This window comes from Scomber scombrus, chromosome 1 (genome assembly GCF_963691925.1).
Source record: "Scomber scombrus chromosome 1, fScoSco1.1, whole genome shotgun sequence".
NCBI lineage: Eukaryota > Metazoa > Chordata > Actinopteri > Scombriformes > Scombridae > Scomber > Scomber scombrus.
The window spans coordinates 28,184,753-28,235,825 of record NC_084970.1 but is presented as its reverse complement, the minus strand read 5'-3'; the positions used below and the strand labels follow the sequence as shown (position 1 = coordinate 28,235,825).

At 39.3% G+C, this 51,073-nt stretch overlaps 1 protein-coding gene across 1 annotated transcript; it reads right to left on the bottom strand.

The window, feature by feature from the left end:
• Positions 1-7,522: 7,522 nt before the first annotated feature.
• On the bottom strand, positions 7,523-40,168 carry LOC133985300 (mothers against decapentaplegic homolog 3). Its single transcript, XM_062424897.1, has 8 exons — positions 39,471-40,168; positions 16,513-16,706; positions 16,071-16,205; positions 15,293-15,418; positions 14,132-14,344; positions 13,800-13,937; positions 12,886-13,030; positions 7,523-11,012 (listed from the first exon to the last, which is right to left on the bottom strand). The coding sequence occupies exons 1-8, from the start codon at positions 39,671-39,673 to the stop codon at positions 10,889-10,891; spliced, it is 1,278 nt and encodes a 425-aa protein (XP_062280881.1). The 5' UTR covers positions 39,674-40,168; the 3' UTR covers positions 7,523-10,888.
• Between the last annotated feature and the right edge of the window lie 10,905 nt (positions 40,169-51,073).

Sequence of the window (51,073 nt, the reverse complement as noted above, 5' to 3'; positions counted from 1 at the left end):
ATTTATTTTGTAAAAACCTTTTGTGCTACATACAGATGTGAGCAGAAAATGTAGCGGATTAAGTATGACTGCAAAAGAGGGACTGAAAATATACAAAAGCTCGTCGTAGGCCAACTGGCTCAATACCAAATCCTTTATAGCCCATTTTCCATGAGAGCTTAAAATTACACCACTGCTAGAAAGCTTTTCCTGTTAGCTTATGTGATGCTTTTTATTTGCCTAATCCTCAAATTAAATGATGTTTGACGCAAGAAATTTTAAACCTCATGTCATCAAGCCTGTGCTCTCATGATGTCTTATTTCCCTGTGGTGTCCATGGAATAGGACAAGCAGGCTGCATGGCAGGCTACTTCAATAAAAGGAGTTGAGAAACGTCATGTAACATCACTTTACTGCATCTCTATGTAAGCTAATGACATTATGAACCCCGAGGCAATGGTGAAAGCTAATGATGGGAGGATGATGGCAACGCAATGTTGCCATAGAAGCCAATTTCCAGTGGCTTGCCAGATGTTAAAACATCTAAATGTGCATTGATCAGTGACAGGATAGCCCATAGAGATTTCTTCATTTGCCCAAAAAGAAAACAGGGTTTGAATCTGTGCCTCCTCAGTTTAACAGGAACTGAGCAAAGCATAAATGATATGATTTAAATTAATTACATATGTAAAAACATCTAGTCTCAATTAATTCAGTTAGCCTGCAACGTGATTCCATTGGCAGGGGTACATTAAATGGTGTAATTAACTGAAAATGTATTATAACACAAGCGCGCGCACACACACACACACACACACACACACACACACACACACACACACACACACAAAACACTAATTAAAAAGTGATCAGCATTATCAGACAGATGATTGTTTTGATTTAAGAACTATTGGCTTTGTTTTAATACACCACCATTTAAAGAATTCAACTTGAGATCTGGTAAATTGTTTAAAGGCATTTTCACAATCTTCTGACATTTTATAGAATACTAAAATGATTAATCAATCAACTGAAAAAACAACTGGCAAATTAATTGAATAGTTATAATACAACAATCTGTAATTAAAACAGCAACGTATTGCTTGTAAGATAAAACTACACATAAGATGATAATTAGTTTGCATAAGATAACTTGTGCAAAAGGTTTTAGAAAAGTATCACCTTAACAGGCTCTGTCTCTAATACTACAACAGGGCGTCCTGAGTCAGTTTTCTCTATTGAACTTCAGTTTAGGGTTACTTACCTCAGGCAACAGCAGCGCAGGAGTTTTTCAATGTGCTAATAAGGCCTCTGCTCAGGTTCAACTGTGATTACCAATGTCTACAAATAAAAATGATAAAGGTACACGTTGTTCTGCCCAAACAGGTGCAGCTAACAGGAGAGAAGTGTCAATCAAATACAGTCCAGAAAAGAGTTCTAATCAGGCACAATAAGTGAAAACACCTGTGTTGGTGTACCAGTGGTTGTGTCCAAAGTCCATACTACAAACTAATTATATGCAGATGTGTATTGTGTTCACTGAAAACATTTGACTTTTTCAAGTGTGCTGTTTTATTAGTCCCAAAATACAAAACAAAGTAGGAAAGAAAGAAACATTACACATTATTGAATGGTAGGAGACAGCCCCAGAAAGTAAAATATTTGAAAATGTATTTTGCTTTATCTTTGTGAAGTTCAACTAGCAGTAGCATTTTGAAGGTGCAGTTTGAAGTCCAATGCTGTATTGTGTAATTACCTGTAAGTACAATTTCAAGTGTTACTTGACTTAATAGACACATTTCTTATTGTGATGACCCCTCCACTCCACTAATGGAACACAATGCCCTATAATAAATGTTTTCTAAAATGTATACAAATATTCCTGTAAAAACTACTAAAAAAATGTTGATATACCCAAATCAGCTATAAATAAACTTATATACTCAAAAGCAGTGCAGAAACTCTTAAAAGCTTCTTAATAACAGTAACAGGAGTAATTGTGATCAGTTACAACAGTACGTTTCCATTAACATCACACTATGATTTGGTTCCTCTCACCATAAGAGAAGAGGTAGCCTGTGAGTTTTCGACAGTGGTCAGTCCCTGGCAGAACTACAGCAACCATCATGTGACATCGAGTAAAGTTTAACCAATGACTTCTTCTGATGTTTGTAGCTCAGATTCAGCAACACTGATTTGTAACAACAGTTTTAGCGCTGAAGAGATTGCTGAATCTTCCAGCTCTGTAAAGTTGGCTGGTTCAGCAGCTTGTGATCAGTGCTGAGTCACACACACATAATGTTACATTATCTAACACTTAGTATTAATTTCATTTGGTGGATCCTAACCTGCTTTGAGGAATCATGAAGATAATTTGCATGTCATCTTTAATCATCAATCAAACAACATCCACAATAACAGCCACTATGATCTTTGAAAATAATAATCAATAACAGCATCTTTATGTACACCCGACTGACTCCGGACCAGTGAGAATGACAAGAGCAGCTACACAAAAGATGACAACTTAGTGACAGGGCCTTGCCCAATAAACGGGAAACAAGCAATTAACCCAACTATCGCCCTATAATCATGAATCGACTGTGGAGCTAGTCGGTTCTTGCTTTGCTAGCAGTCGTCCCCACTTTGGCAGCAGAGGCTTTTGGAGGGAAAATAGGGAACATCTGGTAGAAGCAGACAGGGGCTGGTGCTACACGATGGGAACACAAGTGCCTGAAAGCTTCATTATGTCCCAGCTGTTGGGCTTGCTGTTGCCCTTAGCAAAAACAACCATTGCAGGATGATGTTCCTGGCAAATACGCTACAGATTTGCTGAAGCAAGACCCCCTTTTTTGGGGTGTGTTTTGCACGGAATTGTGAGCAGGAGCTGCTTTTGAATGTGTTGTGTTTTCTTCCAGGGTGAGGTGACCTGTGTGCATGAAACGGCCCAGCGTAGGGAAGGTAACAGTAACATGTAGCTCAACAATACCGGTGTGAGCAATGTGACTTTCTACAAAGAAGTTTGAAGATTTAAGTTTTGCTCACAAGGTGCCTTTCATTTTTTTCTTATGTGACATGCAACAAACATTCCCTGCTAGAAATTGAGCCAGTATAAATATAGTACATCTACATCAGTACCTTGTGCATAATATTTACTTTCCTCTGTTAAATTTAGTATAAAATGTAGAGATGGGGGAAGATCCAACATAAAGTGTCTTAGTAAGGTGTTACACCACCATGTGCTGCTAGAACAGCTTCAATCACCTTGGTATTGATTATACAAGTGTCTGAACTCTACTGGAGGGATGAACACCATTCTTCAAAAAGATATTCCCTCATTCAGTTTTTTTGATGATGGTGAAGTAGAGCACTCTTGGTCCAAAAAAAAATCTTGTTTCAATTGGGTTGAGATTTTGGTGACTGTGAAAGCCGTAGCATATGATTCGTATCATTTTCATACTCATCAAATTTTTCAGTGACCTCATGTTCTATGGATGGATGCACTTTGTCTTCCTGGAAGACACCACTCCTATCCACATAGAAATATTTCATCATAGGATAATGGTGAGCCCTCAGAACAACTTTGTATGGATTTGCAGGGACCCTTCCCTCTAAGGGGACAAGTATACTCAAACTATGCCAGAAAAATGCCCCCCACAGCATAACTGAGCCACTGGATCCCCTCACTGTAGGGGTCAACTATTCAGACCTTTAATGGTTTTTCCTTTTTTTGCTTTTTTTTATTGCTCACTACTGTAGAAAACTATTTGTTGTGTATTATACAGAGACTAGTAAATAGAGAATAGATTTTAGACACGGCCTTGAACTCAGACCAGGTGTCCAAAGTTTAAAGGTTGTGCTGTGAACCTGCCCACCTTGTTTCCCCTTTCTAACTTTTCTTATTTCCTTTTCTTGCTGTACCGGCAGCAGCAGCAGAGCACACTCTCTCAGGTTGGACAGCTTGTTCAAGTCAAATGCTATTAGTTCTGGGTCAACGCCTGGGCTTTCTCTACACCCCAACAACACCTTTTCACCAGGCATGGATTCCAACCACCATTAATCAGAGTGGTGACAGCCCATGGATGTCAGTAAATATGTTTCCCTCACTGCCACGTCTTTCCCACCACTCTCCTTTCCCACTCTTTTTATTGCTCTCGTGATTGTACTGTTTTACCTGCGCTTCAAGGTTTGATGTCGATCTGCTTCACAAACTGTTCTTGCTTTGATCTTTACTACTTTATTTTTTTATCAGAATTCAACAATAGCATTCAAATATAAGATAGACGGGTGCAAGTGCAACATTTCAGTTTTAAAGCGAGTTAAACTCTGAACATATTGACAGAAAAAAAGTGCACGAGCAGCAGAAAATTGCTTCAAGGGGCAAAATTAAACTCTTTTGCTTGCAACCAACTTGCATCTGAGCATTTCATATGCATGCTTTTTGCACTGAACATAAGTGTTGGCCAGGTGCTTATGAATGTATGAATGACGTTGAACAAATCATCTACTCGGTTGAGGCAGTGTGACAGTTTCTTCTCCTGCACGGATGGTACAGCTGACAAGGGGGATGAGTGTTGGCATGCACAGTAGCTGCTGCTGCTGCTGTGTTGTGTGAGTTTGTGTGTGGGTGTGTGTGTCTGTGACATGCAGGCAGTGGGCCAATGGCAGCCAGTTGGAGAGGTGGGTGCCCATCTCAGTTGGCATGCGGGGCCGAGTACCTGCTGCTGTCCAGAGACAGCTGTAACGTAGCCACCCATGGATGTAAAATCAGGTTGGTGGCTGCTGAATGCTGATAATGCTGCAATCTGCGCTTTTTTCCCTGCCTGGCAGACGGAGCAACCAATGACAGGCATTCCTCATGAAAATAAACTGGAGCCAGAGAAGTAAACAGAGAGCAAGAAAGAGCAGGAAGAGTGTGGAGACGTGACAAAGAAGGAGGGAGAGGAAGAGACAAAGAAAGACAATGAAATTACAAGAAAGAGAGAACAAATGGTGACCTTTGCATAGATGAATTTGTTTTCCGACAAAATGTTCTCGCTGTCAACACCTGCTCCACAATGACCTTCACGTGGAGTCAGAGCTGACGGCCCTTATCTGTTCATCTTTGTGCTCACTTATCAACACCAAGTCGCGTCAATTGAACAGACAACATGAGCCATGTTTCTGCTACTTCTGTCGATGCACGGAGCCCTTTCTCTCCGCAGCATTCAGTCATGTTCATTTAATCACTATTAGCCGTAATCATGTGGGCTCAAACAGGCCCGCACTAACACGATCATTCTTCAATCAATTTATATATTGGAGATGCTGCAGAAGGCTGTTCATTTGTCTTTGGTCCAAGTTTCCCTGTATTATGAAAATTTGCTCTTTGATACTTTCATGCTAAGATGAGTGAAATATTTGTGCTGTTATTGAATCTTCATGTTTATATTATGTGTTATTTTCCATCTCAGATCAAATGATGTAATTTGATCTCATGTAAAGCCTCTGTGTTTGCAAGACAGACCAGCTGACGATGCGACAGATCCGTTTAAGAATTCTTAAAAACTCAAACTAACTTAATATGTTTTATAGGGAGCGTGATAACATAAGTAGACATGGTCTGAATAATTATACTGTCTGATGTTTATGTGTGTATTATATGTGTTGTTTGTATATGTATCTGAACATTGGTTAAATATCTTTAACTGTCCTTTTTTGTCACTTTGAAGAAACCAATACTATATTACAAACAGATCTTCATTTAAGTATTCAGTATTCGTGAATCTTCTCTGAAAAAAGACAAACTATGTAAAATTCATATACTCATGCATTGGGCATACATTAGAAGTGGCCTAGTTCTCTGAGATGCTGACCAATAGTTCAGCTGGGAACCTTTGATGGTGGTTTGTGCCTATGTGTGGAAATATTGACCTTACAACTGATATTTAAAATCCACACTCTTACAGTTTAGAATATAATAGACTTACGGTGTCCCTGAAAGCTCAACACGCTCTAAAATGAGTAAACAAATATAAAAAGACAAAACACAAGCAAGTGAAGAAGACATCATCATAGAGATTACTGGTGTATTTCTTTATTATTGCTTTTATTGGACAGTCTACAGTGAAGTGACAGGCAGGAAACAAGGGGAGAGAGATGGATATGACAGCACAAGTGTGTGGCTGGAACCGAAACAGGTACATGGCGGATATGCAGCATGTGCTGTAACCATTTGGCCACCACAGTGCTCCTAAATACTTTGCATCTGTTTTCAAATTGACAGAGATGTTCTCTTCATTTGCTTGTGTTTTGTCTTTTTTAGCAGCGTGTTGAGCTTTCTGGGCCACCATACTTTCCCCCTCATTTAATCTCACTATCTAATACAGATAACAATGCTTGATTAAATGCTTTAAGCAGATGGAAGTTTGAAGCCATTACAACATTCAACTTGGTGTCCTTGCTGTTTATGGAGCTCACTTTGTATCAGGACCTATCAGTGATCCCTGCTGCCAGCAGATGGCAGTGTTGAGCTGAAACAGATCATCATCATCCTACACACTTTATCATCAGGCCCGCTGGGTGATAAAACCAACTCAGTGTCAAGAGTGCATACAGCCCAAACTAACAATGAAGATAATTCAAATTAGACCAAGAATCAGTTGAATGAAATACACTGTGTATGGAAGCATTTATTTCACATTTGAAAGTATTAAAGACAAAAAAAAAGACCATTTCATTTTGTGACATTAAGAGTATGTCCACATTTAATGCCAGTATGGCTCCATCCAGATGATAATGTGAGAGGTTATGAGTCTTAACCTGAATACACCAACCGTCTACTGGTTATCTATTTAAAAGGGCTTGTGTCTGCTTCTTGTCTGTGTGGAATAAATCATAGGAGACCAAAATGTATAAATGATTCAGTGCCCCTCACTCAGACAGGACCACTCCCCAGTTTCTCTGTCTGCTATCTAACAGCACGTAGGCCTATATAGTGTGAGTGGGATTTACTGAAAAAACTAACACTGAAGATGATATTTTATGGACAGACTTCATCCAGCCTCTCGCACTTTGACTTAAAACGTTAATACCTCAAGTGCTGACCTCCCAAAGGGAAATATTTAGTATATAAAACTGTAATTTTGTGTTAAGTATGTGTGCAAAAAGCTTCAGTAACTTATATACCTGCCCTATACCGTCAGATTACGTCATAGTGTTTTCTTGTAAGAGCACATAACATCCACATATTTTAGATCAAGAATGGACAAGCTTGCTTGAAACACATTGAAACAAATGCTTATGAATGCTTTTTTCTGAAATGTCATATATCCTCAGGTGATTACAGTATGAGTCCGCCTCCTATCTATTTTTACACATGTGCATCCTTCAAGCACATGTGCACATCCTGACATTCAACAGCCTCAATCAATGATTCATATTTGCCCCGTCTTTGTCTCTCCAGGAAACCAGAGTTAATTACTAAATGCTCGTATTGTCTGGAAAGAAGCGCAGACAGAAGTCGACTCTGACAAAAGGCGACTGTGGTGGAGATTTAATGTAAAGTTGCTGCTTCGGCTTTTGATGTCATCACACAATGGAGGCACTCAAGAGTCCAGCAACTGTCTTGTGTAGACTGTGCTAAAATGTGAGATGAAGACTCTTCCTAGTCCATTAACTGCCTTTTAAAATGCATTCAGATTTCACATATATTAAAGAGTGAACTAGCAGAAAAACTCCACTTGGCTCAGGTTCTGCCTGACCCCTCACTTCAACAATTGATTTTCTCATGCACCCGAACTATTTGTCACCACAGTGAAGTGGTTTCTGAAGTGCCTGACAAGTTGAACCTTAAGGGCATCAGAACAAAGCCTGCCTTCATATTCAAACCCCTGCTGTGCCTCTGTGACAGCAGAGATGGTTATGGTCTGCATTAGCTTGTAACGTAGCAATAAGTGGAGAAACAACAGCGTCTGCTTTGGGCCTGTAATTACTGTTTCTGTCTGCTTCTAAAGGACAGCCACAGACTAGGAAATCCCCAAACAACAGACGGAAACAGAGGACTAAAACCTGAGAAGTCTCCAGACAGAGCATGTAAGAAGTGCATCTAAGTATATTTCATGCAACCAAAACTTGGCAAGCTATAAAATGAAGTTAGTACTTTGTAATTGTGATTTCTAATGTTGTTATTCTATAACTTTGATGTACAACAGAGCAGTAACTGAAATAAAATATGTAGTTTGAAATGTATCATTATACCCAGCATCAGTTTCCCTCTTACTTGGCATGGCAGCCCCAGTATCACTTTTTTATTATTATTATTTTATTCATACACCAACAATAATAAACAAAAATATAAAGCATCACATCAACTTTTTATAGGCAAAGAAAAATAAAGGATATAATTTTATACATGACATCTAAAGAGACCAATTTGGAGCACAAAAGCATAAATCACAACTAATAATGATTACAGTGAACAATTTAAACAAGGGGGGAGAAAAAAATACACACAAGCACTATTACTTGAAGAGTGTATAAAAATTTGCTTGCAAAATATTCCCTATTGGGTAACACTAGAAGCTCTACACAGAGCTGTGTTGTCTCAGATTGATAGATGCTACGGTCTCTGAAACAATCCAACATCATAGTTTGACGGTTTAAAAGTCATCATCATTTGAATCATCAAAACCTGCCAGTTTAAGAGTGAAATTTACATGGCTTTGCAGTTCTCATGAGTCCCAACAATGTTAAATATTAGCACCACTGGACTGGCATTAACATCAAACACAGGGTTAATGTAAATAAGTACTGTGAAAGGATTCAAATGTTGTTCATGTTCACCCACTGTGTCATTGTCTAGTGTTTTTGAGCCAGAAGGAAATCGGACCACCTCCACCACAGCAGGTGACTGAAAGGAAACGGGACCAAAGCTAAGACTCTGCTTCTCTATTTCTGCAATAGCTCTTCCCCAATTTAAACACACCTTATTTTTTTTACTTTTCCTGCTGGCAAAACCATCAACATTATAAAGGTTAATGGTCACATAATAACACATGTATAAACTACATGTACATTAACCTAAAAACATAGGGACATGAGATTCTGAGGAGCTACTGTTATTTACAGGCCTCTATCTATCTAAACATTTCCCTTTGTAAGAAGCTGTGCTTTGTACTGAAACTGCCTCGTCTTCACAGGTAGAAAAATACAAGGTTGTTAATCCACAAACCTGCCAGCAGTATTTCTGTCTTGTCATGCAAAAACACTTGGCGCAACAAAATAAATCAAAAAACATTATCACCTTATTTTCCTACAAAAATAATTGGTAGCAAAATACACTTTAAAGTCTCAAGAGTCATGCATCTGTCCTTTTCACTGGATTCTGTACATAATTCAGTTGTGTGTTTTTTTTTTACAGTCCTGAGTGTGCAAAAAAGTCGATATCACTGATGGCTGAAAAAAGACCAATGTTATGGGCTGCTGAGAGAGAAAATTAAAATAGCACGGGTATTTTCCTGCTCTCTTTCCACTTCAAAGCCTTCGGTAGAGTGCTCATATCAGACACAAGTATACTAACTTCTGTACGTTGTGTCCTCAGTTTGTTATTTTGTGGAAATGTGCAGAATAGCGTGAGATGTGTATATGCTACCTGTTACACAACACATTGTTGACAAAAGTATTTTGCAATTTGGCAAAGCTTTCCGGTACATGTGCAGGATAAGATTTTATTCTGAGTAGCAGACTAACTGTGGTTGAATTTACTTTTTCAACATCACTAGAATATTACTTAACAAAAGTGCATTTGATGTATGCCGCTGTCTTTAAGTACTAATATATGACTTTTAATATTTGTAACTCCTTTCTGCTCTACTCTGACGCATCAGACGGCTCGTCAGTGAGTTGAATCTACTGTCTAAACACAGTGTCAGACAGGCAGGACATCTGGACTGATTACAACAAGACGGAGCACATCTAAAAAGGGGGAATGACCACCGATCATTTTAGTAATTATACAAAAAGCTGACAAGCTGTAAAACATATGATAACTGGAAGAGACTCAGCTGCTGTTAACTCTGCTCTGTGCACAGTTTACAGCTCTCAGATGGGGCGAAAGTTTAATTTGAAGACTAACTGACTCCTTTCTTTATAATTTGTTTCCCTCTAAAAGACAACATGCAGTAAAACACCATGTTGTAACAAAGGTGGTGTAAGATTACAGTATGAAACCCTAAACCAGTATTTTTAACTAGGCTTACAGTATATTCCTTCACACAGTGTTTACAAAGGCTGGTTGAACATTTTTCATGAAATTATGTTTTCAATCCATTTCATTGGGTCACATTTGTAAATGTCTTCATAAACCATCAAATGCCCAAATACAGAAACAAAGTCAAGTGAAATGCATTTAACATGATCTTACACGTTTTACAAAATTGTTATTAATGCTTAAAAAATTAAATTCATTTTTTAAAAATGTAATTGCTCACTTGAACGTGTACAAAAAACATGAAAATGATGAAAAATGGGTTTTCTTTTTAACAAAATAATGAAGAAAATAACAATCTCTTAATTGAAAAAAACTCTCCTCTCGTTGCTACAGCCGTTCTGGCACTTACTGTGGTTGCCAAACATATCAAAGATAAAAATTTCCATCAAAATAATTATGGACAAAAAGTGGAGATCATACTAACATGGTACTGCATTAATGCACTTGTCCCCTTTTGCCACAAACAACATGTATATAAAAAGTGCTACTGACAGCTGGTGGGGAAGAAGGACAAAGTAATAGTTTAATGATCGGCTGAAAGAGGGGGGGGGCTCATCATCTTTCTGTACTTGTGTAACCGTTGTTGTCTGCGTGCAGTCTGTGTTTTTAGTCACTGACAGAAGATGTGGTGTACAGGATGTGGGTGGATGAAGGGTTTCCCTAGGAGACGCTGGAGCAGCGGATGCTGGGGGAGCCCATTTGTGTGAGCACCTTGTCGAGCCACTGCAGGGGGCCGTTCAGGTGCAGCTCGATCCAGCAGGGGGTGCTGGTCACCGTCTGTCGCCTGGGAGAGACACAAGGAGAGCAGAAACAGATGTGAAGAACTCAGACGGGGTAGTTAGGAGCAGGATTTGTGTGAATAAACGTACAAAGTTTAGCTCTACTTTTACTTCAGGTCTCCTGTAAGGCACAGGCAGACATCTGGCCTCAAACTACCAAACTACCAGACTACAGGAGTGCAGGTTTATGTGAGTTTTAATGCTAATGTTTCATCTCAAATAAACCTCAATGGTAAAAGACAATCAATGTGATTCTTTCACTTTCCTATACTGCAAATGAAATTTGGAAGTTTCATAAAACTGTGTTCACTCCATAAACCTTTAAAAAGCTTAGGTTGTACAAAGTTACTCTTCTCAAGAAATATGTTTTAGCTGTTGAAAAAGAAAAACCTGAGAAGATAAGTATACATTCTTTCTCCAGACATTGTGATCTCCATATCCTTTGGCTCTTCCCTGATTCCCTGCAGCTTTTATATGAAAACCTGCATTGCTTTTCCCACAGAGAGTAGAGGAGAGGAGAGGCGAAAGTGTTTCACAAGATATGTTCGGAGGTGGGTGGAGTTAAGTGACAGCTCTTGTGCCTGAAGTGCCCAATGAAAGACCGACATCAGCTGCAGAAAACAGCACAGACTGTAATCCAAAATGCAGCCTGTATGCTCTCAAGGGAAGGGTCAGATTTCCAAAAAAGCCTCACCAAATGATAACCAACTGTCATTTTTTTCCTTTTTTCTCTGCTGCTGGTCGACTGTCCTCAGTGTTTAACTGTTTTCTTAACCAATCACATTCAGCAATAATGTAGTCAGCCAGAGAGTTGTGTGGATGGGCACAGCAGATGAACCAAAGCTTGTACTGCTGCAACTTGAATGAGATACTTTAAGTAGAAAAAAGCAAGAACTAATACCACAAACCCTCCGTCGATGCCAGCAACAACAGCAGGCAGGATGCAGCCTGTGTGTTATCTAACATTGTTATCAGGTCTGATTTATGATTTGGCAAACCAGACGAACTGAGACAGTTACATGATTTTGCCTCTGGATTACAATGATAGTAAACCTCTATCTGAGTCTATCTGAGGTGCAACAATTATATTTTATTTTATTATTGTTTTTCAAGATCATTCCTTCACCTTTACATTTGTTTATGTGCATTTTGATGTCTATTTTTCAGTAAGTTTAAAAAGAGGAGCTCATGGGACAAAAGATTTTAAAACCACACCTACCCAAAAGTCAGCTTGGGAAAAGAAAGAGAGAGTGAGGTATGGGTGGAGAAGAAGGAGGGCACGGCTGGTCCAGTAACCTGAATCCTGTTTTTAAGTGTCTCCACATGTCAGCGTTCGGTCTGAACAGGACTGGTGAGCAGCTGCTCGCAGCACAAAGGTTTCTCCCTTGTGGAAACCTCCTGTGTAAAGCCAACTTTTAGCCAATCACTGACTGCCCTTTTTTATTCCGTCTCCTCCTTTCTTACTATCAGTGAGTCAGACTGTGTGGAAAACAGGGAGGGAATGGAAGAGGGAAAGTCTGACATCTCTTTTTGACACAGCACATGTGTGTTTGTTTAAAAATAGTCTGGCGTGCCAACTGGGGCCTGTTTCTATTGATGAGGGTTTGGCTACGTCATACACCGGATTCACCAGAGTGTGAGCAGATGCCTGGAAGCAGGGGCGGCTGAATTGCGGGACATGATTCACACTGTGTTTGTTTGCATTGTCTGCATTTACATAGGACGTTTACTAAAGACCTGATCTTGGCACAACAGAGCTGATAATGTTGCTGACAAGTTGGTTGTGCGATTTGTCACCAGTTAAACAGTTTAGCTGTGTTGTGGTTGAGTTTACTGTTTAGAAACTAAATGAGCTGCTAATTGATGAGAGCAAGTTACCTGTACTCGGCTCCCCAGCCCTTGACGAAGCTCATGCGGATGGTGCACATCCTGGTGAGTTGGTACACAGCTTCAAACCCTTGGTTGACTGACTGGGCCAGAAGGGCAGCAAACTCCTGGTTGTTGAAGATCTTTAAGTTGCAGCCTGGAGGGAAGAAATGAGCAACATAACATTAGACAACCAAGACCGAACCAAAAGTCAGGTCACACTCGACTTGGTCTCAGAGGGCCACACTGTGAAAACGGCCAATTCTCCCCAACAGCTGTATGGGGAGATGTGGCCTGCGCTGTTCACAGCTGCAAAAATACAGAAAAAATCTTTTCTGAATCATCAATTTAAAACAATTAACTTTACTTTTTGTTTTACTTTAATTGGCTAGCTTTAAGTGGCTAGCTTTCCAATCTTAACTCGTTTTGCCACAGACACAGAAGCACTCTCACTGGCGAATTTGTGTTTGTCACCCCACTTTCTCCTGAAGTACATTCGAGCCACAGAGAATACACTCATCTGTAAATGTAAGCGATAACACAACTTCATACTTTTCCTATAAACATGTGGGAAACGTCAGTTTGTTATTGTTCATGTTTACCTCAGTCTTTCTGGTAAATTGACTGCATTTAATCTCTGCACACATGTTGTGTCTTGCTCAAAACTTTTTGACATGTGGACAGGAGGGGCTGTGATCGAACCGCCAACTCTGTGATTTCTTGGCAATTGGCTCAACCTCCTGAGCCACAGCTGCTCACATTACTCACTATTTCCAGTTTTTCCCTTTCAAATTTTCTTTTTACTAACCTCCCTTGCTCCCAACTGTATTTCTCCCCCCTTTTTCTCTCTTCATTCAATTATCTCTCTCCACATTTCTGTATTTCTCTGTCCCCAAACTTTCTCTCTCTGTCTGCTGGACACACACCTGGAGGGATCTTGCAGACGGTGGCGGGGTGCCAGCCGTAGCGCTGGTTACAATTGGGGCTCTGGACAAAGATAGCGCTGTCACTGAGACACTCGGCGAACACTTCTCCTCCGATGTAGTAGAGTCGCACACCGCGGCCTTGAAGAAAGCAAAGACAGAACAACAAACTCCTCAGATAAAACTCACACTGCATTAGAGAAGTGAGCGGTAATTGCAAATGTAGAATGATATTTTTTAGGAGTGGTAAGTGAAATGCAAGTGTGATTGTGAGTAGGTATAGATAAATTGTGAGATTATGAAAGAATCATTATCTCGACTGAGGCAACCCCTACCGATGTGTCTGCGTGTTAACTCCACAGCTGCGTTGCGGTTGACGTTGGACAACAAGCCCAGGCAGAAACGCTCTGAGTTGGAGGGATCTGTGAAGCCGTCCACTGTCAGCGAGGGCTGTGAGGCGTGGAAGGTCTCTCCTACCCGCTGGTTCAACTCGTAGTAGGAAATAGAGCACCAAAAAGCCGGCTCGCAATATGTCACTGGCTGAAGGTCTGATACAGAGACGGAGAAAGACAAGAGTTTGCTCGCATCAAATCAAAATGGAAATTAGATGGAGACTGGAGAGCTAACAGGGTAGACTAAACTGTACAGATCAATAAAAATGTATTGAGGAGTTAAAGGTCTAGAGGGAGGAAATGAACAAGTAACAGGAGTCAGGAGTCAAGATTAGCAGAATACGAAGCAGAGAAACAGAGGCAAGATAGAATAAAGATGACAGAAAATGATGACAGGAATGAAGGCCATCAGTGGTGTGGAAGAGGGAAAATGGATGGACGTGGGGAGAGAAGGTGTACGGGTGGACATAGGGAGGAAGAAAACACTACCAAACCAAAGAAAACATTAGATTGAGCTTGCGTCACAAAATGTCAAACCCATACGCTGCTTCCCAGAAGCTTTAACGAGACAAAATGTGGAAACTCAACCCTCACTGGTGGAACACTGGAGCCAAAATGGTCAAATTACAGGCTTATCCATGATAGTTTTCAGTAACTTCATCTGGTTCTGGTAATTTGCTATTTTTCCCCTTCAACATGGCGACTCTCTAACAACTTCAATATTTTGTCCTTGGCTTTGAAGTACAGAACGGAGTTGGACGGCATTGCCAAATTAAACTGCTGTGATTTTGTTATTTCACCAGTAGCTTGCCGGCCAAGACCCCTGGCGTTTTTCCGTCCTGATAGAATAAACATAGGATATTGTCATTGATGTTAGTGTGGGCTGAATGGTGTCTTGGCCTGTTTAACAGCTCACACGGCGAAGGGAAGACAAAGGCTTCTTTCATCACCTGGTTTCCTCTTACAAAAATGGAGTTAAATCAAACAGAGAATTCCCACTGGGGAAATGCACTATGGAAACATTTGTCTACAAGCAAAGGCAGTCAGACAGAAAAGTACACAAACACACACTTAAGCACACATGCACAGACACACAGTCTTTACCTAAGTTGCTGTGTGTGGGTGAAACAGGGTTCGGCGACAGGTTTGGGGAGCCTGTGTCCATGCTATGGGTCATCTGGTGATCGCTGGTCTCTCCATCCTCACTGAGGTAGCCTGGTGGTGGCGTTTCTGAGACACACAGACAAAAAAAATCATATTTATAGCAATGTTTCCTGAGATAGATATCTGTAGTTGAAATCAGCGTTATAAGAATAGTAAAGACTTATTCATAAAGCCCTTCCGAAAATAGGAAATTCAAGATCAACAAAATATAATTTACAAAACAAAAGTAATATCAACAAAAAAATTAGTATCAGTTATGAAAAGGGAGGAAATATCTTTAGTCTTTTGAATTTTTTAAAATGTTAATTAAACAGGATATTCTCGTAGTAGCTCCCTCTCTACAAATTTGAAATTAACGCTACAAAAGGCTCATGAACAGAGGGGCAGTGTAGCTCATTGTTGTTTTTTTCTTTTACCAAAGACCATTTAAGCACTTTCACACCTCTTCAACAATAAACTCTCAGAGAGGGGAAGTTTAAAGGCGTTGTCTTGTGTCCAGGAGCTAAAGATGAGTGATTAACTGACTAACCACAGCAGACAACAATGTGGATCATAACCTTCCCCATGACAGGTATGATGTTAACAGCATGACAAATGCAGGTAATGAGGATAATCAGACTATAAAATAATCCCTTTAAGATCAGGCCTGTGTTGCAGGTGCAGGTGGGTCCTTGTTGTAGAGACTGAGTGTGAGTGGTGTTAGAAAGCATGCTGGTACCTGGTATGTAGTTGCTCTGGGGCTCAATGCCAGCAGGGAAGTTGGTGTTTTCTGGGATTGAGTGGCTGTAGTCATCCAGAGGCGGGAACTCACTGGGGATTTCTGTGTGTCTGGGCACCAGCACTGGAGGGAGTACTGTATGATGGACACACAAACAGCGCAGTAGTTAGTAAAAATGATGCTTTGAAACAATTAAATAACAGCAGAGAATTCAAATAGTGGATGAAAGGTTCTAGATAAAAACAAGTCTATAAAGACTGTCTTGAAATAGTGGCAGCTCATTTCATAGTTTGGGGCCCTAACAGGGATCTGTGCAAGATCTGTATAAACAATAAAATTTTATCCTTTAAATTCTTGGAAAAAGTTGTCTTAAAAAAAAAAAAAAAGTAAGAACCATAAAAACTGTCTAGAGAGACGATAAGCCCACTCCATAATATCATACCTGGCGTCTCCACCCTCTGGTAGTGGTAGGGGTTGACGCACACCTCGTCCTTCTTCGTGTGGAAGGCGTACTCGCACAGCTCGACCGCCCGCAGCTCATGGTGGGACTGCAGGTCGGGCCAGCGCCATAGACGACAGTAAATAACGTGGGGCAGACCTTTTCTGTGGGAAACCTGCAGACGGCCATCCAGAGACCTGAAGATGGGAAGAAATCAGAGAACTTTGTCAGTAAACTGTGAACTTCAGTTGTAAATGCACTGTTTTTGAGCATTTCATTTTAGAGAAATTAAATTCATTTTATTTTTAAGATTTTTTCAACTGTTGTCTTTATATTCTGTCCTCCAAAACATATCAAACACTTGAGATTCGGTTGTGTGTATTATTGTTAAGTCGACGCTCCTGTGCAGGGTCCCAGCTGTGTGCGCGCGCTGGTTATGAGGTGATGTCTAATAATAAACCGGCAGCAATGAGATTACAGTATGGGAAACAGGAATTTCATTGTGTTTTATAACATCTGCACTCATCTGGTATACAATACTGCTGGCAGGATGATGATGTAGGCTGCCAGATACTAATGAGTGCTAGTTTGATGCTGCAGATTGACATAATGGGGTGGTAGCCTATAATCTCTGCGCACAATGACCCATGAAAAATGGGTAAAAAAAACATGCTCATCATCTTATGCAAAAGGCAACGACCACATATGCCCCCTCTATCTCTCTCTCCGTCTAGCCCACTCACTCTCACACACAAATACAGAGTAAGGGTCAAAGGCTTAAGTTAAAGCCCTTCAGAAGGACAAATGTCAGCCCCCCAATAAAAACAAGGCTGTGTACTGTGCGATGCCTGAAAGCTCAGCGGTGCCCCATCTGGGTCAACCATTGTACAGCCTACAAGTGAAGAATGGTGTTTTAATTTTTCATGGCAAAAGCTTTCATTCACTGCTTCTGTACTTTAAAAGGGGCCGGGGTGAGAGTGTGTGTGAGTGTGTTGGGGGGGAAGGGTGTCTAGAAATCGTGAAACGGTGTCTGAGTACTTTATGTGCAGGCAAGCGTACAGAAGCGAACAGTTCAAGACGCATGCTATCACTGGATGAAAGGCGGTGAAGTTCATGATCTAAAAAACACATCTTTAAAAACCTGCAAGTGAGACCTGGTGAGATTGTGTCACTTCAGGGTCGATGCCAAGACAACTCACACTTATTCATGAATCTGCATCAAAGTAATAATCTGCCTTCAAGCCTCGTATGATAAGATTCCCCTTTACAGGCGTCCAAAGGCTGAAAAGCTAAAATTGAGCTGCCAAAACAGCTCGCCAGAGGATCTAAATCTCTTCTAAAAATTTACTTTTTATAGATGTGCTTTTATGTGATATTGTCTTTTATCTTTATGCACTCCTGGTTTTGATTTCCCTGTTGATGTGCTTTTGTGTTCCTTTACCTCATTCCTGTGGGCATCACTGTATTCACTTTAATTCTAAAATGCATTCATTGTTTATAAGCTTTTGTTGTGTTTAAATTATAAAGGTCCAATGTTAAGCAATAAAAAAAAGACTTATATTAATACAATTATTATTATTATTATTATTATTACTATTATTAATAAAGATGACCACAGTTTGTAAAAAAAAGCAGCAATTTCTAATCTTTTTACACCTTATTGGTTCAGTAGTCAATAACAGAGAACTGAAAGTTGATATCGCAGCAGTTGTTAACCATAAAAACCCCAAACTGGTAAATTTATTGTAGTATTACGTCACATATAAAGTTTTTAAGCAGAAATGGCATCTTGAGTATTATACTATCTGTATTAAGCCTTGTCCTCAGCGACAGTGAATGTAACACATTCAGGCAGAGTGAGCAACAACACACTCACACTGGTTATCACTACTGACACATCAAAAGGGGAAGTGAGCAAACATGGCAATAATTATAACCTATTATATCATGACTAAGAATATAAAAATAAATGGTGTCCTTGTTGTAATACGGCAGGTGATTGCTCAAGGTATCTGATCAAAGAGCACCTGAGGACAAACAGAGTTGATCTTATTCTCCAAAGTGGACAAACTAGATAGAAATCACGTATAAAACTGTGTTGTAAAAGCTTTCAATCTTCGTTTTTTGTGGTTACAGCAGTTTTAATTCTGTTACGTGTCTTTTCGGTTGTGTTTGCGAGGGTCTACTTGAGTCACAGTTCCTCTTTGATGTTGCAGTTTTCATGTGTTTGGCGTATATTTCATACCTTGACTGACGCACGAGCAATTCAGGCCTCATTGAGTCTAAGCTGCTTTAAAAAGTCACTAAAAATGTTGTTACCTTAAATATTAAACCTAATTGCACAATTTGAAACCTTTACATACATGAGATGGCCAAAATAAAGTTAAAAAAACAGAACATAAAGACAGTTATTAGTTTTGAAATACTACATTAGTTTCAAAAGCAGCTAAAAAAAAGTGAACCGTGATAAAACGTCCAAAACTCATGATCAGGGAAACACATGAAAAGTGTATCTGCAAAGAGGAACAGTGATCACATGTAGACACTCACGCTCAATGTGCAATCAAAAATATCCTCAAAAATGGCACATTATAAGTTTTAGAGGGAAAATTTTGTTTAGAGCTATTGCAGCTTTAGTATAGAGTTTTCATTCACTCTTAAGGAGCTGAGAAAGTTAAAAAAAAAAAAAACAACAACAACAACAAGTCTTTTGAGTGTCCTGTAGATGTGTTAAATGGTCAGACGGGACTGATCTGATGTCAGTGGTATGTGTTTAATGTCCCTGCAGAGTGGGTGTTTGGTGGGGCTAGACTCTGCGTGGGCTGACACAGACATACACAAACTGCAGTGACATTACTGGCTATTTGGCGTCCCAGTTTGTGCCCTTTTCTTGGTAAAGCCCCTTCCAGTCAGTATTTATGAAGAGAAGGGTAGTGGTGAAGTTACGGTTAGAGTCGCACTAATAATACTACCAACGCTTTTTTTCTGGGTCGCGGTGACCAACACGACCAATCCTCAGGCAGACGGTAATCATGAAAACTCAAAGTGCGACTAAAGCCAAGCCACAGTATATTCCCCACTTGACCAGTATGACTGATGTTCAAGGTAACTCAGACAAAAACAATGGCTCATAAATTTCCAACCTTCGAGCTGAGCCTCAGACTTCACATTTATTTCTGTTATAGGAATTCCTAAAAATGTATTTTTGTATGTTATAATTGTTATTACTGGCTAACTACTGCTAACTTGTCCTGTATCCTGTGCCTGTTGCCATACAGTCAGCTCTGTGTGGGTTTTTATGGCATTTCTATATTGCACTTTTTAATGTTCACTACTGTGCAATATCAGTATTCCAGGTGTACTACTACTTTCAGTTCAACTGTGCAATATATGTTGTTTTTTTGATATGGTATATTATCACCATATAAGACCAATATTACTTTTGCACATGTTACTATTATTTTACTATATTTTTTACTACTATTGTTTTTATTGCCCTTGTATTTACTTATTATTTATTGTTCTTTATTCTTTTTTTATTGACACTCTTCTATTTTTACTGTCCACTTTGCTGCTGCCATTATGTAAATTTCCCCACTGTGGGACTAATAAAGGAATACCTTATCTCTTACCTTATCTTAACAATATGGTACGATCTTCTAGTTGCGTCTTATAATTTTGAACGGCCTATATGTTAGGTGTTACGATGTTACCTTTCTTCTAAACTGTAGCTGCATATTTCAACATTTAATCAACATTAATATTGTGTTTATCATAAGCATATCCTATTGCTTATTGTTGCACTGCATGTCTGCATACTAGGGATGTCCCGATCCAGCTTTTTGCACTTCCGATCCGATACCGATATTGTAGCTTTTAGCATAGGCCGATACCGATACCGGCCGATCCAAGCATGTATTAAAGATTAAAGATATTTACTTATTTTGTTGTTATACTCATGTTGAAAAGGGTTTTACTCTTAAGAAATACTAGCCAACTTAATTAGGTTAGTTTGAATAATCCACAATGGTTGGTAATTAGAAGCTGACCTGTTTATTCTTAACAGGGTTAAATAAACACAAAATAGACAAAATAATAAATAGTCAATTAACCACACAAACTGAATTGGCATCAGTGCTCTGCTCTTGAACAACAAGAGTGTAAACCAAGGCTTAAAAAGCCATCAGTGCAAACAATATTGTAAACTGTATTAAAAAAGCAAAACACACAAAAAAGCTGAGTAGAAAATAAATAGTGGGATGCTGGACAGGTCGCTAGGTGTGCTGAAAAACGCGGACCGGATTTGGAGGGGAAAGCTGAAAAAAACTGGAATGGATTACCTACAACGGTGCGCTGGAAAACACGGACCGAGTTTTGAAAACAAACTGGATCGGGAGTCCGGATCGGGATTTTCCTGTGCAGGCCGATCCGATATTGATATGCATTTTTTTGCTAATATCGGCGGCCGATCCGATCCAAATATCGGATCGGGACATCCCTACTGCTTACATCAATAATCATTATTGTGCCAGCTGTGTTTTGTTGCCTTGTCTTGCTTGCATGGCTATATGTACCAAATAGTGGATATTGTTGCTCTATTATTGTACCATTATGTTGTTGTTTCCTATTGCTCTGCATGGCTTGTGCACTGTTGAAAATCAGTTAGCGGCTAAATTTGCCACATTTACAGCAATGTTTATTCATGTGTGTCCTTAAAAATAAATGAACTAAATCTTTGGTGTGAGCTCATTTTATGTATGACTTGTGATGCTGAGTGTGTTTGGTGAGGTTTTTTTGTAGTTTGCACTTGGGCTTAAAGGTCACCTGTAATGTTTTCTGGAAAATAAACAAAAAGTTGTGTTTACATTCAGCATTTCTTACCAAAACACACTGTGTGTATCCTTGAGGTCTAGCAAACATGTTGAGTGTGTTTCCTTTCTTAAAACATTTAGAAAAGATGACCAACAAAACTTTTTTAATTGTGAATTGTTTATATCATGTTTACTAGCCTCTGTAAGCACGTTTCTTCAACTGTTGATCAGTGGGATAAAGTGAAATCGGCAGCAGGAATGTGCATCACGTGGCCCGTGCACTCTCACGCATGCTTGATACGTGCAATATGTGCTACCAGTGATCAGAAACTCAGGTTATCTCCACAGATACGGGATAAATGGTGCAGTATGCTCAGTGTTCACAGGCCAATGCACGTTTACTCTCTTATATTGCAGTTTGATTTAATTTCTTCAGAAAACAAGAACGCAAAACAAACAGCAACAGACAAAACAATGTGAAGCTGACAGGTCCAGACACGCACTATACCCTTCTCCATCTGAATGATTCACTTTATTGAAGAGATTTATGACGGCACGTTCAATGAGACTTTGATGAGAAACACCTCCGGGACAGTAAAAAACACTCCTGCTCCGCTGTCGAGCCTCAGCCTGTTGTTTAAAAGACGAGCCAGTAGCGCTGTCTAAACAGCTCCTCACCTCAAACCCTGCAAAACACTTTTAAATGATTTGGAGCACAGAGCGCTTCAGCTATGTGGCGAAAGGGGGGGGGGGGACTATGACCCCAAATTCCCTGCTGAGCTCCTGTGTCTGTGTTTGTGTGTGTCAGCCCCAGACTGAAGATTTGAAGGACATGGGTTGGATCTGACGGCTTCCAAGAATCCAGACCAGCAGTTTTCAACCTTCAGCTCCTACCTACAGCAACAGAGACTGGCCTATACAACTCACCACAGACTTTAAGTCCCAACTCACGTTGACAAATATAGATACTGATGACGCAGGAATACCTTCATTTTGTTTATGTTTACTGACAAATTTAATTGTAAAAAGGGCATACTGTTCTGCCTCAAATCCATAAAAATTAACTGAAGACTGATTAAAGGAGGGGGCTGATTTCAGCATGTTTCACTAGATAAATAAATATAATACTTTAAATGTATCCAGTAGTAGTAGCGTAGTATGTGTGATCAGGGCTGCAGCTGATTATTTGATTTGCCTGTAAAATGTTAGTAAATTGTCAGTTTGATCAGAGTTCACTTAAAATCCAGGGTGACATCTTCAAATGTCTTTATTTGTCTGACCAACTGTCCAAAAACTCAGAGATATTCAATTTACAGTTGTTGAAAACAGAGAATGGCAGCAAATTCTCACAGGAGCCGCATGATCAATCAAAAGATGTGCTTTTGGTCTCTGAACATGACGATCATAATCAAAAAAGGAGTATGAGGTCTGTAAATAATGATTACTCTAGTTAGGCTATCAGTTTATGTTCAGATTATGGTCCTAAATGAACCAGTCAATAAATAATTTGGTCTATAAAATGTCAGAAAATGGAGTAATTTATGAAAACATGAAAAGTTTCTGAAACTCATGGCGATGACATAGTTGGTACTGGAAGATCTTTAATTTACTATCACATAAGACTGTGAACAAGCCAGCAGATTCTGCACATTTCCATTCACTTTACTCACTATACTGACTATGTTTTGATCCTCAGACCTTCAAAAGGAAAATTTATGAACCTGTCGATAACATTTTCTGGAGTGCTTTGAAGGACTTATATAGTGACTATCACAAGACAAATAAAAGTAGAAAATGCTCACGATCGGAGTGGCAGGAACGAGCGGATGTTTGGCTTTTATCTGTTTTAAAAACAACCTTAATGATCAATTGATAGCTAAAATATCTGCCTATTATTTTTCAGTCAATCAAATAATTGTTTCAGCAGCTCCCAAGTAAAAAAAAAAAATCAAATACAATCAAGCATAAAGTCTCAATGCCAGCAGGATTGTGCAAGAAATGACTTAATACACCAAACTCTGCATTGAAATATCCAAACCTTTCCTGACCTGCATTGGTTTTTATTTCCTTCTGTGGAGAGAACATGCAAGGCTAGTTAAAACTCAATGGAGCAGAATGCCTGTTTATCTCGAGGGCTCCTTTATTCTCTCTCTGATTGAGAACGAGAGGCAAAGCGCTGACGTTCTCCTGTCAAAGAGATCGAGTGAAACTGATGTCCAAAAAAAATGAAAGGCACAAATTGGTATAGATTTTTTTTTCCACAGGGGGAGAAACTGTGTCAACATCATTGTGTTTCATGACCCGAAGCTGAGGCTGAACCTGACCTTTAAGCCCAACCAGCATGCCTGTGTGTGTGTGAATGGACGGGAGCGCAAGCTGTTCACACACACACACACACACACACACACACCAAAACAACCACGTCATACATTTAGTAATAATCAGCGTAAAGGGGGAGTCCAAATGCAAAAAATTAATGAGGTTATCTGAGAGTGGATAGATAAAATTTAGATTGTGTGTGTGTGTGTGTGTGTGTGTGTGAGTGTGTTAGGCATAAAACCGACTCAGACAGAGCAGATTGAGCTTCACAGAGATGGGGAGGAGGAGGAAGAAGGAGGGGCAAAACAAACACTCTGAGGCATGCCCAGTTACTCTCAGAGACACAAACATATACACAGTGTGTGTTCAGGCTGGCGATGGTCTGGGCAGTTCTGAACACACACACACACACACACACACACACACACACACACACACACACACACACACACACACACACACACACACACACACACACACACACACACACACAAACACACACATTTTTCTCCCTGTGGGCTCAGACCTTTGGACATGGGCTTTTTACAACGCGCTGCCAAACCTCATACTCAAATGAAAGTCTAAGCTCACTAAAAAGATGCCAGAGGTCGCTGTGAGAAGCTCAACGAGTTTTACATTCTGGTTTTTTGTTGTCTTCTGATGTTTCTCTTTAAGCTGAAGTATATATAGTTGAATATTAAAAGTTGAACAGTGATGTCCAAAAGAAAATCCATACAATAGTTTTTTTATTTTAGGGGGGCGGGGGGGCATTTAAAAAAATTTCTTTTACATGCCTGCAGCAGATAAGTGCATGTAAACATCACAACCTGCGGCAACAATCTGTTCTCTAAGAGGACGGAGGGGGGGATGATGAAGTGGATGATGGATAAAGAAAGGAGGGTGCTCCTGGACAATAGAGCTAACAGACTGTCTCAACAGCTCAGGGCAGCTCAGAGTGTCTGTGGTAGGGCCCCCTGAAAACCCCCCCTTCCCTCTCCTCCGTCTGTCCCACTGTCCCGACCACTGGGCCTCCATCCCATCACTGAAAGAGGAGTGGTTGTAGTGGTAGTGGTGAACAGGGGGGGTTGAAATGACCTTTGTGCCTTTCACAAAGTCTGCGACCAGTCCGTCGAGCCATGACCGACAGAGCTGCAGTCTAATGCCATTTAGCAGAGAGCCACTGTCTTCCAGTAACAACATGTGAAGAGACAAATCATTAATTCTGGATAAATATAATAAACAAAATAAACTTTTGGTGCTGAAATTTGACACACTGCTACTTTACCAATCTGTGTTCAATACATTTCACGAGTTTGATGAAATAATTATTAACTTAAGTGAGATACAACCTTTTTCTCAAGCATTTTCTTATTGTCTTCATCATAAAATAGAGTTTGTTCATCATTTTGTCAAGTGTTTATTTCCAATGTCCGTTATAAACTTTTAATGATAAATTATTTATTATTTTGAGATGAGGTGTAAATAAACATTGTTGGTGAATCCACTTTCCCTCAACCTGCTTCATCTGATTCTAGATGAGTTTGTAATCCTTTCTGTACAGAGGAACCATGTCCTATGTTAATGTGTTTTAAACCCACTTTGGACCTGTTTCTGTAAAACTGTATTAAAACACGTTTTAAATCATTGTTTTGTCACCATTCACATAATCTGCAACAGCAGAATTACAAATCGTACAATCTATAATGTAATTACAAAATACATTTAGTTAGAGTTTCAGTTCTACTGTACTTGAGTTGGCTCTAGGCAGTTGATTAAATGTTGTTTTAACATTAATAACACTTAATTTAACTCTCTAACCCTATTAATAAGCAACGCTGGGCAGCATCTGACCCGACTGGGAGTTGAATCACAAAGTCAGGTTAGACGGTGCAAACTGCCCCTTCAGATCCAGTGTTTTGCACATAATTTTACAGGTCGCTAAGGCAACAAACTTTTTTTTTTTAATGCCAAAAATAACGGCAAATATTCATTCAATCAGAAATCAGTAGTGTTTGGGAGCCTTTGTGCAGCGCTGATCCGAAACATGACTCAAACCTGTGTTGTTGCCTTGTAAACTCTTGGTATCGTAGCTTTTTTAAGGAAACGGGCCTTGAGTGTTGTGTTTGTGTATTTAGTGTGTGGTTGAGCGAGCGACAGAAAAGTGAGGGTGAATGCGAGCGGAGAGGAGGAAAAGGTTAGCAGGAAGTTGTCAACTGACAGTAAATGCACAGTAAAGAATACAATGTGTCAGTTAAGGAAAGCTGCAGCTTCTCAAGGCCAAGAAAAGAAAAGTCTCATCTGTTTTTTCCCCCAACTGGAGGAAAAGTTAGAAATGATTGGTTAGCCTAACCTGACTACGCTCGCCTAAGGTGGACTAACCTCTAAGGTGGACTCTTGTGCTTATTTGAGGTGGATTCTGATTTTAGTGTGTCTGCTGAGGCCATCCAAAAAGTGGAAACACTGAGGTCTGGTTTATGTTATACTTGTGTCAGATTGTGAAGATTTTGAGCAACGAAAACAAACAAAAAACGCGTTGCTTAATCAGTTGGTGACCGTGTAGGTGAAGACAGTAAGAGCAACAGCCACACAACCTAAATCTAGGGGTCGTCATTAAAATCACTGTAATAAAATAAAATCATCTTTAATTATTAATTAAAATAATAAAAATATAATTTCAGTACATTCATATTATCAGTACCTGAAATCAAGGTACCTCATCACACTGATTAGTCCATTAATCACTTTGTCAATCAGCATAATATTAATTACAAAGTATTTTCATAACTGGCTCGTGGTTTAAGACATCAGTCAAATGAAAATGTCAAACCTTTGATGGTTCCAGCAGCCTATCGTCTCATATAACCCAAAACAACCAGAGACATTTAAGGGAAATCAGCAGCACTGAAGTGAAATCTGTACTGATTGATTTAATTTTATCGTCTTACTTTATATATCAGCATTTCAACCATACTTGAAACATAGCGTGTCATGTGGCTGCAATGCATTCTGGTCCACTTGAACAACTGTTAATGGATACATTATCATATCAGTTGTGTAATTATGACACCAGAAAAAGCTCTTTCTCTTTGATTCTTGAGAGCAAAGGGTAAAACTTTAAATTTTCTACCTAATTTTCTCAAAAATCTAAAATATATATTTTTTAAATTTCTTACTTTGCATCTTTGGTTTACACATATATTTCATCATCATGGGCCAGCAGTGATAAACCTGATAAAAATGCTCAAAATGCACATTTTTTTGGCTTGTGAGGACATTCCAGCAGTGGTGCAGCTCACACAGAGCAACATATTCCACATATACACCTCCCACTCTCTCTGGAAAAGCTATCAGACTTCTCTTTTCCTTAGAGAAGAAAAGGGGGGGGGGGGGGGGGGGGGGTAAAGGAAGAAAACCAAGAATAGAGTGTGAGAGAAAAGCAAGTCTAACTGTGGCCCACAGGTGATATCATAGGGCCTGAGGGTGCTGGGACCAGTGAAGGAGGGCCTAATGTGAAATAAGAAACCAGCAGACAGACGACTGGCAAGGCTAGACTCCAAATAACAGAGTCTGGACTCGAAAAACCGGGGAGACGATGGAGGACTGGGAACCATTATTTTTACTGCTAATAGTCAATGAGCTGAGCAGCCTGTCTCTCTCTCTGAAAATGATGAATGACTGAAAATATTCCAGATGTAAGACATCAATAAATTCTCTCCACAGTCCAGTTAATTTTTCCTACAGTAGGGCAGAGGGTGGCCAGGTTTATTCATTCTTTTAAACAGGAATCCCACACCGTACCATCCACCATCTGTTCAAGACATCCCACAACAAGAAGTGACATTTATAAAATAAAAAACCTCACAGTACATTTCAGGGTTGATCGGCCTTGTTAAATAGCTGATATGAACTTACTGTGAGAGATTAATTACTACTTGGGACTCAGTACCCTAAAATCAACTGAGTCTCGTTGACTACTGAAATCTAACTTTACATTTGTCATTTTAAATGGCTTTTCCATGCTTGGTAACCAACTATTTGTTCATTTTGAAGCCTAGATTTTTTCGTCTACAGTTGATTCATTTGTTTCTAAGCTCATGGTCATAGATTTCAAATACAGGCCAAGATTTTTTTAACTTTACAGTTTGCTTACACTGAGGTTTAATGAAAACACTCAAAATACTTATTGTACATCATCCAAGAGCATAAAACAAAAATTGTAATATGATAAAATATTGTGAAAGTCCACTACTGTGAACAAATCAGCCAAAAATAATTAGATACACTGTCATTACCAAATCCCCTTCTGTGGAGTCACAAACTTTTCCACATTTAATTAACCCTTACATGCATGAATTATGATTTTTCTCCTAAGTTTTTTCATTTCTCTTTAGACATGAAAAAAATATCATTTTTTCTTTCACCAAATAATATACTATTACATTATAATAACATAAATCAACTGATCTACAACCAAAAACATTACTGCAGGTTTAGTGGTGATGTATGGGATGACGCACTAGTGTCCACTGTGGTGGCTGAAGTGTAACTATGCCATCAAAATCCTTTCATACATAAGAAAATAGCTTATAGCACAGTGACCACTATGCGTGAAAGGGTTAAATCAATCAATATCTAATCTTATATACATTTCTGCATTTGTGAGTAACTGAAAGCTAAAATAACTAGAGCTGAAAGAAGTCTTGCTGGCTGACAATATGAAATTTAAATTAAATGTATCTGACGCATTTACAGCTACAACCTACTGTACTTTACCACTTACTCCAAATACTGAGGGTCAAGACTCAGAGCTGTTAAAGTGATGAGAGTAAATGTTGATAAGATACAAACCAAAGATTAACTGAGAGACGACTAAATCAGGTGATCATATTTCCAAAGAAGAATCGCTATGCTGTGACACCACGAAAACGCAAATATAGACACCAGCTGCAAAGATCACGTTAACCAAAGAGCAGCTAATTTATTAATTTTTATTTTAGCTGTTACACAATTAACATGAAGTCGATATGATCTAGTGCCGCTGATGTTTGTCATTTCAAACAGAGACTGCAACGGTCGGCTGCAACTGAGGAGCCTGACTGCTATACCTGAGTGAGGAGAGATAAAAGATTCGATAGAATAGAAAGAGATTTGCTTGTTTCAGAGCAGAGGATAGCAAAGAGGATATTTTCATACACATTTCAACAATAGAAACACATCTCCGCACACATCTCTACATTCATCCATCCATCCATCCATCCATTGTCTACATTCCTATTGAACTGATTGTTGTTGGAGGCTAGAGCCAAGTCAAGGTTCTCATCAGACGGGTAACGAGTCTATTACAGATAAATTCAACCCTTAAATTCACACTTACACACAAATCTGAGTTTCTCATTCATATTCTGCATATATTTGGACTGTGAGAGGAAACCAGGGGGGCTCCCTGCCGATCAAGCAAAATAAATCGTCAGTCAAATTTCAGTAGAAGTTCACCACCTCGTCACAGTAAGTTCATAGAGAGAAAACATTTGTTTTACAGGGTTAACGCTACAACTGTGAAAATCTACACCAAATGAAAACAAGCAATAAAACTGCTCTCAGATGAGCAATTTCTCAAGACAAATTTGATCAGGGTGTAGTCCAAGCCCAGGCTCCTTTGTTGCTATATTAGCGGTTCTCTGTAGTAAAATGAGAGAGAGACCCTTTTAGCTTCACTTCAGATTTTCGTTCTGCTACTTTAGCTGAAGTGGTGTGCTCTGCTCTTTAGAGCAGATTCAAGGATGAATATTTCAAAACTCATCAGATTACTGTTTTTTCCAACCATGCTTATCTTTCACAACTTTGGCTAACTTTTCTTTCGCTTTCTGTATTTCAAAATGTTTAATTGTACTCCTGGTTTAAACGTAATCTCTTCCTCTCTCTTCTTAAACCCTGCTCCTTCATGTCAAGTTGTTTTCCCACATATATCCAGCTGTAGTCCAGCACCCGTAGCAGCAGTGGTGGTAGTGGCCAGTGGAGCACAAAGGCAGGCTTGTTGTCTGGTGAACGTGTCTGTGTGTACGTAAGTTAGCATGTGTGTGTGTTGCTGTGTGTGTGTGTTTCTGTGTGCACGCGCACTCCCCCGCAGATAGTGAGACGGCCAAGTCGAGGCAGAGCTGTCTCTCTAACCCCCTCCACTCCTGGTTCAAGCCGCAAACCAAACAGCAGCCCACGCCCTCCTCAAGGACCCGGCAGGCAGAGAGAGCATTCCTCTGAGCTGACTAACCACACATACACACGAATACACACACACAGAAATATGTATGATGATATAAAATTCATATGATATTACTTTCACTGTTCCTCTTAGTGAAGCAACCTCAATGTGGCACTTTTTTATTCATTAGTTTGGTGAACATATAATACTGAATGACTGTTTAAAGCCTCTTTTGTCAAGTTTTTAAGTATAATGTGTTTTTCATTTAAACGTCAGAAGTGTCCGCAATAAAAAACACATTTTCACAACTTCATCATATCATCACGGTTCCACTGAGAGGCAGTAAATATTCTAACAGGTTTTACCCAGCAGCAGCCGCTGAGCTTCGTCTTATTCCATTTTTTTTGGGTCAAAGCTATTTGGTTACGTCAAGGTAAACATATAACACATGTCGTTAAAAACACACAAACACGCACACTAATCCGTCAGAAGTCACTGCAGTATCTCTTTTTTATCATGCAAATCAAAGAACGACAGGGACACTGGACCTGAATGAAGGAAGCGACTTATTATCATCATTAGGGCGGCCGACCGCACACAGACAGACGACACACATAAACTCTCCGTGACCTGTCTTGTATCGTGTCCTTGTTGAACAATGCTGTCTCGGATGACTCAGGTGTGCAATTTGACATGAAAGCTGCCTCAGTGAGTGTGAGTGTGTATATGTGTGTGTGTAACAGTGCATGTGTAAGAAAAAAAAAGAGGACATTGTAGACGTTGGACCACAATGACGTGTAATTAAGATGAAGGTGAGAAAGAGAGAGAGAAACTAACAAACACCTCCCAGTGTGTAACTGTGATTCCAACTTACCTTTATTTTCATTATCGATTTAATCTGCTGTTCTACAAAATCACCTTCAAAAGCGAAGATATTCTGTTCACTGTGATATAACTAATCATTTGAGCTCTACTGTCGATAATTTTACATTATCGTCAGTAAGTTGTTTAAAGGGGAATGTATGTTAATGAAATGGACAAAATATTAGTAACACTATGACCTCAATAATGACAAATAAAGTAGATTTATCACCTTTCTGACAGTATCAACAAAAACTGTAAATGTATAAGCTTCATAAAAGTAGAGATTGTTGTTTTGGATTGCATTAGATTGCACAGTTATAGCTAATGAAGTGTCTGTTGTGTGTGTACATACACAATTCAGGCAATATTCACACAGGATGTATAGACTTCTGCTGCTGCAGCTCTGTTATGCCAAATGACAGGATGTGTAGAACGGTTGTGCATACTTTATTTACAGTACAGTATATGTGCGTGAGTGTGCAGCATTATATAGCCGTGGCAGTATACACAGTATTTTACTGACAGAGTAAAAGCAATGTGTGTGTGTGTGTGTGTGTGTGTGTGTGTGTGTGTGTGTGTGTGTGTGTGTGTGTGTGTGTGGTGTATTTAATGTAGTCTGCCATGCAGGCACACGCAGACACACTTCTTTTGAAGTTGAACTGCTGTCTCGCTGAAAAACAAACCGGTTTTATCTCTGCTATTAGCCCGTTTGATTTTTTTATGTGTGTGTTTTTTTGCTTTTTTTTTGCATTCAAACCACACTAACCGCAGTCTCCTCCTGATAAGCTGGAGAATCCAGTACGCTGCCGCCTGCCAAATATTCTGTCTCCCTCTCTTCCTTCATTTAAACCCTCGGCTTTTTGGTTTTACCCTTTCTCTTTCACATTCTATTCCCCACAGATTTCAATCGCTGCACTTAATTAACACTGTTTTCATTTCTTTCTCTTTCTCTCTGTGTACGTCTGCCTATCATTTATGAGTCAACCTCCTTCGTTAAACACAATCTCCCACTATCATGACGGTCCCTCTCCTCCAGCACCAGACACAACAGCGGGAATCCCCAACTCGTTGGCACTCTGTTCTCCCTCCTTATCACCTGCTCACTTTCTCTCTCGTGGTCCAAACACCGCAGCACGAGCCTGGCTGACAAAACTTATCAACTGAGTAGAGCTCGGTAGAGATTGAAGATTTTGAAAACCAGCACCTATGTCTTAAGTTTTGAGTCTGATACCAAAGTGATAGTTTATCGGAGATCTTATTTTAAGAAATGTAAATATGTTTTCCTATGAAAAAATGTTTTTCATTTAACAGAAGTTGCCTAAATTCAAGGGAACACCAGCAGTTAGTATCTGATCAAAGTATAAGTAAACAAGATTACATACATTTTTTTAGCAGTTTTTACTTCTTGACAACTTTTTTGCGACACATGCATTTACGTGAATATCAAGGTTCAATACCACAAGTTTTCTGCTTTGACTTTCGGTCCGGGGTCCTTACCAAATTTTACTGCAACAATTTTACTGTAAGGGCTGTGCATTGGTGTAAAATGGTAACCACACGTTTCTGTTACAAGATCACCACAAGCCCACTATGGGACTGCTTGAGTAAACTTATGGTTTTGACTTCAAGCTATTTTAAATCACAAATTATGCTGTTGTTGATCACAAAGGCGCCTCTATATTTTGATTGTGGAGGCACAAGTTTTGGCACAAACATTATCCAAAGTCCTATAAACTCTTAAATGAATAGCAATGTTTGTATATTTAAAGTGTACTTCCTCTACTTTTTCCCTTCCTTCCAATTAGGGGTGTAAGATATATATCATCTGTAATATCTTAATTGTTGTTTTAACAATGTGCGCGCTAACATTATCGAGTATGGTCCTCACTTTGCATAAACTAATCAAAAACAGCTTTGAGTGTCCATGCATTCACTGCCGCTCATCTAAAGCAGATGATCTACAAGCTATCAACACAGCGCAACAGTAAGGACTAACTATTTATGCACTATATTTAGATGTGCTATATGGGGATAGGTATTGTTATAAGGATATGAATGAACAATATCGGGATATGAGATTTTGGTTATATTGCCAAGCTCTACTTCCAGTATTCCTCTTTTTAATGCCTTCATTTTTTTGTCCATATTCCTTCTACCACCTGTCTTTCTTGTTTTATTATCTTATCTTTATTTCTATGCTTGTGTCTCCTTCTCTCCCTCCCTCCTGCCCTGACATGCAGGAGTATGAATCAGACTGTCAGACTGTAGTCTTCCTTCCAGCAGGGATGTGTGTGAACAAGACAAAAGCACTCCTCAGCACTGGCCCGAACCCAGAGTAAGTCAAGGTAGGCAGGAGTGAGGAATCCACTCCCCCAGGCTCTGTGAAAGGAAACGTGCAAACCACCAACACACACCATTGATCATTTCTTTCCATATACCACCTGTGTTCCCCCACTGAACTCCTACTGCTTTATTAATGGGTTCATATTGGTGTTAAAGTAAGGGCTGTTTCATATATAGATAAGTCTGTTGAAATATGAGACATTACAGATAAAGCTACAAAGGTTCTGTGATAACTGCAGGATGTAGGAAAAATATCGAAATCCTAATTTTCAATCCAGATTCAAATTTCCACCCGTTTTTTACTAAAGTAGTTTGTGTAGTTGGGGAGTCTCTCTCTTCACAGTCAGGTTTTGCCTCTTCAACATTATGTCAGTGATCAAGACAGAGCACGTTGCTGCTTTCTGGTCCCTTGTGATTAGTTTCCATGATATTGATGCCAAAACTATTCATTACTGTAATCTGGCAACACACAGAAAATTAACTGGCAACAATGGCTTCTTAAATGTGAAGATTTTCCACTTTTTTCTATTTAATGTACTGTACTGTTGCACTGTTGGTCACAAAAAAAGCTAAATAATGGACAGATTAATCAATAGATTATAGTTATTAGTTGCAGCCCAACTTAAAATACACAAAAAAGTTGACAATGTGACTGTGTAAAAATGGCATTTACGTCATAAAATTAATATCCTCCAGTTTTTTTCAGTGAAGATACATTTCATTTCACATGTCATGCAAAAAGCCAAAGCTACAGTGTCAGGGCTTCCGTCTGATTGACTGTGATTGGTCACCTAACTACATTATCGGTCATGTATTGTTATGATAAAACTGACTTATTACTGACGATAAGAGCGCCTCTTTGACACCGTGCATGTGATTATTCTCCTTTGGGATAAACAGTTAGCATTCTTCAGAGTGTCTGTGTCAATATAAACTTGAAAAGACGGGCCTGTGTAACTCGTGTCAGAAGTGTTTATTCCTGTATGCAATCAATTCAAAGAACAGAACGAGTGTTTCATCGTGAGGAAGTGACCAATTTAGAAACTTGCAGCATGTCACGCTTACACCATAAGTAACGGCAAGAACAGACAACGTAACTGAAAGACAAGGAAATATATATTTTGCTGTAGTTTTTTGATGCTTTACTAAACAGTCAAGAACTCCTCCAAATGAAATGACACAATGTTTTGTTGTGTTGTTGTAATTACTACCCTTAACAGCAAGATGACATTTTACTTATGTTCCCTGCACAACTGTTACAAATCACTGCTACAAAAAACAAACAAACAACCCATTCCCAATCTGATCTTTCTAAGGTTTTGTTAGATTATGGACAAAATTGACTCGATTGCATTTAAAGAAAGGTCATGGTTTGGGTTAAAATAACTCATTGGTTAATGGTAGGGAAACGTTGTGGTCTGGTTACAAAAAATGACTTCCTTACGGTTAGCAGACCTCTTGGTCATGGTTAAGGTTGGGGAACTATCATGGTTTAAAAAAAAACAAATAACACTGTCTATCCGTTTGACGGGAACCGAACAGTACGCTCCTGTTTCAAAGTCTGACATTTAGTTGTTGACCCATCCAACCAACATGACCTTTCCTCTTTTGCTTCAAATGGACAAGAGTCAAAATTCAAATGGCTGTCTGAAAGCTTTGTCATGTTAGTGTAAAAATATTTAGTTAATGCACAAACTAATGATGCTGTTCTTTTTTTGTGACATCTATCCTGTAAACAGTCAAACTTCATTCTCTGCACTAAAATAGTCAAATATTTTCTTAAGTGAGATGTATTATGCACATTTCCAGGTCTATATTTTTATTCGGGGGCTCTACTGGAATATCTTTGCATGATTTACACTTAATTTACAGTTATAAAAATACTTTTTTTTAAACGATATTCATCATATACCGGCACTTTATGCAGACCCTCAGTTCAGCCTCTGTCTAAAACAGGCTGTTTTAGCTCCTGTCTCACTCTGTTCTGATTGGTTAGCTCCTGGATGCTGGTCCTAACGATTCTGAAGGAAACATCAACAATCACTGCTAGTAGTAAGATTTCACTTCTTTTTCCAGAATGAGCCAGAATCTGATCGGAAATATCTGAGTGCACAACACGAATAAACCGTGCAGCAATCTTAGCAACAAAGGCTACAGAACGGACGGTTGTTTTGTGGGCATGCGTGAACCATCTGGCATCGTCCCGAGGAGGAAATAGAGTTAACGTTACAAACAAAGCGTTCAGAGCAGACTGAAGGCCTGGGTTTTGACTTTTGCATTTGTTCCCCTCAAGTTTTAGAGCTTTGACCATGTTTAACAAAGTCATCCACCATCATAACAGTATAAAAATAACAGAAAATCACTGAACGCCCCTTTAATTCGCAGCTATGGCCACCTTCATTTACCATCCCAGAGGTTTAGCGGAAACAGATCTGGCACCTGTTTATAAATGCCCTTAAACAACAGAAGGGACGTAATTCATTAGTCATTTTGTCATATTCAAACAGGGCAGCTGAAAACACTTCACATTCACCCCTTGACCATCGGAAACTGGCAGATTTTCACGGCTTGACGCAGTTTACACACCAATGTTTGTGACTAACTCACGTTTACAGCTCGTACAAAGAGAGAAATTTAAAAAGGGAAACAAGGAGAAACAAGGGAGGAGGGTAGGTCAAAACCATAATGCCACAATTGCTTCTTGTTGAGTGACTAAGGCTTGAAATTTGACAGAAGCCTTAGCATTCACTTTGCTTATTGGTTTTCACAAAAGTAAAAACAGCTCATTGCCAAAACCACAATGACCTAAGAGGCAAGTAAAGTAGTAACCCTGCCCAGGCGATAGGCAAAACTTGATATACAGTCCTTTTTTTCCAACTTCAAATGGGAATTTAAGTCCAAGTGAGTATGACTAATCTTTTTTTCATGGGATGTGGGCTTTTATCTCTAGTGTAAACATATTGGGACATGCACACACACTCAGCCCCGCCGCCCACATCAACCACCCACACAAAAAAATAACTGTGACTCGCCCCAAACTTACCGTGTTTCCCAAATTCTTGCGATACCATATCTAACCGGAGACCGCTGCTGTTGTTTTCAATGTTATCTAGCAGGTCACTTTTAAAAACAGACAGACGGGTTTTCCAAAAGCTCCCGAGCAGTTAATTTTTACCATCTGCCGAGCACTGAAAAAGTAGTAAATCTGTTTTGAAAGACAAAACTTTTAAATATCATGAACTTTATACGACACAACTGGAAAACATTAGCCTCGAGATATTCAAATCTGCTAGTGACACTTGGCCATCGAAACATATGATATCTGAATCAGATGTGATGAGTCTATCATCTGTTTCCCCCTGTTTCCTGCCTTCAATTACCCAAACTGTTACCTAATCTGGTAAACGGGATGTTCCTCCAAAACCTCGTTCTGAACGTGAACGAGTCACTGTTCACATTCGCTCTTATTTAATGTCCTCAGGTCAGTAATACGGTTAGTCTGTTATGTTAAACTCTACAGAAGTAGGCTTGTACCAGCCCTGTTTGTAAGGTTAACAACCCAGCAGCAACAGAGTTACCACATCATGACTCCTTCTGTGGCTTTTGCTGTCTTTTAATAAGCTTTTAACAAGGAAGTGTGTATCTGTGGGCTGCCATTGGTGTTCTCTGTCTCCAGTAAGTGGAGCTCCACTGCTAAAAGCTAGCATTGAGTAAGGGATGCTGGTGATTCAGTCTCAGTGCAGCTAGAAGGTTTGGTGTTAAAGATTGATTTGTACATTTACTGAGACAGTGAAACTAAGCTTGTTAAATTCAGTAAAAGTTTGCGAGTGAAAAGCTAATCTGTCTAGAGCTGCCATGATAAGTTGATTAATCGATTAGTTGCCAACACTTTTCATAATCAATTCATCGTGTTGCAAAAATATTTATATTCTCTCGTTCCAGGTTCTTAAATGTGATGATTTCCTGGTTTCTTTCGGCTTCTATGAAAGCAAACTTATAAAAAATTGAATATAACTGTTGTTGTAGACGTACTGGCTGAGACGGCATTGCCTCCTCCCTCTACCAGTGGAACCAGTCCACATTACATTACATTCACATTAACAGCATGAAAGAGGATAAATGAGGAATAAATGCCAGTGACTGACATCTATGGCCTAGGACCAATCAATTCGATAGACATCGCACAACTTTGCTATGTTTTTAAAACTTGAATCATTGTTTTGAAGTCAGAAATATTATTTATTTTCCTTAGATTTAACATCTGTTTCCAGGGAGATATTATTAAACATACATAGAGACTTCTAGACCCAATATTTTGTAATATTAAAAAATAAATCTTAGTTTTACTGTAATAAAAAAGAACCAACAAGAGAATCAATGAAACAACTGAATGGATAAGGAGTACTGAAAAGTGCAGAAGTATCTCTAAAATCTGAATGACACCCATCCGTGTCTGCTATTCCACCACCAGATGCAACCCCTGGCTCAGCTGATGAGCACAGCCTGCTTCCATCAGCACTCAGCATCACGGCAAACGGTCATCAAGAGGGGTAGCAATGAGCCTCATCAGTGAATTCATGTGTCAGAGAGATAGGAGCTGACCTCCCCGTGGACAGGCCCGAACACGCAGGCAGCTGCTGTCAGCAAGCCAGAACATAGGGGAATTAATAGAAACAGCAGCCCTCCAGGGACACTGTTAGCCCACCCTGACAGCCAGTTCTGATCTGAGGTCATCTTAATGCAGTCTGCCTCTTCCCCTCTGTATTAGTGGTGGGAAATATGAAACCTGGATCATGGCAAACATTATTTAACTTTCCGGGTAGGATTAAGTCAGAACGCCAGCCCGGGCCTGTGCAAGCTGTGATATGCACACTTGTGGAAATCAAGAATGTGGGAGTGCCCTGTGTGGATTTCAATTTCATCTGACACACAGTATGCTATTAAGTCTGGTATAAATTGCCAGCACAGGCAAGTGAGAATATATGGACACAATTTTGAGTCTTGGCCCTTCTTTTATAACTTACTGGAACTCGCAAAACAGCAGAGATTTAAAGATTGCTGTGACTGTGATCTTACACTCAGCTGAAAGTTTAAGAATTAGACCAAACCGAAACTAAAGCAACAGTCCTGCATTAAATCCTGCATGTAAGAAAGTTATAGTGTTTAGTTTTTGTTGTTTCGAAGAGGTGTGGAGTCAACTTTATGGTCAATTGAAGGTCTTATGATAGCGAATGTTGTACTGCTGCACAGACTGTAAAACGTCCCGAGGCAAATTTGTTATTTGTGATATTGGGCTTTACACATAAATATTGACTATGACTATTTTGGAGCGTGCTGTTTGTGGTGCTGTTGAATTGTGTTGAGTTATAAAGATAAATGTTAATACTTAGTCTACCATCACTAATATTAATGCGGTGGACACAATTAAGCAAAGTGTACTTAATAAAATAGTAAGTGAGTGGACATAATGGATGCTGGGGATTGGGTACTTTTCACAGTACTACACACATATTTGATACACACATTTATATGACTTGAGATGAGTTGATCAGTCCTTTGACAGACATGACCAGTGTTTACAAACACCTCAGCAGGGTTTTTTTTTTTTTTTTACCTTTCACAACCTTTCACCAAGGCAGGACAGTGACTGCTCAGAACAGAATTAAAACTATTTAACTACGTGATGTAATTTAATGTCGAGTGCCAGTGCTGATTATTGGCTCTAAACGATGTGTTGATAGACACATGCCTTCACACAGCATTGAAAGCAGAGAGAGAGAGAGAGAGAGAGAGAGAGAGAGAGAGAGAGAGAGAGAGAGAGAGAGAGGCCAGCTCCAAAGGCTCGCCTACGCACAGCGCTGCAAAGCGTCCCAGATTAAGGCCAAGTTATATAACTTGGACTCCATTTGTGCTTTTGCATTGCATGTGTGCTGCTGGCTAGTCAATGCACAGAGTATATCCCATATTCAGCGAAATGACTTCAGTTATATGTCAGTCTGACGGCAAGAAACGACTGAAATACTTTCACAGAGTCGGGTCACTTTAAGTTAAGCGCACATATGATGGCATGGCAGCTCGCTGAGCACATATCTGAGCAATGATTTGCTAGCTTTCCTTGTGGACTTATGTTAGCTCGACAAGCATTAACTTACCTTAGCCACCGTACTGCTGTTTTATGAACGTAAAGGAAAGCAAGAGTTTGAGATATTGACGGGAGGTAGGAAGTGGAAATGACAACTTCAGGGTCAAGTAAGGATGCCTTAAATGAGTATTTGGTGTGCATGCTACACTTAGCAAACACTGGGATGTGTATGAGGGTTTGGTTTAGTGCAATAAATGTGTAATTAAACGTATGCATAAAAATAAACATCAGTCCATCTCAGCCATAGCCACGGTCAACATCAACAAAGCGCTCCGGCTGTGCTCACCTCGGTATGGTGATGCATTTGGTGTTGATATTCTGGGTGGTGATGGCTTTCTCCAGCTCGTCCAGTTGTCCCGTCTTCTTCAGCTTCTTCACCAGACTTTTCACCGCTTTTTCACACCATTTCTCCTCCTGGCCGTTCTGCTCTCCCTTTTTCCAGCCCAGAAGTCTTTTGACAATGGGGGGAGTGAAAGGCAGAATTGACATCTTTCTGAGTTCAGTAAAGTCCTTCCACTGTGTCGAGAAGTCCGACGCTTGGGCCAGAAAAATATAAACAAAAAATAAACCCAACAAGAACAGCTGCTCTTCACACGACCCAACTAGAAATGATGGCGAACAGGTTTAGTTTAGCGAAAAAAAGAAATAGTAGTTGTTTATTAAAGTGACACAGTAGCATCCCGGAGTTGAACGCTGCAGTTTTAGCGCACTGTGTGCCTGGATCGAGCTCAGCGTTGAACTGTGCACCGGTAGTGAAATTAGTACAACTCCGCCGAGACAGCTAGTCCCGTCTACACTTCTTCAAACCGCAGTTATTTTTACATAAAACCATTACACGCGTCACTCCAAACTATGTATCTAACTCAAACTGTGATCTAACAGCAAAGTCGTGTTACTTTATTGCCGTTTCTCTCCGGATGCTGTAACCCTTCGATCAGCAAAGTTTTTTGTTAAGTTCAGAGTCATCCGCGCTGCTGCCTGGATCCGCCGACTGAAGTCTGCATCAAATGCAAATGCAGGAGCTGCTGCTGAGAGTCTCCATTCAGACTTCAGACTGCACAGCAGAGTCGTGAAAGGCCAATGTGCGATGCTGGCCAAATTTGCAGCCTTAATATTGCACAACCCCTCGCTGATTAAAAGGGAAAAAAGTGAGTGCATGCTGCTGTGCCTAAATAAGCTGTCACAATCACACACTGATCACTTGATTTAGTTATGCAACACTTAGCAAAACATATAAGTGCCAACAAGCATCTCAAATGTTTCATTTAATGAAGTATTTGTTCTCCTGGTGTTGATTTTTTTAGTGGAACCTAAAAAATATGGCCTGCTATCTAAAAAAAAAAATACACATGTAGGCTTAAACTGAGGGGAAAACTAAATTTCCAGAAACATCAATGTTTCATTTATTCTTTGTAAATCGCCTTTAAATGTACCCAAATAAAAGCATCCATCTGTTTCAGTTTATTTACGTAACATAATTACAGTCCACAAAGGGCCATGATGTTCTTACCTCCTAATTTGTCTCCACAGGGTAATAGAATTTAAGTTTTTTAACTTTAAACGAAAATATACTGATTTTTCCCCTCACTTTTCCATTTTATTCTTGGATATCCACAGATTCTTAATTGTCTGAGTGCATTCACGCAACTGCTATTGCATTAGGTTACAAGCTTATGTTTGTTTATTGGACAAATACTTATGGGTTCAGTGTCTCCAGCTAAAAGCTTTCCAGTAACTATTATTTGGGTTGTTTGTTTGCACATGGTTAAATAACTTAGGAGCTGCTATAATATGGAAGGTGATATAAAATCTTGCAATAAAATAAAGCTGAGCCACTGACTTGCCTCAGCTTGTAAGAGGTACGAGCATAGGACACCTGCTCAACAAGATGGCATTTTGATGTGCAATGCCAGACATATATGCACACGCATATGCACACACGTACACCCTCCCCCCTCCCACACTCACTAGTCCACAAACACGCACACACCCCACACACACGCAGTGTCAAAGAGTCAAAGTACCAGATGTACAATAGAGTGTGTAGCACAGCTGAGCTCTCCACAGAGAGCGAGAGAGTGATAGTCGAACAGTTTAGGGTGTGAAGCTGCCTTTGTTCTCCGGCTTCAAAAGAAAGACTTTATTGCATTCAAGGACAGTTTCCAAACTCAGGTCCCTTATTTGCAAGTGCTTGACAGAGTTGTAAAACATGTGAATGCTCTGCACAAAGAAGCTGGTGCACTTGCTGCGTTTCTTGCAGCACAATGGCTTGCAATGGCAAGTCATGAACTTTCCAAGTAATACACAGAAGAAGTGGAAGCATAATGCGTACGGATTGGCCTTGAAAAGTACAGTTAGGTACTTATCATCCATTGGGCTGAATTGTGTGATTCAGTCCTATTTAAAGATGTTTAAAACCTAAATGCAAACCACCTTCCACTCTCTTTTTTTTTTCAAAAGAGCACTGTCCCTTTTCTCATCCCCATATCTTTCTGTTTTTAACAAGTACAAACCTTTAATCAGTGCCTCCATTGACAGTTCACAATCATACGAGAATAGTAGCATCGACCTGTGGTTACCATTTTGGAATGTGTGTAGAGGCACATTGACCTGCGTCCAGCAGTCCCCCTCTGTGCACAGTGTGTAGTTTGTGCTAAAAATACAGCTGGCTTTAGCCTCAGCAGCAAAGACCACTTTCCTTTTATCTATTTTGGTTACACAGCAATGTATATTTTTAGACCTGCTAAAGGCGTTCATCATTACTATCAAAAGATCTTTAATAAAGACATTCAAACTGCATAGTAATGTTGTTAAATAAATCTCATAATACAATGATTCTTAATTTACTACATTAGGAAATTATTAAATATATGTTTTTTTAACAAGTACTATCACAAGCATTCTCAGTGCATGGATGGTTTGACAAATGACAAAGTTTTATTTGCAGTGGTTTTTGTGCTATTAGCTTTCAACATCTCCTTGTCTGTGGTAACAATCAAGTCTACAGCTGTAAAACACACCAAGCTCTCTCTCTCTGGTGTGTTGGCAGGTTGGAGGAGAAGGCTGGAGGAGCGTGCTGCCATGTGTCACATGCTGAGGCCCTGCGGCCCTCTCGGCACCTGTTTACGCCCCCGGGGACACGACCGTCCAAGACAGCTGGTTTGTTTTGGAGAAGTGTAGGGCGAGACAGGGCGGATATGGGGGTGCAGGATGGGGGATGGGATTACAGATGGGCCACAGTAGACGGGGGGCAGGACAGAGTGGACGGGGGAATACGGAGGGGGGCCTTCTGTGAGAAGAATTACTGAGCACAAAAGGCACGTCAGCAAGACTGAATAGGCAGTGACCACGTACAATCCGATGGATGATAATGACATTGTGCTGGATTCGACCTCAGGGGACTAGGTCCAGTGTGTGTGTGTGTGTGTTTGGGTGGGTGTGTGTGGGTGTGTGTGATGTCAGCTGCTATCCAAGTGGAGAGGGGTCAGAGAGAATAGAGATTATGGGTCTCTGGATAAGTGTGATAAGGACACAGAGGAGGACCAACATTTTGTGAACTTAGTACAATTTTATTATTTCTTTTATTTTAAATGTGTTTGTCCTGCAAAATGTTGCTCTAGTAAAAAAAGTTTTTTGTTTTTTTGTACTTGTTTTTTGCAAAATGTACATAAAGTATCAAAGTAAACATACTCATTATGCAGTAGTAGGAGCAGTTATTACACTGTAGGATTATTTTTTACCGATAATTACCATAAATGTGTAAACAGCATTTTAATGTAGATACAGTGGAGCTTATGTTAATTATTTTATATATATTTCAGTAGTTCAATGTACAACAACGTGTCATATTTTATATGATGATCATATGTATGTATGTATGTACTCTTGTACTTCAAGAACAGTACTGTAAGTAGATAAACAAACTTAGTTACAGTTTACCACTGGTATTTAAATAATGTACAATATAAGGTTGTAAAGAAAATACACACTCATAAATACGTCCGTGGGGTTATCATTGATTTCCCTCATCTACTCATCTAGCAAGATTTAAAAAATCTCTTCACAAGGCTTAATAAAGACAAGCTCAATAAATGTCTAAATCCTCTTTAATCTGCGCTGTGATTGTGATTGCCTGCATGTGTTCGTTTGTGTGTTTGCTTGACCAACACCTGTGAGACACCAGTGAGATACCAGTGGGTGTTATTTCAGTTATGTCGTTGAGTGTATCGAGCTCAGCGCAGAGCGAGAAGTGTTGAGAACCATATAAAAGTGTTTTCACAGATCTCCTTGGCAATAACATGACACTGTGTTTTCTCCCTGAGAAAGCCATCAATCACTCAACAGCTACTGACAGCTCCTCCAGCAACTAGTAGCACATGGTGTACCGGAGGCTCAACATCATAACCTTCCTACACACCCACCCACACACACACACACACACACACACACACACACACACACACACACACACACACACACACACACAGTCTTACCACTGTCACTTTTGGGGTATTTACATAGACTTACATTCATTTCCTGGAGACTTACACTAACCCTGACCATAACCACTATTTGCCTAACCCTAACCCTAAACTTAACCACTGACCCAAAAATCAGTGTTTTACCAAGTGAGGACATGGCTTTTGTCCCCAATTGGTCAAGCCATCCCTACTCAACTGGTGTTAAATTTGGTTTGTGTCCCTAAAAGTCGTTTAAGTCATACCTACACACACACACACAAACACGCACACACTCATACTCACACTAAACACCAACCCTTCCACATGCAGCCGGCCCCTCCCTTTTCACTTCAGTGCTCTATAGATACCACTTTGTCTTCCCTCTTCTCTCTTTCACTTTTGTTTACTCTCCCTCCACAAACACCCCTTTTTTACATTGATATAAAAAATGCCCCTCTCTCTAAGTGTGTTTTTTTATGCGACCATTGTTTACATCCACTTGAACAGAGGAAACAATTCACGGTTCACAAGTCCTCTGTGACAAATCTTTTGAAACGTTAGGCTGTTGCACAACTCGCTGTGCTATGAATAACAGGAAGACAGCTATTTTTCCTCTCAGTGTAATTGCTTGTCACTCAACAAACTCCTTAGTGGCAGACTGCATGTAATGTAAACACATATAAAGTCAACCATTGTTAAATTACATACCATATGCATGACGCTTTAGACATAAGATCTTTTTTCGATAATCTTACCTTTTTTTGTTTTGGAGGCAGTTTAATTACAAGGGAAAACAATATTCCCATACATATCTGGTAAAAGTAAAAACTGCTGATTGATCTTCTTATAATGCACACAAAGTAAGACCTACAGTTTACTTACTTATAAATGAAAAATCACCATTTTGTTTGTTTATTAGCTGATCACACTTTAAGACATAGGCCTGCGTAATATCAATAAACTGGATGGAGCTGTTACTTCTTCTATTAAAAGGCCTCCTTTAAATCAATTTAGGAGGGACAGCAAGTTCAAAGCTTTCATTTTACATTTTGGTGAGGACGAGACCCTTTTGTTTAACTCAAAAAACAACATAGTGTAGTATTATTTTATTCCGAATCAGCATCAACTTTATCGGCCAAATATTTTGACACATACAAGCAGTTGGAATCCGGATGCAGCAACTACACAATAAACATACTTAATCTACGTGGATATACAAAGTAAACTGATACTGAAAAATGCAAATACACTGTTGCGGTCCACTTGGTTTGAAGCAGTATGCAGGGAAAAACATGCCAGATTAAACCATGCATGTAATAAGTTAAGATATTTTAAACATGTCTTGATTGATATGATTAATGAATATATAAGTATATACTTTATCATACTTATATAAAGTAAGTCTATAAAGTCTGCATATACTTACTATTGGCAGCAAATTAATATTGTGTAAAAGGAAAAACTGAGAATGACACAGTAGAGTTCACAAACAAAGCAAAGCCAAATAATTCTTCCAACTTTTCAGTTTGTTAGTACTCTGGAAAGTAAACTGCTGATTGAAAGTGATTGGATAAGTGTATGAGACATCCTTTGACTTAGTAACTCTTAAACTTACCAACAAGTGATTCATTGTTATTTGTATACGAACCAAACAGCTTAAAAAAAACTAAAGGAAATTGCTGACTGAAAGTGAAACAGCAGAAGACTGAAGAATAAAAAAAACGTGTCCAGATAGTCAGGATTTAAGAATCTTTTAAATCTTTTGCATTTTAATTGTTCAGTTATATAATCTGCACATTTTACTTTCATCCAAAATGTTGTTTCAAAGCTGTCTCCAACTCTGAAGGGGATATACAGTTCCCTTTGTCTTTTTTGTTGTCCTAAAAGTAGTCAAATTTACAGTATTGAGTCTAAAACTAGTTGAATAATATACTACTTGGTGTAATTTGTCTAAACTGTTAAAATGTAAATTCTTTCCGGTTTCTAAAACACCCATATTCCCATAAAAATACCCTGACCGTAGTGTTCATAATAATTGCTGTGACTCTGCTACTGACTCAGTAACAGGGGTAAAGTTTAGTTTAGTTTTTCAAGAAAAGCTGGAAAACTGCCCCCCCTGCTAGTGCTGCAACCCTCAGAGGGAAATGGGCCAGTGTAGTAACAGACTGGCACAACAGAGTCATATGTTTGTTGCTCATCAGCACTGTGTGACTCTGCTTATACACGACTTCTCCCTGGTACTATGTGAGCTCACATTAGTGAATCAAATACAAACACGAGTCACAGCACAGGTAGGTTGACTCTCTTTCCTTATATAGCCATACTGGCTGTAATCTTTACTGCAGTGAAAAGTTTATCTCTTGCTGATCCCCACTGGAGCTGTGACTCATCGTGTGAAATGACAAGCTCAGTGATAACGCAGTGTTCCCACTATGACTGACTATAAAATAAAAGCTTGTCTTACAGTGCGGTCTGAGGCACCACTGTCATGACTTACCTCTGAGTCATGAGTCACCATAAATGGCTGTTGGTCAATCCCTGTGAGAGCAAATTTCCTGTTGTTAGCATGCCTGCATAATCTCATTGATAGCTGACAGGATATTGAGTTGAGGTCATTCAGTTTGAGATGGTGTGTAGCGCAGAGCATTTGGTATCAGTTAACAACACATGCTCCATCAGAGCACTTGCACTAAATTGACTTGAGACATGATGTTACGCTACGATTTATTTATATATTACAGATACAGAAACAAACATCCAAGGGATAACATGTTAAAGTGAAGGCACTTATTTCCAACATGGTGTTAAAAGACAAAGAAACACAAGGCATTCAATATAAAAAACTAAACAATACAATGATGAAATCCAAAAACACGTCATCCAAATTTAAGAAATAAGAAATAATAAACATGGTTAGCGCTGTCACCTCACAGCGAGAGGGGTCTGCATGTTCTCCCCGTGCTTGCGTGTGACTCTAAACCGCCTGTAGGTGTGAATGGTTGTCTGCCTCTACACTATGTGTTAGCCCTGTGATTAAATGGCAATCTGTCCGAGGCGTACCCCCGCTTCTCGCCCAATGTCAGCCAAGATTGGCTCCAGCTCCCCCTCCACCCCCTAGAGGATAAGGAGTAAGCTAAAGAAAATGGAAAAGGAAATGGAAAATAATAACGCCCACATCAAAATACATGGTCAATTTGATAGAGAAAGTAACAATATAATTGCAGATCTAATTATAAGTCTGTGACCATGTTCCATAAATAAGTCTTAATCTGACTTCCTCTCCTCTCATTTTTAAATATTGCATGTGTAATGGAAGATTGCTCTACAACATGGCACCAGTGTATGTTATTCACTCACACACAATTTACATGAACGCACACTGGCCCTGGTATTATAGTTATGAGTATAGACCATTGTTATTTGAAAAGTATTGGGGAGCATACCCACTGATAATATTGTACATATGAAGCAGCTTCTGTTTTTCCTGCTCTGAACACCTACCGGCAGAAGTCCTTCCCACTCTGAGTTCATCACTACTATCATGAGATTGGGGAAATGCATTTAAGAAATACCAAACAATATTACTTTGCATTATCTGCAGATGAGCCTTAATTTAGCAAAAAGTTTCTTAATAGAAAAGTCGGAAAGCCTCATCGTGTGAAACAGGAACTTGAGTTTGCTGGTGCACTCGGATAATATTTTATCAGCAATACATTCACAGGAGAGTGACTGTTTCGATATTATTCCTAAATATGAGACATTTGTGTCATCACAACAGACTTTCAACTTGTTTGATCTTGACAGCTTCTTATTACTTCCAAACAGGATTGACTCAGTTTCACCCAAATGTACTGAAAGCTTGTAATCTATGAGCCACTCTCTTACGATTTATAACTCATTAATGTTCTCACTGACAGACTCATCAGCATACAAGAGGTTGCATTTCACAGCCACTGGCATATAATTCATATAACCCACATGTAATATAGTGAGTTCTGGTATAACCCCTTAACATCACAGACTTGAGTTCTTCCTGTAAGGTAAGAAGTGAACCATTTTAGATATTTCATGTTCAAAATCCATGCACTGTAGCTTTGATGACACTGTGATATGATTTACTGTGTCAAAGATGATGATTCACCTGAGATGTTGAAACCTGATAAACATTGGAGACTCAATAGGCCTCAAGCATGCAACGAGTCATTAGCATTTAAAAAAAGAAAACAAGTTGATGACATATGCTGAAAATCTTGAATATCTTCTCTTGATTTTGTAGGATTGACACCAAGATGATCTTTGCTCGGATGGATCGTCTTGATGATGAATGGCGCACTGGAACCAGATGCATCTGAAAAACAACATAAAGACCGTTAATACATATGTTTCATTTCATTTATTCACATACCAATGATTTAAAATGGGCATGTAATTTCAAACAATAATGGGCATATGGTAGGCTATAGATTAGGCAAAATCCAAGTGTTTTTTTTAAATACATTTAATGTGGAATCAATTACATTCCCTTTTGAAGATTAACATTTGGATCAATGCTAACCATTGTCTTCAGATCTAGTTGATCCTGTTGTCTGGTGCTGACGGGATGTTTCCTGACTGTGGTAGGTCACTGTTCAGTGGAATATCAGACTGATAGGGAAACCTCTCCAACGATGTCCCCAAAGCGCTCATCCATGTCTGTTGTTTTGACAGTTTCCTGGCCCCCTCCTGTGGTTGTAATAGTAGCCTATGCTTGGCAGCAAAAGCTTGTCTTCTGTTGTCCATTTTCAGATCAAACCTTTTTTTTTTTTTTTATTTCACCAAAAGTTCCTTCTTCTGCGCATGCAGCATTCATTGTACTGGTGATCTGCTTAGGACTTTTCTGGACTGGTGACCCCACTGTTAACAATTGAAAATAACTTTTTTTTTTCTTAATGAAACTTCATTAAGTAAAGTTTGATTTCCTTTTTTTCCCTTTCTTTTCTTTTTTTTTGTCAAAGTGCAGTGGCTTGTTGGTTTGTGGCTTGTACACAGCACTGAAGTCTGCTGCTCTTATATAGGTTTATTGAGGTGTTTCCTTAGGCTAATTGCCAATTGCCTGGCACACTCATCCAATTTAAGATAAAATGCAATTCATCAACATACTCAGGTGGGTAAGAACGTATTTGGCTATCAGCTCATGCTTCATGAATCCTGCTTAGGATTTTCTTATTTTCCTCTTATTGATTCGTGCAAGAAGATGTGAAAAAAATAAAACATTCATGCAAGAGCACACTTTGGCCTCTGTACCAGCAGCCTGAAGCAGCTGAAATATGATATTTGAATTCCCGTCTATACATCACCACTTCTTTTCACCAGTGATATCAAGATTTACTTAAGTAAAAGACACTTGATCTCTCAGCACAGTCATCACGATCATCATCACTTGAACAGGTGTCACTGAAATACAAGAGATGTCCAGAAGTTCAGACTTAATGTCTTTGCTTACAGTCATATGGATTCATTGCATTGGCAGCAGTTTAAATAAGTGCAGCTCAGCGTGTGATTTACATTACATCACAAATACATTTTCTTTTCCCCATGATTGGTTAGCCATAACATGATGAAATGCAACAGGAGAATAAACAGAGAGAAATACAACAGAGCATACACTGACCAAATTAGACATTGCAGAGACTGAATGGTATCAAAAAGTAGGGCTTGTGTTAAGTGTGAGGTATGAAATCACTGTGGTCAGTGTATTGGTGTGATGAGAGTGGGAACTAAAATCTTTGTATATGACGTGTGTGTGTGTGTGTGTGTGTGTGTGTGTGTGTGTGTGTGTGTGTGTGTGTGTGTGTGTGTGTGTGTGTGTGTGTGTGTGTGTGTGTGTGTGTGTGTGTGTGTGTGTATGTTTGTGAAAATGTAGTTGTGTGGCAAGCAAACAGAAGAAAAGAAAGAAGAACTGAGAGAAATACAGTGGAGGTGGAGCTCTTTGAGGGTGGAGGTGTGATGAAGGGGTTGGAGCAGAGTAAATTGGGAAACTGTACTGATGCCTCCAGGTAACAAAACTTGTTTTAACATTTAGATTTAAAAAATGTATATAATTATTATTTATTTATCAAACACTGACTTGTTCACTTTGCATCCCAAATTGATCACAGCCAACAGTGGGAGACTTTTGGATTTCTGCCACAGTTATAGTGACTCCATATTGCTGATTTCCGTGATTTTAAGGTTTTTTTTTAGCTTGTATGCATCATCATCCTCTTTCACATCCACTTTTCCTGACCAGGCTTTCCCAGCTGATCCAGGGATTTAAACAATGCTGTCTTCAGTTATGTTGTCTCCTCGAAACTTTTTGCAACCATTAAAATGTTTCAGTGACCACAAATCTGTCTCTGCTTTATAGTTTGCTGACTTTGCTGATAAATTATCTTGTAAAATGTGGAATTTTGAATGTATGTTAGAAAAAAAAACCCCAACCTTATTATGGTGTGCCACCCAGTGGAGAAATGGCTTAATCGCAAGCATTTTCACTTCTGTATTGTACCATTGAAGGAAGCGGTGTCATTTAACAGACTTCTTTTAATGAGCAAAACTAAAACTATCATTAAATCTATCAGAATCTATCAGAATTCCAGCAAATGAATGTCTTCATCACATTTTCATTTTGGCGATGAACCAAGATGATGATGAGCCATGACCATTACTGATTACATGCTGTATTAAATCAATTATATCCAAAAAATAATACAGCTCTGAAGAATGTGTATGACACTGTCCGCTGCACAACATACTTTACAGAGCATTAAAGTGGATTAGATCCAGTAAAACTCTTATGTGAACCATAATTGCACATTATATCCTGCATACCAGTCTTCCATTTGCATTTATATGACAACAAAAAAACCCTCAAAGTGAGATAACATATGCATAGGAGATCGAGCATTTGGTCACAGACCATTGCTTTTCTTTGTGGTTGATATAATTTCTCATTCTCCCAAGCCCTATTCACACACCCCTTGACAATATGCAAATAATGTCCCTGGGCTACTATTGTATTCCTGCACTTGAACAATATGAGTGAGAGCAACACTATTGTTGCTGGAGTTGTTATCAGATTCCACGAGCCTTTAAAAATGGCTGCAGCTGATCATAATGTAGGGGCATAAACAAAGACATCTATGTGATCTGCCTAATGTTGTCTGGAAATGAGGGTCCTGTATTATGAGCATCATGGAAATGAGATGTTCACGTTTGTGCAGCTCATCTCAATTTATTCCATTTTTCCTCTTCTGCAGTGACATTTTCAGAAAGAGATGATGAGACTAGTATGATTACTAGTCTATGAAAAAAAAGAAACAAATTATCTTAGAATATTTTACACAAACTATGACAATATACTACAAAAACATGAAACACATCACATAGTGTGTTGGGCCATTCATATCAA

Excerpts from the sequence above, each read along its gene's own strand:
- LOC133985300 (XM_062424897.1), bottom strand. The coding sequence starts at position 39,673 with ATGTCAATTCTGCCTTTCACTCCCCCCATTGTCAAAAGACTTCTGGGC. Across the intron at positions 15,419-16,070 it reads CCAGAGCAACTACATACCAG|AAACGCCACCACCAGGCTAC; the intron begins GTACCAGCATGC and ends TGTGTGTCTCAG. Across the intron at positions 13,031-13,799 it reads CGTCTGCAAGATCCCTCCAG|GCTGCAACTTAAAGATCTTC; the intron begins GTGTGTGTCCAG and ends TCTTCCCTCCAG.